Here is a 69,972-nt window from a genome sequence, read left to right as displayed (position 1 = left end):
ATTGCTATTTCAAAACGGAGGAAGAGACAAAAGGACACATTGATTTAAAAGATACTCCGCTATCAGATCCGGATGGTACGCTGTATGTGGACGGGTCATGTTTTAAATTGGAGAATGGTGATGTGACTGCTGCTTACGCAGTAACGACTTTGAAGACGATTTTGGAGACTGCAAGAGTGAGTCAGAATTCTGCCCAAGCTGCAGAATTAATAGCTCTAACGAGAGCGTGTGTTTTAGCTGAGGGAAAGAGAGTGAATGTGTTTACAGATAGTCAGTACGCATTTGGCGTGGCCCATAGTTTTGGCCGGTTGTGGAGAGAAAGAGGTTTCATTACGTCCCATGGGACTAAGATCCAGCATGGTCAGCTAGTTAACGACTTGTTGGAATCTCTAACCTTGCCGACTGAAGTTGCGATTGTGAAGTGCAGTGCTCATAAAGCAATCACGGATGATGTTGGTCGTGGGAATGCTTTTGCTGACGAAATTGCTAAACAGACAGCTAGAGACACGATGAGCAGAATGTATGTTGCTACGTCTGCAAGATGGATTGCTGAGTCTGGAATGTGTGAGGATACTATGGAAAGTGTGAAAGAGATTCAGAAAGAAGCAACTAAGGAAGAGAAACGTGTATGGAGAGAAAGTACGGGCAAGTTGGACTCGAATGGATGTTGGATTGATTTGACAGAACAGCAGCGTTGGATGTTGCCCGATGCGTATGTGCTTGCAGTAGTGACGATGGCGCATGGAGTAGCGCATATAAGTTCTAAAGGGATATGTAAGATGTTAGCTCCGGTCTGGAAGAATGAGGGAATCAGTAAGTGTGCAGAGAGAGTGGTGAAAAATTGTATGGTGTGCTTGATGCATAATCCTGGCAAGGGAACTCCAACTCCAGCTGGTCATTTCGCTCCTCCTTCCTGCCCCTTTGAAGTGATTCAGTTAGACTTCATTCACATGGAGCGCTGCAATAATTTGAAGTATGTCCTGGTGGTAGTCTGTGCTTTTTCCAGGTGGATAGAAGCATACCCACTAAAGGACAACACTGCCCTATCTACTGCCAAAATTCTTCTCAAAGAATTTTTCCCTAGATATGGAATGCCACGGATTGTATGGTCAGATAACGGAAGTGAGTTTATAGGGAAAGTTATGCAGAGTGTGTGTGCCGGCCTAGGATTGAAACAGAAATTTCACAGTGCAAACCATCCCCAGTCTGCTGGTTTAGTCGAGGGTTACAATGGCACCCTCAAGCTGAAAATAGCCAAAATACAAGCATCCACAGGTTTAGCCTGGCCAGACGCACTTCCCTTGGCCTTGTTATCAACGAGAGCAACAGTACATTCTAGAATAGGGCTTAGTCCTTACGAGATAGTCTTTGGTCGCCCGGCAAATATCTGGGGTGTACCAAGGCCTAAAGAATTTTGCTCCATAGAATATCCTATGTTGATAGACTACCTTTACGACTTGACTGCTAAATTGAGTCTTATTCATCAACAGGTTTTCGATGCTTTGCCAAAACCTCCGGAGAGTCCAGGGCATCAGCTGAAACCAGGAGATCTGGTTGTCATCAAGAACTTCGCGAGGACGAAGAACCTTCAGCCGAGATTTGTGGGGCCTTTTCAGATCTTACTGGCAACGAGGACAGCAGTTCGTGTAGCTGGCCGTAAGCACTGGATACACGCCTCTCATGTTAAGCGTGTTCCTTTGCCGCTCCCTTACGACGACTGGGTGAAAAAGGGAATTGGTGCCTCCGAATCTGAAATCACACCGAAGTTCATCTCTTTCAGCGATGCCGAATTGATTACTGACACTTCAAAACCTGACTCTCCTCCTGAAAAGACTCCTTTGAACATTGAACATTTGTCTCCAGCATCGGAAGAAACTTTGCTATCTGCGAACTTAAACTCTGCAACAGCTGCTAGTGATACACTATTTTCCGATCAGACAGTACCAGCGAAGCAGAGATACAACCTAAGAAGCCGTAAAATGGACAAATAAAGCAGGCAACTGCATATTGTGATTTTGATATATTGAACTTTTGCCTTCAGCCAGGAAGTTTGCTATTGTTTATTGTTTTTAAAATTGCCTTGCCGTCTGGGTAGCCGTAGGGTCGTGGCTGTGTGCCTAGTTTGAATTTGCAGGGGTCTGACACAAGGTCGATCTTTCTGTTGGTTCTGGGAACTCCCAGGGCTGATAGAGGCATTTTCATCTACGTACACATCATCAGTGGTCGCGAGCGGATTGTAGAAGATGGAGCTTCCTGCGCTGCAACGAGAAAATGTGATTTATGTTCGTAGAAACAGACTTAATAGAATTCTTCATAGCAAATGCTTTTTGATGCAATGTGCCATTACATTTTTGATTGTTTTAGCAACATTGGTGGGTGGAATCGTCTTTAGTACAAATTTGATTTTTGTGCCAGTTTCTACAGTACCTCCCCTTGATCCTGCTATTTCTACTGTTTCTTCTATACACTCTTTTCACTCATTTCCGGAACATGAGCAAGCCAGACGCTCAGAGTTCACCAACAACACATTTGTACAGCTCTTACACCAACACCAACTGGTAGTTAACACTACAGACTGCTGGGTGTGTGGTTTGATACCCCACACTATGGATAAAGGTATTCCCTATCTGGTTTTGCCTTACAGCTATAATGGATCATTTCAGGCCTTCCAAACCATCTTTGCTTATGCCCTTGAAACCTATCCTCCACGTCCACCGCGTTCCACTAAATATAACTCTGCCAACAAAGCCTTAGTCCAGGGAATTATTGACATGGTCAAGGACGTCAATAATACGCCATCTTACCCTAGAGACGAATTGCGAGTATATTTAAGTTGGAATACTTCAGAGTATCGCCTTAGTTTAGGAGAAAGCAAACGTAAAAGCTCAACTCCAATCTGGGTCGTACCTCACCGAGGTCAGGTCTGTTTGCAAGGTAACGGGAGAAATCCGAGAGCTCAGCTAGGGAGGAGTGAGTGCGTAGAGACTTATGTGTTTCCGGCTAACTCTTCCCCTGCCTTTCTTACTGCTAGGGGTACCTACTTCATTTGTCGAGACAGAGCTTATACATGGTTGCCTGCCGACTTTTCAGGATCATGTTACATTGCTCGATTGTTGCCTCCGACATACACTGCTTCATCTGATTACCACAGAACCAGAATAGCGAGAGGTGTCTTCAGCAAGGAAGATACCGCTGGTCAGGAAGCTGGAGACTTCTTCAAAGGCTTCCTTCCGTTCTGGGGACCTATGGCCAATAGTAGAAACATACGTCAGCTAACACGGGTAGTTGAATCTACTATTACCGAAACTGCTGGTGCCCTTAGCAATCTGACAGCTGAGCTTCAGGCGGATAGGCTCATGACATTGCAGAACCGTATGGTTCTAGACGTTATACTTGCAGATCGAGGTGGGGTATGTAGAATGATCCAATCGAGCTGCTGTGTCTTTATTCCTAATAATGCTCCAACAGTCTATGAGGCGATCTCTAAGTTGCACAAGATTTCAGACTCCATACATGTAGACAAGGGAAACTGGTCCTTCATGGAGTGGTTTTGGACTCTGATCTCAGCATGGGGATGGAAGGTTCTGATGGTCATTGGTGTCATCTTAGTATTCCTATTCTCATGTTGTCTGATTATCCAGTGTGGTCCTGCTCTGTGTAGTCTTTGTGCTGCAACTTGTCTCAGAAAACCACCTGCGTTTGGAGAAAAGACACGAGAAAGGATGATGATACAACAGCATGTCACTGACCTGATGAGCATAGAACTAGATTCTGACATAGACTGAGTAATTGCCTATGTAAGGGCAAAAGGAGGGTCTGAGGTTCCGTGACGATTTGAACCCGTGTTTTCAAGTTTGTCGGAAATACATAATATTGGTATCAGCGAACCGCAAATGATCCATTTAGTATATCCTGGTGTTTACGCTACGCTATGAGCAAGAGCACTCCTTTTATAAACACATTTCTGATCTACCCACGGCATCCATCTTAGATCATGGCCGCCATTTTGTGTTTCTTGCCCTCACATACGCAATAGCCTCTGATCACTTCATTTCGATTAAGGACACGTAACCTTAGCCGGAGATTCACCTCTTTCATGACACGTGCACCTTAAACCAGATCACGCTGTAGCTGCATGACTCGACAAAGGCTACCTCCTCTGCCCGAGGCCAGTCCTGCCAAACTGGTCTTCGTGTCCATTGTCCTGATCATGATTAGGCGGCCGAAGCCGGTAGCCTTGCCCATTTACAACCCACAAACATCCCTTATCCCACTTTTCTATCTTCCACACCTGGCTCTGTTTCTTTCTTTCTGAATCTTTATTAGGGGGAGGTAACGAACTTTACGATGAGGCGGTCCGGGTCCTGAATGCAATATTGACAGGGAATTGTGACAAACTAGTGGGAACCCCTCTCTTCGCAATGTTTGGCCTCAGATATTATCGACGGTTCCTGTGTAACACCAAATATTTATTGTTTTAGACACAAAGGTTTTGGGAATGTATTACATGTAAAGAATTCGCCCCCAGCTTAAAATTTAGTATATAAGGAGCAACCCGCTTTGTACAAATTGAACAGGCTCCTGGTTACTGCCCGTGTGTAGTATCTGTGACTTCTGTGTCCCTGCAGTAATAAACCTTTGGTCTTTGACGCCACCATCGAGAAGCCGGTGTTTCTGTTCATTTGTGCACCAAGGCAGGTGGAACTCCGGGGTCTTTGGGTGTTGTTCCCTGACACCTCTGGACGGAACCAAAAAGTCCAGAACTCCAAGTTTCTGTAATAGTAGATTCAACTACCCGTGTTAGCTGACGTAGATTTCTACTATTGGCCATAGGCCCCCAGAACGGAAGGAAACCTTTGAAGAAGTCTCCGGCTTCCTGACCAGCGGTATCTTCTTTGCTGAAAACACCTCTTGCTACTCTGGTCTTGTGATAATCTGGAGAGGCAGTGTATGTTGGAGGCAACAGTCGAGCAATATAGCATGAACCTGAAAAGTCAGCAGGCAGCCATGTATATGCTCTATCCTGACAGATGAAGTAGGTACCCCTAGCAGTAAGAAAGGCAGGGGAAGAGTTAGACGGATACACGTAAGTCTCAACGCACTCACTCTTCCCTAGCTGAGCTCTCGGATTTCTCCCATTTCCTTGCAAACAGACTTGACCTCGGTGAGGTACGACCCAGACTGGAGTGGAACTCTTACGCTTGCTTTCACCCAAACTAATACTATACTCCGTGGAATTCCAACTCAGATAAACTCGTAGTTCATCTCTAGGGACAGGTGGTGAGTTATTGACGTCTCTAACCATGTCAGTTATTCCCTTTATCAAGGCTTTATTAACAGATGTATACTTAGCGGAGCGTGGAGGGCACGGGGGATAGGTTTCGAGAGCATAGACGAATATAGTTTGGAAGGCCCGACATGATTCATTGTAGCTAAAAGGCAATGAGGTTTCGTGACGATTTGAACCCGTGTTTTCAATATTGTCGGAAATACATAATTTTGGTATCAGTGAACCACAAATGATCCATTTAGCATATCCTGGTGTTTTCGCTATGCTACGAGCAAGAGTACTCCTGTTACAAACACATTTCCGATCTACCCATGGCATCCATCTTAGATCATGGCAGCCATTTTGTATTTCTTGCCCTCACATAGACAATGGACACGCAATGACCTCTGATTACTTCATTTCGATTAAGGACACGTAGGCTTAGCCGGAGATTCACCTCTCTAGTGACACGTGCACCTTAGAACAGAACACGCTGTGGTTGCATGACTCGACAAAGGCTGCCTCCTCTGCCTGAGGCCAGTCCTGCTATACTGGTTCTCGTGTCCGTTGGCCTGATCATGATTAGGAGGACGAAGCCGGTAGCCTTGCCCATTTACGACCCACAAACATCTCTTATCCTGCTTTTCTATCTTCCGCACCTGGCTCCGCTCCTTTCTTTCTGAATCTTTATTAGGGGGAGGTAACGAAATTTACTATGAGGCGGTCCGGGTCTTGAATGTAATGTTGACAAGGGATTGTGATGGACTAGTGGGAACCCCTCTTCATAATGTTTGACATCAGATATTATCGACGATTCTTGTGCAACGCCAAATATTTATTGTTTAGGACACAAAGGTTTTGGGAATGTACCAACATGTGAAGAATTCGCCTGAAGGCCAATATTTTGTATATAAGGAGCAACCCTCTTTGTACAAATCGAACAGGCTCCTAGATTCTGCCCGTGTGTAGTTTCTGTGACTTCTGTGTCCCTGCAGTAATAAACCGTTGGTCTTTGACGCCACCATCGAGAAGCCCGTGTTTCTGTTTATTTGTGCACTGAGACAGGTAGAACTCCGGGGTCTTCGGGTGTTATCCCTGACACCTCTGGACGGAACCAAAAAGTCCAGAACTCCAATTGGCGCCCAACGTGGGGCGACGTCATTCGGTACCGGTCCAAAAGCCTGAAGAGTTCGAGAAGCTTCGTGTGAAGATTCCTGAGGGAGGCGCCCCACTTCATCGATCCCGGCATATCGCAAAAGTGGCCCGAAGTTCTCTTCCACGAGGGTTCCCGTTCAAGACGGCTGCAGTGGTCCGTTGCCTTGACCGTCGCCCTGTCTTGGACCCGAGGTGCAGTCCTTAGTACGGCGAGACAAGACGGGTTTCTCCTTGGTGACGTCTTCAGTGCCTCAGTTAAGTATTTAGTGGTTGCTAGTTGGTTACTTCGTAAGGGTTGTTAAAATCCTTTTGGTTCTTGGTTTGGTTTGGTTTCGTAAGATTATCACTGGTTGTTCTGGTTACGATAATCTATTGGTTTAGTTTGGGTATCGATACATTAGTTCGCTTTTGGTAGGCCTAAGTTCTTGGTTCGAGTGCACATTTCTGTTTGTGTTTTGTTCGTTCTGTGTTCCGGATTGCAAAATGGTAAGTCGGAAAAATTGTATGTTGTCGTGTTTTGGTTGCAACAGTGATTCACGGTTGGAGGACTCATGTCTGGTTCCTCCGATTGGGACTCCTCTATATGATCTTTATTGTAAGTTTGGTGTGGGTCCTATATCTTATAATGAGGTGTGGGTCCGCTATACGGAAAAAGACGGTGTCCTTAGTTGGCCACTGCATGGTAGTTTTGAACCCGAAATCCTTGACAATTTAGAAGCGAAATTGTTTAAGAAGAAAGCCCGGCCGGCAATGTTTGATTCTTTCCGTTACTGGCGAAAAGAATCTAAACAGAGAGAAATTAAAAGGTTAAAGAAAGAACAGAAAGAGCAAGAGTTGACTTTAGAACAGGCTGCTAAGCAGCTGCAAGTCAACGAGTCTGAGAAGGCCATAGAGGTGGCCATTAGAGAGCGTAATTTAGCGATCGACAAGTGCTATCCTGCCTTGCCATCGAGTACAACTAAGATAGTAGAGGACCCCGAAAATGATCCTCTGTTGTACTAGGACAGTCATGGACAGATTGAGGGAGTAGTATCAGTTCCAGTGGATCAGAGTGGGCCTTATGTCGCAGTAGCAACATCAGGTGTAGTCGAACCGTTTCTGTTGGATACTGGTGCCGCAAAAAGTTCTATCATTCATGCGAAACTCCCTGGCGCACCTTTGTCTGGCTTAACAAATGTTTCTGTAGGTTTTTCAGGCGCCCCTGTTTACAATCCCGTATCTGGTCCTTTGTCTATTTCTGTTGGACCGTGTCAATTGGAAGCACCCCTGATTTTGACGACAGGTTGTAATGAAAATCTGCTTGGTTTAGACTTGTTAAAACGCCTATATGCGACATTGTACTGTTCTCCGTCAGGAGTACAGCTTACATTGGGTAAAAGAATCACCTCTCCGATGTACTTGTCAATGGATGCACTCCCACCAGAGCTGCGTTCACTCCCTGATACTCTTTGGGCGACTGGTCCTAACGATGTAGGCCTTTTGGAAATACCACCATATGTAGTCACTTTGAAAGCAAATGTCAAATTTCCACGAATTCCTCAATACAAGATTTCTAGTGAAGGTGAACGTGCACTTTTACTGATTGTACAAGATTTGATTAAGAAAGGTGTGGTTGAAGAAACTAGAGGAAATGTCTGTAACAGTCCTGTATTACCGATTTTGAAACGTACTGATCCTTCAAAGCCTCCAGTTTATAGGTTTGTTATAGATCTTAGAGAGGTTAATAAGATTATGGTTCCGCAGTTTCCTGTGGTTCCAGACATTACTGCCTTGTTAACGTTGATTCCTGCTACAGCCACATGGTTTTCAGTCATCGACTTGAAGAATGCCTTTTTCAGCATTCCGATAGCCGAAGAAAGCAGAGATATTTTCGGCTTCTCTTTAGGAGGTCGAAGTTTCAGGTTTAAACGTGCTCCACAAGGCTATTGTGAGAGTCCGTCCATTTACAGTCAGGCATTAAAAAGTCAGTTAGATTCCTTTGTACTTCCTCCTGGTTCTGCCTTAGTACAGTATGTAGACGATCTTCTGGTGGCTGCCGATGACAAGGAAACTTGCAAAGCAGCTACAATTTCGTTATTGCATCATTTGTCTAATTTGAATCATAAGGTGTCACCTTCAAAAATGCAATACTGTTGCCAAGAAGTGACCTACCTAGGTCATCTCTTGTCAAAGGAGGGAAGGAAGTTGACCCCAGAGAGAATAAAAGCAATTACACAGATGAGTGTTCCCCGCACACAGAGAGAAGTACGTGCCTTTTTAGGTATTACCTCGTACTGTAGGCAGTGGATCCCAAATTTTTCTCTTTTAGCAAAACCATTGGTAGCTTTGACTGGGAAAGGTGTTCCGAGTCCGGTGCCATGGTCTGCTGAATGTCAGGAGAATTTTTCTGAGTTACGAAAAGCACTATGTTCAGCTCCTGTTTTGGGTACACCCGATTACAGTAAGCCATTCACGCTCTATGTTCACGAAAGAGAAGGTTGCGCGTTGAGTGTTCTGACACAGAGATTTGGTGATAAACAACGCCCTTGTGCGTATTTTTCATCAACATTAGATCCGGTAGCTAGAGCATTACCTAGTTGTTTGAGAGCTACAGCGGCAGCTGCGGCTTCCATTCGACAATCTGCTGGTTTGGTGATGAACAACATGCTAGTGGTCATGGTTCCTCATGCTGTGGATACACTCATGAATCGAACTAAGATGCAACATCTTACCAGCGCTAGATTATCAGGTTATGAGCTGACATTGCTAGCTAGTCATATTCAAATCAAAAGATGCAATGTATTGAATCCAGCAACATTGTTGCCGACTAATCAAGAGTCGAGTGATTCCGAGCCCCATGATTGTTGTTTCAGAACCGAGGAAGAGACAAAAGGACGAATTGATTTAAAAGACACTCCGTTGTCAGATCCAGATGGCACGTTGTATGTTGATGGGTCATGTTTTAAATTGGAGAATGGTGATGTGACTGCTGCTTACGCAGTAACGACTTTGAGGATGATTGTGGAGACTGCAAGAGTGAGTCAGAATTCTGCCCAAGCTGCAGAGTTAATCGCTCTAACAAGAGCGTGTGTTTTAGCTAAGGGAAAGAGAGTGAACGTGTTCACAGATAGTCAGTACGCGTTCGGCGTGGCCCATAGTTTTGGCCGTTTGTGGAAAGAAAGAGGTTTCATTACGTCCCATGGGACTAAGATTCAACATGGTCAGCTAGTTAACGACTTGTTGGAATCTCTAACCTTGCCGACTGAAGTTGCGATTGTGAAATGCAGTGCTCATAAAGCAATCACGGATGATGTTGGTCGGGGGAATGCTTTTGCTGATGAGACCGCTAAACAGACAGCTAGAAATATGATGAGTAGAATGTATGTTGCAACGTCTGCAAGATGGATTTCCGAGTCTGGAATGTGTGAAGATACAGTGGAAAGTGTGAAAGAAATTCAGAAAGAAGCGACTGAGGAGGAAAAGCTTGCATGGAAAGAGAGTACGGGTAAATTGGACTCGAGTGGATGTTGGATTGATTTGTCGGAACAACAGCGTTGGATGTTGCCTGATGCGTACGTGCTTGCAGTGGTGACGATGGCACATGGAACAGCACACATTAGTTCTAAAGGGATTTGTAAGATGTTAGCTCCAGTCTGGAAGAATGATGGGATTAGTAAGTGTGCAGAGAGAGTGGTGAAAAATTGTATGGTATGCCTGATGCATAATCCTGGCAAGGGAGTCCCAACACCTGCTGGTCACTTCGCTCCTCCTTCCTGCCCCTTTGAAGTGATTCAGCTAGATTTCATTCACATGGATCGTTGCAATAACCTAAAATACGTCCTGGTGGTAGTCTGTGCTTTTTCCAGATGGATCGAAGCATATCCACTGAAGGACAATACTGCCTTATCAACTGCTAAAATTCTTCTCAAAGAATATTTCCCTAGGTACGGAATGCCACGGATTGTATGGTCAGATAACGGAAGTGAGTTTGTAGGGAAAGTTATGCAGAGTGTGTGTGCCGGTTTAGGAATAAAGCAAAAATTTCACAGTGCAAACCATCCCCAGTCTGCTGGTTTAGTTGAGGGTTACAATGGCACCCTCAAACTAAAACTCGCTAAAACACAGGCATCCACGGAGTATATCCTGGCCAGATGCACTACCCTTGGCTTTATTATCAACGAGAGCGACTGTACATTCTAGAGTAGGGCTTAGTCCCTACAAGATAGTTTTCGGTCGTCCCGCTAACGTTTGGGGAGTGCCTAGGCCAAAAGAATTTTGTTCTCTGGAATATCCAATGTTCATTGACTACCTTTACGACTTGACTGCTAAATTGAGTCTTATTCACCAACAGGTTTTCGATGCATTGCCAAAGCCACCGGAGAGTCCAGGTCATCAGCTGAAACCAGGTGACCACGTTGTGGTGCGGAACTTCGCCAGGACGAAGAACCTTCAGCCCAGATTTATCGGCCCCTATCAAGTGCTGCTAGCGACGAGAACTGCTGTTCGTGTGGCCGGACGCAAACACTGGATACATACGACGCACGTCAAACGTGTGCCCCTGCCACTTCCTTATGACAACTGGGTCAAGAAGGGAATTGGTGCCTCTGAGTTTGAACGGACACCCAGGTTTATCCCTTTCAGCGATGCCGAATTGATAACTGACACATCGGACTCTGACTCTCCTCCTGAAACTACTCCTTTGAATTCTGAACATTTGTCCTCTGCATCAGAAGAAACTTTGCCATCTGCGAACTTGAACATTGCAACCTCTGCTGATAATACACTGTTTCCAGATCAAACAGTTCCTGCAAAACTAAGATACAATTTACGGTCTCGTAATATGGACAAATAAAGCAGGAAACTGCCTATTGTGATATTTGAATTTTGAACTTTTGCCCTCAGCCAGGAAGTTTGCTATTGTTTTATTATTTTTAAATTGCCTTGCCGTCTGGGTAGCCGTAGGGTCGTGGCTGTGTGCTAGTTGAATCTGCGGGGGTCAGACACAAGGTCGATCTTTCTGTTAGTTCTGGGAACTCCCAGGGCTGATAGAGGCATTTTCATCTACGTACACATCATCAGTGGTCGCGAGCGGATTGTAGAAGATGGAGCTTCCTGCGCTGCAACGAGAAAATGTGATCTATGTTCGCAGAAACAGACTTTACAGAATTCTCCACAGCAAGTGTTTTCTGATGCAATGTGCTATTACATTTTTAATTGTTTTGATAACGTTGGTGGGTGGAATCGTCTTTGGTGTGAATTTGATTTTTATGCCAGTAACTACAGTACCTCCCCTTGATCCTGCTACTTCTACTGTTTCTTCTATGCACTCTTTTCACCCGTTTCCTGAACATGAGCAAGCTCGACGCTCAGAATTCATCAATAACACTTTCGTACAACTCTTGCACCAACACCAACTGGTAGTTAACACTACAGACTGCTGGGTGTGTGGCTTGATACCCCACACTATGGATAAAGGCATTCCCTATCTGGTGTTGCCTTTTAGCTATAATGGATCATTTCAGGCCCTTCAGACCATTTTTGCTTATGCCCTTGAAACCTATCCTCCGCGTCCACCACGTTCCACTAAATATAACTCTGCCAACAAAGCGTTAGTCCAGGGAATTATTGACATGATCAAGGATGTCAATAATACTCCATCTTACCCTAGAGATGAATTACGAGTATATTTGAGTTGGAATTCTTCAGAGTATCTCCTTAGTTTGGGAGAAAGCAAGCGTAAAAGCTCAACTCCAATCTGGGTCGTGCCTCACCGAGGTCAGGTCTGTTTGCAAGGAAATGGGAGAAATCCGAGAGCTCAGCTAGGGAGGAGTGAGTGCGTTGAGACTTACGTGTTTCCGTCTAACTCTTCCCCTGCTTTTCTTACTGCTAGGGGTACCTACTTCATCTGTCAAGACAGAGCGTATACATGGTTGCCTGCTGACTTTTCAGGTTCATGTTATATTGCTCGATTGTTGCCTCCGACATACACTGCTTCATCTGATTATCACAAGACCAGAGTAGCAAGAGGTGTCTTCAGCAAGGAAGATACCGCTGGTCAGGAAGCTGGAGACTTTTTCAAAGGTTTCCTTCCGTTCTGGGGGCCTATGGCCAATAGTAGAAACATACGTCAGCTAACACGGGTAGTTGAATCTACTATTACCGAAACTGCTGGTGCCCTTGCCAGACCCGCGTAAGAATCCTGCCGGATACTATAAGGAATTAACGCAGACAGTTGAGGCTTGTGTAATGAATCTGGCGGACATTGACATGTTATTTGGTAATGTAGTTCCGCAACCAATTTGGGCTAAAATTCGTAAAGAGAATCATCCAGTTGCCCTAGGTGGTGATTGGGCAGCTATCATTGCAGCAGATGGTCAGCAAGTAGGTGGTTCAAAACCCGAACCTTTAATTGCTAACCTTCCAGGTAGGATAATCGACTTAATGAAGACTCTGATGCCAGCATTACGTGTTAATTGGGACAAGTTGTCCGCATGCAGGCAGAAGAAAGACGAAAGTGTCTCCGACTTCTTTACGAGGTTCGAAGAGACTTTTGTAGATCACAGTGGTCAGGATATGAGCACAGAAGGAGGACAGAGATTGTTTGTCGATAAATTCGTACACAATTTGTTACCTGAGCTATGCAATAAATTAAAAGATTCCGAGAGCGCGTGGGCTGTCTCTACAACTGCGCAAATACTTGCAACTGCACAGTATTATGAAAATAGGGATAAAGAGGAGAAAGAGAAATCAGATAGAAAAACGAAAGATTTAAAGACTAAAGTTCTTTTGCAGCAGGCGTATCCGCCTCGCATGAATCAGACTAATACGCAGCAAGGTTCGTATCAAAGACCAGATTATAGTTCACCGAGACCACAATATCAGTGGAACCAGTGTGCGTACTGTAAGAAAGAGGGTCATTATAAAAATGAGTGTCCAGTCTTAGCGCAAAATAACGCAGCAGCAGCTCAGAGAGGTCGTGGTGGTTTTGTGCAGAATCCTAGAGGTCGAGGACGAGGTGCTGTGCCTCCACAGACGAATGATCGCCCTTCCAATCACTTTGATCAACGAAATGGACAGTCTGCCCAGCAAAATAGATCTCAACAGTATCATGTTGAAGACTATTGTGAAGTAGATGAGGGATTTCAGCAAAATGGGTACTAGGACAGCCATGGACAGAGAGAGGGAGTAGTATCAGTTCCAGTGGATCAGAGTGGGCCTTATGTCGCTGTAGCAACATCAGGTGTAGTCGAACCGTTTCTGTTGGATACTGGTGCCGCAAAAAGTTCTATCATTCATGCGAAACTCCCTGGCGCACCTTTGTCCGGCTTAACAAATGTTTCTGTAGGTTTTTCAGGCGCCCCTGTTTACAACCCCATATCTGGTCCTTTGTCTATTTCTGTTGGACCGTGTCAATTGAAAGCACCCTTGATTTTGACGACAGGTTGTAATGAAAATCTGCTTGGTTTAGACTTGTTAAAACGCCTATATGCGACATTGTACTGTTCTCCGGAACGAGTACAGCTTATGTTGGGTAAAAGAATCACCTCCCCGATGTACTTGTCAATGGATGCACTGCCACCAGAGCTGCGTTCTCTCCCTGATTCTCTTTGGGCGACTGGTCCTAATGATGTAGGCCTTTTAGAAATACCACCATATGTAGTCACTTTGAAAGCAAATGTCAAATTTCCACGAATTCCCCAATATAAGATCTCTAATGAAGGTGAACGTGCACTTTTACTGATTGTGCAAGATTTGATTAAGAAAGGTGTGGTTGAAGAAACTAGAGGAAATGTCTGTAACAGTCCTGTATTACCGATTTTGAAACAAACTGATCCTACAAAGCCTCCAGTATATAGGTTTGTCATTGATCTCAGAGAGGTTAATAAGATTGTGGTCCCGCAGTTTCCTGTGGTTCCAGATATCACTGCCTTGTTAACATTGATTCCTGCTACAGCCACATGGTTTTCAGTCATTGAGTCGAAAAATGCCTTCTTCAGCATTCCAATAGCCGAGGAAAGCAGAGATATTTTCGGCTTCTGTCTAGGAGGTCGAAGTTTCAGATTTAAACGCGCTCCACAAGGCTATTGTGAGAGCCCATCTATTTACAGTCAAGCATTAAAAAGTCAGTTAGATTCCTTTGTCCTTCCTCCAGGTTCTGCTTTAGTGCAGTATGTAGATGATCTTCTAGTGGCTGCTGATGACAAGGAAACTTGCAAAGCAGCTACGATTTCGTTATTGCATCATTTGTCCAACTTGAATCACAAGGTATCACCTTCGAAAATGCAATATTGCTGCCAAGAAGTGACCTACCTAGGTCATCTCTTGTCAAAGGAGGGAAGGAAGCTGACCCCAGAGAGAATAAAAGCAATTACACAAATGAGTGTTCCTCGCACACAGAGAGAAGTACGTGCCTTTCTAGGTATTACCTCTTACTGTAGGCAATGGATCCCAAATTTTTCTCTTTTAGCGAAACCGTTGGTAGCTTTGACTGGGAAAAATGTCCCGAGTCCGGTGCCATGGTCTACTGAATGTCAGGAGAGTTTTTCTGAGTTACGAAAAGCATTATGTTCAGCTCCTGTATTGGGTACACCCGATTACAGCAAGCCGTTTACGCTCTATGTTCACGAGAGAGAAGGTTGCGCGTTGAGTGTTCTGACACAGAAATTTGGTGATAAACAACGCCCTTGTGCGTATTTTTCATCAACATTGGATCCAGTAGCTAGAGCGCTACCTAGTTGTTTGAGAGCTACAGCGGCAGCTGCGGCTTCCATTCGACAATCTGCTGGTTTGGTGATGAACAACATGCTGGTGGTTATGGTTCCTCATGCTGTGGATACACTCATGAACCGGACCAAGACACAACACCTTACCAGTGCGAGATTATCTGGTTACGAGCTGACATTGCTAGCGAGCCATATTCAGATCAAAAGATGTAATGTATTGAATCCAGCAACGCTGTTGCCGGCTAATCAAGAGTCGAGTGATTCCGAACCTCATGATTGTTGTTTTAGAACGGAGGAAGAGACAAAAGGACGAATTGATTTAAAAGACACCCCATTGTCAGATCCAGATGGCACGTTGTATGTGGATGGGTCATGTTTTAAATTGGAGAATGGTGATGTGACTGCTGCTTACGCAGTAACGACTTTGAGGACGATTGTGGAGACTGCAAGAGTGAGTCAGAATTCTGCCCAAGCTGCAGAATTAATCGCTCTAACAAGAGCGTGTGTTTTAGCTAAGGGAAAGAGAGTGAATGTGTTCACAGATAGTCAGTACGCATTTGGCGTGGCCCATAGTTTTGGCCGTTTGTGGAAAGAAAGAGGTTTCATTACGTCCCATGGGACTAAGATTCAACATGGTCAGCTAGTTAACGACTTGTTGGAATCTCTAACCTTGCCGACTGAAGTTGCAATTGTGAAATGCAGTGCTCATAAAGCAATCACGGATGATGTTGGTCGAGGGAATGCGTTTGCTGATGAGACTGCTAAACAGACAGCTAGAAATATGATGAGTAGAATGTATGTTGCTACGTCTGCAAGATGGATTTCTGAGTCTGGGGTGTGTGAGGATACAATGGAAAGTGTGAAAGAGATTCAGAAAGAGGCAACTGAGGAGGAGAAACGTGTGTGGAAAGAAAGTAAGGGCAAGTTGGATTCAAGTGGGTGTTGGATTGACTTGTCAGAACAACAGCGTTGGATGTTACCTGATGCGTATGTGCTTGCAGTGGTGACAATGGCACATGGAGTAGCGCATATAAGTTCTAAAGGAATCTGTAAGATGTTGGCTCCAGTCTGGAAGAATGATGGGATTAGTAAATGTGCAGAGAGAGTGGTGAAAAATTGTATGGTATGCCTGATGCATAATCCTGGCAAGGGAACTCCTACTCCTGCTGGTCACTTCGCTCCACCTTCTTGCCCCTTTGAAGTGATTCAGCTAGACTTCATTCACATGGATCGGTGCAATAATCTAAAATACGTCCTGGTGGTAGTCTGTGCTTTCTCCAGATGGATCGAAGCATATCCACTAAAGGACAATACTGCCCTATCAACTGCCAAAATTCTTCTCAAAGAATATTTCCCTAGGTTTGGAATGCCAAGGATTGTATGGTCAGATAATGGAAGTGAGTTTATAGGGAAAGTTATGCAGAGTGTGTGTGCCGGTCTGGGCATCAAACAGAAGTTCCACAGTGCAAACCATCCCCAGTCTGCTGGTTTAGTTGAGGGTTACAATGGCACCCTCAAACTAAAACTAGCTAAAGTACAGGCATCCACGGGTTTATCCTGGCCAGACGCATTGCCTTTGGCTTTGTTATCAACGAGAGCGACTGTACATTCTAGAGTAGGGCTTAGTCCATACGAAATTGTATTTGGCCGTCCCGCTAATATTTGGGGAGTACCGAGGCCAAAGGAGTTTTGTTCTCTAGAATATCCAATGTTAATTGACTACCTTTACGACTTGACTGCTAAATTGAGTCTTATTCACCAACAGGTTTTCGATGCATTGCCAAAGCCTCCGGAGAGTCCAGGTCATCAACTGAAACCAGGTGACCACGTTGTGGTACGAAATTTTGCGAGGACGAAGAACCTTCAACCAAGATTTGTTGGCCCCTTCCAGGTGTTGCTTGCAACAAGAACTGCTGTTCGTGTAGCTGGTCGCAAGCACTGGGTACATGCGTCCCATGTCAAACGTGTGCCCCTACCACTTCCTTACGACGACTGGGTGAAGAAGGGAATTGGTGCCTCCGAATTTGAACAAACGCCCAAGTTCATCCCTTTCAGCGATGCCGAATTGATAACTGACACTCCGAACTCTGACTCTCCTCCTGAAACTACTACTTCTTTGACTCCTGAACACTTGCCCTCTGCATCAGAAGAAACTTTGCCATCTGCGAACTTGAACATTGCAAACTCTACTGACAACACACTGTTTCCTGATCAAACAGTTCCTGCAAAACTAAGATATAACTTACGATCTCGTAATATGGACAAATAAAGCAGGAAACTGCCTATTGTGATATTTGAAATCTTGAACTTTTGCCATCAGCCAGGAAGTTTGCTATTGTTTTATTGTTTTTTTAAAAATTGCCTTGCCGTCTGGGTAGCCGTAGGGTCGTGGCTGTGTACCTAGTTGAATCTGCGGGGGTCAGACACAAGGTCGATCTTTCTGTTAGTTCTGGGAACTCCCAGGGCTGATAGAGGCATTTTCATCTACGTACACATCATCAGTGGTCGCGAGCGGATTGTAGAAGATGGAGCTTCCTGCGCTGCAACGAGAAAATGTGATTTATGTTCGCAGAAACAGGCTTTACAGAATTCTTCACAGCAAATGCTTTTTGATACAATGTGCCATTACATTTTTGATTGTTTCGATAACGTTGGTGGGTGGAATCGTTTTTGGTGTGAGTTTGATATTTGTACCAGTAACTACAGTACCTCCCCTTGATCCTGCTACTTCCACTGTTTCTTCTATACATTCTTTCCACTCGTTTTCTGAACATGAGCAAGCTCGACGCTCAGAATTTATCAATAACACTTTTGTACAGCTCTTGCACCAACACCAACTGGTAGTTAACACTACAGACTGCTGGGTGTGTGGCTTGATACCCCACACTATGGATAAAGGCATTCCCTATCTGGTTTTGCCTTTTAGCTACAATGGATCATTTCAGGCCCTTCAAACCATCTTTGCTTATGCCCTTGAAACCTATCCTCCGCGTCCACCACGTTCCACTTAATATAACTCTGCCAACAAAGCTTTAGTCCAGGGTATTATTGACATGATCAAGGACGTCAATAATACTCCATCTTACCCTAGAGACGAATTGCGAGTATATTTGAGTTGGAATTCTTCAGAGTATCGCCTTAGTTTGGGAGAAAGCAAGCGTAAAAGCTCAACTCCAATCTGGGTCGTACCTCACCGAGGTCAGGTCTGTTTGCAAGGTAATGGGAGAAATCCGAGAGCTCAGCTAGGGAGGAGTGAGTGCGTAGAGACTTACGTGTTTCCATCTAACTCTTCCCCTGCTTTTCTTACTGCTAGGGGTACTTACTTCATCTGTCAAGACAGAGCGTATACATGGTTGCCTGCCGACTTTTCAGGATCGTGTTATATTGCTCGATTGTTACCTCCGACATACACTGCTTCTTCTGACTACCACAAGACCAGAGTAGCAAGAGGTGTCTTCAGCAAGGAAGATACCGCTGGTCAGGAAGCTGGAGACTTCTTCAAAGGCTTCCTTCCGTTCTGGGGGCCTATGGCCAATAGTAGAAACATACGTCAGCTAACACGGGTAGTTGAATCTACTATCACCGAAACTGCTGGTGCCCTTAGCAATTTGACAGCTGAGCTTCAGGCGGATAGACTCATGACGTTGCAGAACCGTATGGTTCTAGACGTAATACTTGCAGATCGAGGTGGGGTATGCAGAGTGATCCAATCGAACTGCTGTGTCTTTATTCCCAATAATGCTCCAACAGTCTATGAGGCGATCTCTAAGCTACACAAGATTTCCGACTCTATTCACGTAGACAAGGGAAACTGGTCCTTCATGGAGTGGTTTTGGACTCTGATATCCGCGTGGGGATGGAAGTTTCTGATGGTCATAGGTGTCATCTTAGTATTCCCTCAGTTAACAGAAAATAAGAAGGAGGGATATGCTGATCTCAAGAATAAAATCATCCACTGGTTGAGGTTGCACAGGCCAATAGCGCCTAATATAGATGGGGACATAGTGCATGTTAGACGGATCAACTGGCTGGGGAGTAGAACCAAAAATATAGAGGGGGACCTTGTGGTGGTCAATTTTAGAGACCCTCGGGCTGTTGATTATATCTTAAACTGGCCACCTGGGAATGGGGAAACCTGTATCACCCCTCGGGCTTTAACATACTTCTACCCCAGGTCAGAAGCCACTACCTCTAAACATTCAAACAGACCACAGTCTTATAGGCCGCCCCTTACACTACCCTATAATAACAATTATCCCCAGTATGGGCATCAGTTCACCAGGGTGCCTGACCTACACTCCGCTTGGTCCATGGTTCCTTATAGACATATGATGAACCAGGGCTCTAGGATGAATCACCTGAGACCCTTTACCCCGTTGGATACTTACAATCGGTTTTCTCAGCTGTCAGGGCTGGAAGACTGTGATTGAAGTTTGGGGTCCGGGGGGGGGTTAAATGAACTCCCTGGGGAGGAGGACCCTCGACTACTCTGTGGTAGTATAGATACAGGAGAAGTTAGTCTACTTACAGCCCATATGGCCACCACCAACAACATTATTGAGGATTCTAGGCTAGCTGGGCCTTTGACTAGTATGGCTGGTTGCTACGCAACCACCATTCCATTGGTTCAGGAGGGGGGGAGCCCTATGACCAGGGTGGATAACGAGAGTGCGACTGAGGTGGGTTATACTTCTATGCCCAGAGATCGGCGGGTAATAAACCTCCTTTCTTGGAATATTGCTGGGCTAAAGAGGAAGCTAGAAATCCTGGAGTGGCATACACTCATTGAGCAGTTTGATGTTTGCCTGTTTCAGGAAACATGGAGCCTATTACCGCTACATAAATCGGGGTACACCACCCACTCTGTGCCCGCTGTAAGCAAGGGAAAGGGTAGACCAGCGGGTGGTCTCACGGTCTGGATAAAAATAGAACTGGACTGGGTGGTCACATGCCATAATGTGGAGTGTAATGATATACTCCACCTTTTGGCAAGAGGACGGGAGGATGTGGTTAGGCTTGACCTTTTTAATGTCTATGCTAGAGGGACACCGGGTGACTCTTCCTCTTTGACCTTAACAGCTCTGGACTCGGCCTTAGCCAATTGCCCCTCTTCAGCTAAAATCCTTGTGGGGGGTGATTTTAATTGTACGTTTGAACCCCTCCTCGGAGATGACCCCTTAGGAATTGAAGAGGAGGATTCAAAATGGTCTATCCCAACTCTATCCCTGCCCCCTATTAGGAAATGGTCACCTAGGGCCATTCAAATTAATGCACTGACAAGGGACCACAAACTAAGAGCCCTTAATGGCAGGACTATATCCGACCAGACAGGGGCACTGACCTTTAATAGACTCTCAGGGCCGTCCCAAATCGATTACATCCTAATGGATGTTGGATTCTGGGCAGACCTTATTGATATGGAGGTCTTTCCAAGTCAGGATAGTGACCACAATCCCCTGTGTTGTAAGTTCAACTGGGGTGTTTTTAATGACAGGCGGGCGAATGACACCTTAAAAATAACTAAAGAGGTTATCCCATATAACAATAACCGTAGACTGAAATGGGATAAGGCTAACCTTAAGGAGGATGATATAGGAATCATTAAATCCCTGGTAGAGGGGTTGTCTTCTAACTTAGAGGTCTGGGACGGTGAAAATCGGATTAACAGCCCCCAACACCCCTCCCTTGACTCTGCCTATAAAGCCACAATAGATCAAGTTGGCCAATTTTTTATCTCGAAAGGGAAAAGTAACAGGGGTCCCGTTATACCCTCTACTCTTTGTAAACCATGGTATACAGATCACTGTAAGAGCAAAAGGAAAAATCTGACAAAAGCTCTGCTTTCAGGGGACCCTTTACTGGTTAGAGCGGCCAGGAAGGTTTATCTGAAAACATTATCATTGGCCAAACGGGAGTGGGAGGAACAGCATTGGCAGGATCTTTCCAAGGCTGTGAGCAGTAGGAACCCGAACCTTTTTTGGGATTTGATTAATAGGACAAGGCAGAGAAAATCGCAACCATTGGCTGCTCATATAACTAGCCAGCAATGGTTTATTCATTTCTCATCCCTATATGGAGACTTGGAGGAAACAACTAGCCCTGGGGTGAATAGTCTGGGTGAAGGGGACCACCTAGGGGACAATGCCCTTTTATTTTCGACCTCAGAAGTAGTGTTGGCGATTAGACATCTAACCCCTAAGAAAGCAGCCGGGCAGGATGGGATTCCTGGAGATCTGTTGATGGCGGAGCCAGAGGCCTGGGCCAAACTAATTGCTATTATAATGAATCTGATCACGAGGGGACACCAGGTACCAGACTCCTGGAAAGGGGCCGAGGTAGTTACTGTGTTTAAGAAGGGGGCAAGAGATGACCCTGCGAACTACAGACCTATTAGTTTGATAGACATAATCCAGAAAGTGGTCGGCAGGGTCATCATCTCAAGAGTAGGCGATTGGATAGAGGATGCCAGTATTCTCTCCCACTTACAAGCGGGTTTCAGAAGGAAGATAGGCACGATGGACCAGGTCTTTCGTTTTTTTGCCATCTATTGGAAGGCGGTTACCATCAAGAAAGGCAGTTTGTATATGGCCTTCATAGATCTCAAGACTGCGTTCGACCTGGTCCCTCGTACAAAACTTTGGGAAATACTTGGAGAGATGGGTTTTCCCAGTGGACTTCTGAACCTAATCGTAAAGCTGCACGAGGGGAATTATGCGAGGGTTAGATGGGGATCCCAGGGACAACTAACAGATAGGATCCCAGTGCGGAGAGGAGTACGTCAGGGCTGTGTCATGGCTCCGACCCTCTTCTCCCTATTCGTAAATGGAGTGGTGGACCATCTGAAGGGGGTGGAGACGGATGCCCCATCCCTGGCGGGGGAGAGAATCCCCACACTCCTCTTCGCTGATGACACCCTATTAATTTCCAAATCCCCGGTGGGCTTACAAAAACTCTTGAATCGCTTTAGTTCCTTCTGCACTAGCCGTGGCTTAACCATCAATACATCGAAAACCAAATTGATGGCTTTCACCCCCTCAAAAAGATTTAAAAATAACTTTGTGCTCAATAGTGCTCCCCTTGAGCTGGTCGAATCTTTTGACTATCTTGGTGTCTGGATAAACAGCCGCATGACCTGGAAGGACCATCTTTCCAAAATGCTACTTAGTCACCGTAGAGTATCCGGGGTGACGCTGAAGGAGCTACGTGAATCAAGTAGTAAACCGGTCTCCCCAGCTATGGCCATCTATGAGGGACAGATTCTTCCTGCGGCACTTTATGGCTCCGAACTTTGGGGGTTCGAAGGGGTTTCAGATCTGATGGCAGCGGAAAATAATTTCTTTAGGAAGGTGGTAGCTCTTCCCGCTTCCACCCCAATGATCCCACTAAGATTAGATCTGGGCAGAAGAACACTAAAGGACTTGGTGAGGCTACGCCCGTTGCTCTTCTGGTCCCGTTTAAGAAGAACCGAGGAGCTCGCAAAGTACGCAGAAGGGTTGGACGATCTACTTTTACTGGACACGGGTAAAAAAATAGGATGGCTAAACAAACTGAAAGAACTGGCTTTCAATTTGGGTCTAAGAGAGGCATGGGAGTCGCAATCACCGCCACCCAAAGATGTGATTAAAAAACTATACTGGGACTGGGTACAGAGTAACGCTACGAGGGTTACGAATGTAGGCTCACTTACTGATCAATTTTTGACAATTAAATGTGTGAGAAAATTGGAACCCTTTCTCGACTTGATAACCAAACCGTTGGATCGAGCGTTGTACCTAAAACTGCGATATGGGACGCTCCCGGTGCATGACTTTATGGTGAGGTGGTCGAATTCAGATGCCCTCTTGCGCGCATGCCCTGGCTGTGCGGCACCAAAGGAATCGGTGGCTCACTTGTTTTTCGCTTGCCCAGCTTACAAAGGGGCGCGGAAATTCTGGTTGAAACCCGTCTGCAGGGAATTAGGGTTGAGGTGCCATAGCCAGGCACTACGCGTCCTTTCTACAGATTCTTCATCTGCCATTATGATTTGTGGGGTGGCTAAATTTTTGGGAAGTGCGTGGTTGACACGCTCCCGCTTACTGAAACTGCACCCGGGGGGACCTACAGGCTGATGATGAATACACTGTTACCAAACTAATGAATGAGGTGCCCATGCTTTTCATTGTATTTTATAATCTCTTTTTACTGGTAAATTGGAAATGTATATGTATATGTATTCTTTTATGGTGATCAAGTTGCCGAATAAAGATATTCAAGCGTATTCCTATTCTCATGCTGCCTGATTATCCAGTGTGGTCCTGCTCTGTGTAGTCTTTGTGCTGCAACTTGTTTTAGGAAACCACCTGCGTTTGGAGAAAAGGCACGAGAAAGGATGATGATACAACAGCATGTCACTGACCTGATGAGCATAGAATTAGACTCTGACATAGACTGAGTAATTGCCTATGTAAGGGCAAAAGGAGGGTCTGAGGTTCCGTGACAATTTGAACCCGTGTTTTCAATATTGTCGGAAATACATAATATTGGTATCAGCGAACCGCAAATGATCCATTTAGCATATCCTGGTGTTTTCGCTATACTACGAGCAAGAGTACTCCTGTTACCGTCACATTTCTGATCTACCCATGGCATCCATCTTAGATCATGGCAGCCATTTTGTGTTTCTTGCCCTCACATACGCAATAACCTCTGATTTCTCCATTTCAATTAAGGACACGTAGGCTTAGCCGGAGATTCACCTCTTTAGTGACACGTGCACCTTGGGACAGAACACGCTGTAGCTGCATGACTCGACAAAGGCTACCTCCTCTGCCCGAGGCCAGTCCTGCTATACTGGTTCTTGTGTCCGTTGGCCTGATCACGATTAGGCAGCCGAAGCCGGTAGCCTTGCCCATTTACAACCTACAAACATCCCTTATCCTGCTTCTCTATCTTCTGCACCTGGCTCTGCTCCTTTCCTTCTGGGCCTTTATTAGGGGGAGGTAACGAAATTTACGATGAGGCGGTCCGGGTCTTGAATGAAAAGCTGACATGCAATTATGATGGAAAAGTGGGAACCCCTCGTTCGTAATGTTTTGACATCAGATATTGTCGACGATTCCTGTGCAACGCCAAATATTTATTGTTTAGGACACAAAGGTTTGGGAATGTACTAACATGTGAAGAATTTGCCTGAAGCCCAATTTTTAGTATATAAGGAGCAACCCTCTTTGTACAAATCGAACAGGCTCCTAGACACTGCCCATGCGTGGTTTCTGTGACTTCTGTGTCCCTGCAGTAATAAACCTTTGGTCTTTGACGCCACCATCGAGAAGCCCGTGTTTCTGTTTATTTGTGCACCAAGACAGGTGGAACTCCGGGGTCTTCGGGTGTTGTTCCCTGACACCTCTGGACGGAACCAAAAAGTCCAGAACTCCAGAGACAGCCAACGCACTTTCAGAATCTTTTAATTTATTACTGAGCTCTGGTAGCAGATTGTGCACAAATTTATCAACAAATAGTCTCTGTCCTCCTTCCGTGCTCATATCCTGACCACTGTGATCTACGAAAGTTTCTTCAAACCTTGTGAAAAAGTCGGAGACGCTTTCGTCCTTCTTCTGCCTGCATGCGGACAACTTGTCCCAGTTAACACGCAATGCTGGCATCAGAGTTTTCATTAAATCGATTATTCTACCAGGCAAATTAGCAATTAGAGGTTCAAGTTTAGAACCACCTATTTGTTGACCATCTGCTGCTATTATAGCTGCCCAATCACCACCTAGGGCAACTGGATGATTTTCTTTACGAATTTTAGCCCAAATTGGTTGCGGTACTACATTGCCAAATAACATGTCAATGTCCGCTAAATTCATTACACAAGCTTCAACTGTTTGTGCTAACTCCTTGTAATATCCGTCTGGATTTTTACGCGGATCTGGCAAGGCCTGTTTTACTGCTAACACTTCAGCTCGCTTCCACGGAATGTGTATCCACACTCTCTGGAATTGGGCCGGGGCGGCAGCAATACCACGGTGCGCATCAGCTTGCACAGCTTCACGCCAAATTGGAGGAACCTCCCTCATAGGATATTGTCGACCTTGCTTTGTACTGCGTTTCTCTAACTCTCTTGGTGAACGAAGGGAAGGATCAAATCTAAAATCTAAAATTAATTCCATTGCTTCTTTTATCTCCTGACCAACTATCATACCTGCAGCAAATTTCTGTTGTACTTGGATTAATTCATCCGGTACCTGTTCAGATTCGCTCTCCTCCCATTCTTCACGTAAAAGAGAACACATGACATCAAACACATAGCGTTGTGTCGGTTCCTTCCATTGCATGAATGTGTCTAATACATCTCGCACATTATATCTTCCAACTTTCGAAATCCATCTAAGGGCAGTGGAGTCTAATATTCCACGTTCTTCACTACTAGGAAGCTGACTACGTCTCTGAACGGAGTCAGAGACAGGACTCCTAATCAAGGTTTTGTAAAAGGGAGATAGAATATTAGTGACAGAATCAGTGATATTCCGACGAACAGAAAGCGGAGTCATATAGCTTGCAGAAGTTTGAAGAAGAGTAGTAGTCGGGACAGAAGAGACAGCAACAGTAGGGGTAGCAGGCAAAGTAGCTTGTGAAACAACAGGTATGAGCGGTACAGGCATAGGCAGAGGAGCTGGCAACCCTGGAAGAGGGGGTGCCGGAGGAACATTAACATTGACCACAGGAAGTACAGGAGCTTGATTCGGTGGAGCAGGAGCAGGAATACCAGGCTGTCCAGCAACCGGTAATTGAACATTCGATAAAGGTGGAGCCGTCGCACCCTGTGCATATGGTGGGGGAGACCTCAACAAGTAAGACAACAGAGGATCCTTTTCGGGGTGATCTACTATCTTAGCTGTACTCGATGGCAAGGCAGGATAGCACTTGTCTATCGCTAAATTACGCTCTCTATTGGCCACCTCCATCGCTTTCTCAGATTCATTGAGTTGCAGCTGCTTTGCAGACTGCTCTAAAGTCAACTCTTGCTCTTTCTGTTCTTTCTTTAACTTTTTAATTTCTCTCTGTTTAGATTCTTTTCGCCAATAACGGAAAGAATCAAACATTGCCGGCCGGGCTTTCTTTTTAAACAGTTTCATTTCTAAATTATCAAGAATTTCAGGTTCAAAACTACCATGCAGTGGCCAACTAAGGACACCATCTTTCTGTGTATATCGGACCCATACCTCATTATAAGATATAGGACCCACACCGAACTTACAGTACAGATCATAAAGAGGAGTTCCGATCGGAGGAACCAGACATGAGTCCTCTAACCGGGAATCCCTGTTGCAACCAAAACACGACAACATACAATTTTTCCGACTTACCATTTTAAACCGGAACACAGAACAAACAAACACAAACAAAGGTGCGCACTCGAACCAAGAACTTAGGCCTACCAAAGCGAACAAATGTATCGATACCCGAACTAAACCAAATGATTATCGTAACTAGAACAACCAGTGATAATCTTACGAAACCAAACCAAACCAAGAACTAAAAGGATTATCCAAATAGGAGCAAACCCTTACGAAGTAACCAAACAACTAGCAACCACTTAATACTTAACTGAGGCACTGAAGACGTCACCAAGGAGAAACCAGTCTCGTCTCGCCGTACTAAGGTCTGCACCTCAGGTCCAAGACAGGGCGACAGTCAAGGCAGCGGACCACTGCAGCCGTCAGAACGGGAACCCTCGTGGAAGAGAACGTCAGGCCACTTTTGCGATATACCGGGATCGATGAAGTGGGGCGCCTCCCTCTGGAATCTTCACACGAAGCTTCTCGAACTCTTCAGGCTTTTGGACCGGTACCGAATGACGTCGCCCTACGTTGGGCGCCAATTGGAGTTCTGGACTTTTTGGTACCGTCCAGAGGTGTCAGGGACAACACCCGAAGACCCCTGAGTTCTACCTGTCTTGGTGCACAAATGAACAGAAACACGGGCTTCTCGATGGTGGCGTCAAAGACCAAAGGTTTATTACTGCAGGGACACAGAAGTCACAGAAACTACACACGGTCAGATTCTAGGAGCCTGTTCGATTTGTACAAAGTGGGTTGCTCCTTAAATACTAAATTTTCAGCTTGGGGCAAATTCTTTACATGCTAGTGCATTTCTAAACCTTTATGTCCTAAACAATAAATATTTGGCGTTACACAAGAATCGTTCACAATATCTGATGTCAAAACATTACGAACGAGGGGTTCCCACTGTTCCATCATAATCCCATGTCAACTTTTCATTCAAGAGCCGGACCGCCTCATGGTAAATTTCGTTACCTCCCCCTAATAAAGGCCCAGAAGGAAAGGAGCAGAGCCAGGTGCAGAAGATAGAAAAGCGGGATAAGGGATGTTTGTGGGTCGTAAATGGGCAAGGCTACCAGCTTCGGCCGCTTAATCATGATCAGGCCAACGAACACGAGAACCAGTATAGCAGGACTGGCCTCAGGCTGGGGAGGCAGCTTCTGCCGAGTCATGTAGCCATGGCGTTTTCTGTCCTAAGGTGCACGTGTCACTAGCAAGGTGAATCGCCGGCTAAAGCTTACGTGTCCTTAAGTGAAAGAGGTCACTGTGTGTCCATTGACTATGTGAGGGCAAGAATACAAAATGGCTGCCGTGATCTAAGATGGATGCCATGGGTGAACCAGAAATGTGCTTATAACAGGAGTGCTCTTGCTCGTAGCATAGCGAAAACACCAGGATATGCTAAATGGATCATTTGCGGTTCACTGATACCAAAATTATGAGTTTACGACAATGTTGAAAACACGGGTTCAAATCATCACGGAACCTCACTGGGCTTGGCTTAGCCCCTGCTAGGCTGGGCTGAGCCCAGGCTGGGGTTAGCTTCGCCCAGGCTGGACTGGGCTTAGCTTAGCCCGGGCTGGGCTGGGCTGGGCTTAGCCCGGGCTGGGCTTGGCTTAGCCCCAGCTGGGTTGGGCTGGGCTTGGCTTAGCCCTGGCTGGGCTGGGCTGGGCTGGGCTTGGCTTAGCCTGGGCTGGGCTGGGCTTAACCCACGCTGGTCTGGGCTAGGCTTGGCTTAGACCCGGCTGGGCTGGGCTTGGCTTAGCCTGGGCTGGGCTTGGCTTGGCTTAACCCAGGCTGGGCTGGGCTTAGCTTGGGCTGGGCTTGGCTTAGCCCGGGCTGGACTTGGCTAAGCCCGGGCTGGGCTTGGCTTAGCCCCAGCTGGGCTGGGCTGGGTTGGGCTGGGCTGGGCTTAGCCCGGGCTGGGCTTGGCTTAGTCCCGACTGGGCTGGGTTTGGCTTAGCCCGGGCTGGGCTTGGCTTAGCCCCAGCTGGGCTGGGCTGGGCTTGGCTTAGCCCCGGCTGGGCTGGGCGGGGCTTCGCCCTGGGCTGGGCTTGGCTTAGCCCTGGCTGGGCTGGGCTGGGCTGGGCTGAGCTGGGCTAGGCTTAGCCCAGCCGGGGCTAAGCCAAGCCCAGCCCAGCCCAGCTGGGGCTAAGCCAACCCCAGCCCGGGCTAAGCCAAACCCAGCTGGGCTGGGCTTAGCCCAGGCTGGGCTTGGCTTAGTCCCGACTGGGCTGGGCTGGGTTTGGCTTAGCCTGGGCTTGGCTTAGGCACAGCTGGGCTGGGCTGGGCTTGGCTGGGCTTGGCTTAGCTCCGGCTGGGCTAGGCTGGGCTGGGCTTAGCCCGGGCTGTGCTTGGCTTAGCCCCGAATGGGCTGGGCTGGGCTTGGCTTAGCCCGGGCTGGGCTTGGCTTAGCCCCAGCTGGGCTGGGCTGGGCTTGGCTTAGCCCCGGCTGGGCTGGGCGGGGCTTCGCCCTGGGCTGGGCTTGGCTTAGCCCTGGCTGGGCTGGGCTGGGCTGGGCTGAGCTGGGCTAGGCTTAGCCCCATCTGGGTTGGGCTGGGCTTGGCTTAGCCCTGGCTGGGCTGGGCTGGGCTTAGCCTGGGCTGGGCTTGGCTTGGTTTAGCCCCAACTAGGCTGGGCTGGGCTTGGCTTAGCCCGGGCTGGGCTTGGCTTAGCCCCAGCTGTGCTGGGCTGGGCATAGCCCAGGCTGGGCTTAGCTTCGCCCGGGCTGGGCTGGGCTTAGCCCCGGCTGGGCTGGGCTAAGCCCAGGCTGGGCTTAGCTTTGCCCGGGCAGGACTGGCCTTAGCCCCGGCTGGGTTGGCCTGGGCTAGGCTTGGCTTAGCCTCGGCTGGGCTGGGCTAGGCTTGGCCCCGGCTGGGCTAGGCTTGGCCCCGGCTGGGCTTGGCTAAGCCCGGGCTGGGCTTGACTTAGCCCTGGCTGGGCTGGGCTGAGCCCTGGCTGGGCTCAGCTTTGCCTGGGCTGAACTGGGCTTAGCTTAGCCCGGGCTGGGCTGGGCTGGGCTTAGCCCGGGCTGGGCTTGGGTTAGCCCCGGCTGGGTTGGGCTGGGTTTCGCTTAGCCCTGGCTGGGTTGTGGCTTAGCCCGGGCTGGGCTTGGCTTAGCCCCAACTGGGCTGGGCTGGGCTGGGCTGGGCTTAGCCCCGACTGGGCAGGGCTGGGCTGGGCTTGGTTTAGCCTGGGCTGGGCTTAGCTTAGCCCCGGCTGGGCTGGGCTTAGAGTAGACTGGGCTTGGCTTAGCCCGAGCTGGGCTTGGCTTAACCCCGGCTGGGCTGGGCTTAGCCCAGGCTGGGCTTAGCTTCACCCGGGCTGGACTGGGCTTAGCTTAGCCCGGGCTGGGCTTGGCTTAGCACTGGCTGGGTTGGGCTGGGCTTGGCTTAGCCCTGGCTGGGCTGGGCTTAGCCCAGGTTGGGCTTGTCTTAGCCCCGACTGGGCTGGGCTGGGCTTGGCTTAGCCGAGGCTGGGCTTGTCTTAGCCCCAGCTGGGCTGGGCTAGGCTTGGATTAGCCTTGGCTGGGCTGGGATGGGCTAGGCTTGGCTTAGCCCGGCTGGGCTGGGCTGGGCTGGGCTTGGCTAAGCCCGGGCTGGGCTTGGCTTAGCCCCGGCTGGGCTGGGCTGGGCTTAGCCCCGGCAGGGCTGGGCGTAGCCCGGGCTTTGCTTGGCGTAGCCCCGGCTGGGCTGGGCTTGGCTTAACCTGGGCTGGGCTTAGCCCGGGCTGGGTTTGGCTTACCCCGGCTGGGTTGGGCTGGGCTTGGCTTAGCCCTGGCTGGGCTGGGCTGGGCTTAGCCCGGGCTGGGCTTGGCTTAGCCATGACTGGGCTGGGCTGGGCTTAGCCTGTGCTGGGCCTGGCTTAGCCCCACCTGGGCTGGGCTAGGCTTGGCTTAGCCCCGGCTGGGCTGGGCTTGGCTTGGCTTAGCTTCGCCCGGGCTGGACTGGGCTTTGCTTAGCCCGGGCTGGGCTGGGCTGGGCTGGGCTTAGCCCAGGCTGGGTTTGGCTCAGCCCCGCCTGGGCTGGGCTTGGCTTAGCCCGGCTGGGTTGGGCTGGGCTTGGCTTAGCCCTGGCTGGGCTGGGCTGGGCTTAGCCCGGGCTGGGCTTGGCTTAGCCATGACTGGGCTGGGCTGGGCTTAGCCTGTGCTGGGCCTGGCTTAGCCCCACCTGGGCTGGGCTAGGCTTGGCTTAGCCCCGGCTGGGCTGGGCTTGGCTTGGCTTAGCTTCGCCCGGGCTGGACTGGGCTTTGCTTAGCCCGGGCTGGGCTGGGCTGGGCTGGGCTTAGCCCAGGCTGGGTTTGGCTCAGCCCCGCCTGGGCTGGGCTTGGCTTAGCCCCAGCTGGGATGGGCTGGGCTGGGCTTAGCCCAGGCTGGGCTGGGCCTAGCCAGGGCTGGACTTAGCCTGGGCTGGGCTTGGCTTAGCCCCGGCTGGGCAAGGCTGGTCTTGGCTTAGCCCGGGCTGGGCTTGGCTTAGTCCCAGCTGGCCTGAGCTTGGTTAGCCCGGGCTGGGCTTGGCTAAGCCCCGGCTGGGCTGGGCTTGGCTTAGCCCAGGCTGGGCTTTGCTTAACCCCGGCTGGGCTGAGCCCAGGCTGGGCTTAGCTTCGCCCAGGCTGGACTGGACTTAGCTTAGCCCGGGCTGGGCTGGGCTGGGCTGGGCTGGACTTAGCCCAGGTTGGGCTTGGCTTAGCCCCAGCTGGGCTGGGCTAGGCTTGGCTTAGCCCCGGCTGGGCTGGGCTTAGCCCAGGCTGGGCTTGGCTTAGCCCAGGATGGGCTTGGCTTAACCCCGGCTTGGCTGGGCTGGGCTTAGCCCCAGCTGGGCCTGGCTGAGCCCAGGCTGGGCTTAGCTTTGCCCAGGCTGGGCTTAGCTTCCCCCAGGCTGGACTGGGCTTAGCTTAGCCCAGGCTGGGCTGGGCTGGGCTTAGCCTGGGCTGGGCTTGGCTTAGCCCCGGCTGGGTTGGGCTGGGCTTGGCTTAGCCTTGGCTGGACTGGGCTTAGCCTGGGCTGGGCTTGGCTTAGTCCCGAGTGGGCTGGGCTGGGCTTGGCTTAGCCTGGGCTGGGCTAGGCTTGGCTTAGCCCCGGCTGGGCTGGTCTGGGCTAGGCTTGGCTTAGCCCTGGCTGGGCTGGGCTTGGCTTAGCCCCGGTTGGGCTGGTCTTAGCCCGGGCTGGGCTTGGCTCAGCCCCGGCTGGGCTGGGCTGGGCTTAGCCCGGGCTGGGCTTGGCGTAGCCCTGGCTGGGCTTGGCTTGGCTTAGCCCCGGCTGGGCTGGGCTGGGCTGGGCTTAGCCTGGGCTGGGCTGGGATAGGCTTAGCCCGGGCAGGGCTTGCCTTAGCCCCACCTGGGCTGGGCTGAGCCCTGGCAGGGCTTAGCTTAGCCCCAGCTGGGCTGGGCTTGGCTTCGCCAGGGCTGGGCTTGGCTTAGCCTGGGCTGGGCTTGGCTTAGCCCCGGCTGGGCTGGGCTGGGCTTGGCTTAGCCCTGGCTGGACTGGGCTGGGCTTAGCCTGGGCTGGGCTTAACCCAGGCTGGGCTGAGCTTAGCTTAGCCCAGGAGGGCTGGGTTTAGCCCCGGCTGGGCTTAGCCCGGGCTGGGCTTGGCTTAGCCCCAGCTGGGCTGGGCTGGGCTTAGCCCGGGTTGGGCTTGACTTAGCTCTGGCTGGGCTAGGCTGGGCTTAGTCCGGACTGGGCTGGGCTGGGCTTAGCCCGGGCTGGGCTTGGCTTAGTCCCGAATGGGCTGGGCTGGGCTTGGCTTAGCCCGGGCTTGGCTTGGCTTAGCCCGAGCTGGGCTGGGCTGGGCTGGGCTTAGCCCTGGCTGGGCTGGGCTTAGCCCAGGCTGGGATTTGCTTAGCCCCAACTGGGCTGGGGTATGTTGGACGTAGCCCGGGCTGGGTTTGGCTCAGCCCCGGCTGGGCTGGGCTTGGCTTAGCCCCGGCTGGGCTGGACTGGGCTACGCTGAGCCCCGGCTGGGCTGAGCTGGGCTGGGCTGGGCTTAGGCCCAGCTGGGCTGGGCTGGGCTTTGCCCTGGGCTGGGCTTGGCTTAGCCCTGGCTGGGCTGGGCTGGGCTGGGCTTAGCTAAGCCAACCCCAGCCCGGGCTAAGCCAAACCCAGCTGGGCTGGGCTTAGCCCAGGCTGGGCTTGGCTTAGTCCCGACTGGGCTTGGCTTAGCCCTGGCTGGGCTGGGCTGGGCTGGGCTTGGCTTAGTCCTGACTGGGCTGGGCTGGGTTTGGCTTAGCCTGGGCTGGGCTGGGCTTCGCCCTGGGCTGGGCTTGGCTGGGCTGGGCTGGGCTTAGCCCGGGCTGGGCTTGGCTTAGCCCCGGCTGGGCTGGGTGTAGCCCAGGCTGGGCTGGGCTTGGCTTAGCCCCAGCTGGGCTGGGCTAGGCTTGGCTTAGCCTCGGCTGGGCTGGGCTGGGCTATGCTTGGCTTAGCCCGGCTGGGCTGGGCTGGGCTGGGCTTGGCCCAGGCTGGGTTTGGCTCAGCCCCGCCTGGGCTGGGCTTGGCTTAGCCCCAGCTGGGATGGGCTATGCTTAGCCCCGGCTGGGCTGGGCTGGGCTTGGCTTAGCCAGGGCTGGGCTGGGCTTAGCCGGGGCTGGGCTTGGCTTAACCCCGGCTGGGCTGGGCTTGGCTTAGCCCCAGCTGGGCTGGGCTGGGCTGGGCTTAGCCCAGGCTGGGCTGGGCCTAGCCAGGGCTGGACTTAGCCTGGGCTGGGCTTGGCTTAGCCCCGGCTGGGCTAGGCTGGTCTTGGCTTAGCCCGGGCTGGGCTTGGCTTAGTCCCAGCTGGCCTGGGCTTGGTTAGCCCGGGCTGGGCTTGGCTAAGCCCCGGCTGGGCTGGGCTTGGCTTAGCCCAGGCTGGGCTTTGCTTAACCCCGGCTGGGCTGAGCCCAGGCTGGGCTTAGCTTCGCCCAGGCTGGACTGGACTTAGCTTAGCCCGGGCTGGGCTGGGCTGGGCTGGGCTTAGCCCAGGTTGGGCTTGGCTTAGCCCCAGCTGGGCTGGGCTAGGCTTGGCTTAGCCCCGGCTGGGCTGGGCTTAGCCCAGGCTGGGCTTGGCTTAGCCCAGGATGGGCATGGCTTAACCCCGGCTTGGCTGGGCTGGGCTTAGCCCCAGCTGGGCCTGGCTGAGCCCAGGCTGGGCTTAGCTTTGCCCAGGCTGGGCTTAGCTTCCCCCAGGCTGGACTGGGCTTAGCTTAGCCCAGGCTGGGCTGGGCTGGGCTTAGCCTGGGCTGGGCTTGGCTTAGCCCCGGCTGGGTTGGGCTGGGCTTGGCTTAGCCTTGGCTGGACTGGGCTTAGCCTGGGCTGGGCTTGGCTTAGTCCTGAGTGGGCTGGGCTGGGCTTGGCTTAGCCTGGGCTGGGCTAGGCTTGGCTTAGCCCCGGCTGGGCTGGTCTGGGCTAGGCTTGGCTTAGCCCTGGCTGGGCTGTGCTTGGCTTAGCCCCGGCTGGGCTTGTCTTAGCCCGGGCTGGGCTTGGCTCAGCCCCGGCTGGGCTGGGCTGGGCTTAGCCCGGGCTGGGCTTGGCTTGGCTTAGCCCCGGCTGGGCTGGGCTGGGCTGGGCTTAGCCTGGGCTGGGCTGGGATAGGCTTAGCCCGGGCAGGGCTTGCCTTAGCCCCGCCTGGGCTGGGCTGAGCCCTGGCAGGGCTTAGCTTAGCCCCAGCTGGGCTGGGCTTGGCTTCGCCAGGGCTGGGCTTGGCTTAGCCTGGGCTGGGCTTGGCTTAGCCCCGGCTGGGCTTGGCCTAGCCCCGGCTGGGCTGGGCTGGGCTTGGCTTAGCCCTGGCTGGGCTGGGCTGGGCTTAGCCTGGGCTGGGCTTAACCCAGGCTGGGCTGAGCTTAGCTTAGCCCAGGAGGGCTGGGTTTAGCCCCGGCTGGGCTTAGCCCGGGCTGGGCTTGGCTTAGCCCCAGCTGGGCTGGGCTGGGCTTAGCCCGGGTTGGGCTTGGCTTAGCTCTGGCTGGGCTAGGCTGGGCTTAGTCCGGACTGGGCTGGGCTGGGCTTAGCCCGGGCTGGGCTTGGCTTAGCCCCGAATGGGCTGGGCTGGGCTTGGCTTAGCCCGGGCTTGGCTTGGCTTAGCCCGAGCTGGGCTGGGCTGGGCTGGGCTTAGCCCTGGCTGGGCTGGGCTTAGCCCAGGCTGGGATTTGCTTAGCCCCAACTGGGCTGGGGTATGTTGGACGTAGCCCGGGCTGGGCTGGACTGGGCTACGCTGAGCCCGGCTGGGCTGAGCTGGGCTGGGCTGGGCTTAGGCCCAGCTGGGCTGGGCTGGGCTTTGCCCTGGGCTGGGCTTGGCTTAGCCCTGGCTGGGCTGGGCTGGGCTGGGCTTAGCTAAGCCAACCCCAGCCCGGGCTAAGCCAAACCCAGCTGGGCTGGGCTTAGCCCAGGCTGGGCTTAGCCCAGGCTGGGCTTGGCTTAGTCCCGACTGGGCTTGGCTTAGCCCTGGCTGGGCTGGGCTGGGCTGGGCTTGGCTTAGTCCTGACTGGGCTGGGCTGGGTTTGGCTTAGCCTGGGCTGGGCTGGGCTTGGCTGGGCTGGGCTGGGCTTAGCCCGGGCTGGGCTTGGCTTAGCCCCGGCTGGGCTGGGTGTAGCCCAGGCTGGGCTGGGCTTGGCTTAGCCCCAGCTGGGCTGGGCTAGGCTTGGCTTAGCCTCGGCTGGGCTGGGCTGGGCTAGGCTTGGCCCCGGCTGGGCTGGGCTTGGCTAAGCCCATGCTGGGCTTAGCTTCGCCCGGGCTGAACTGGGCTTAGCTTAGCCTGGGCTGGGCTTAGCCCGGGCTGGGCTTGGCTTAGCCCCGGCTGGGTTGGGCTGGGCTTCGCTTAGCCCTGGCTGGGCTGGGCTTAGCCCGGGCTGGGCTTGGCTTAGCCCTGACTGGGCTGTGCTGGGCTGGGCTTGGCCTGGGCTGGGCTTGGCTTAGCCCCGGCTGGGCTTGGCTTAGCCCGGGCTGGGCTTGGCTTAACCCCGGCTGGGCTGGGCTGGGCTTGGCTTAGCCCTGGCTGGGCTGGGCTTGGCTTAGCCCCAGCTGGGCTGGGCTAGGCTTGGCTTAGCCTGGGCTGGGCTGGGCTGGGCTAGGCTTGGCCCCGGCTGGGCTGGGCTTGGCTAAGCCCGGGCTGGGCTTGGCTTAGCCCCGGCTGGGCTTGGCTTAGCCCCAGCTGGGTTGGGCTTGGCTTAGCTTAGGCTGGGCTTGGCTTAGCCCCAGCTGAGCTGGGCTAGGCTCGGCTTAGACCCGACTGGGCTTGGCTTAGCCTGGGCTGGGCTTGGCTTAACCCAGGCAGGGGTGGGCTTAGCTTGGGCTGGGCTTGGCTTAGCCCGGGCTGGACTTGGCTAAGCCCGGGCTGGGCTTGGCTTAGCCCCAGCTGGGCTAGGCTGGGTTGGGCTGGGCTTAGCCCGGGCTGGGCTTGGCTTAGTCCCGACTGGGCTGGCCTGGGTTTGGCTTAGCCCGGGCTGAGCTGGGCTTGGCTTAGCCCCGGCTGGGCTGGGCGGGGCTTTGCCCTGGGCTGGGCTTGGCTTAGCCCTGGCTGGGCTGGGCTGGGCTGAGCTGGGCTAGGCTTAGCCCAGGTTGGGCTTGGCTTAGCCCAGCTGGGGCTAAGCCAAGCCCAGCCCAGATGGGGCTAAGCCAACCCCAGCCCGGGCTAAGCCAAACCCAGCTGGGCTGGGCTTAGCCCAGGCTGGGCTTGGCTTAGTCCCGACTGGGCTGGGCTGGGCTTGGCTTAGCCTGGGCTTTGCTTAGGAACAGCTGGGCTGGGCTGGGCTTGGCTTAGCCCCGGCTGGGCTGGGCTTCGCCCTGGGCTGGGCTTGGCTTAGCCCTAGCTGGGCTGGGCTGGGCTGGGCTTGGCTTAGTCCTGACTGGGCTGGGCTGGGTTTGGCTTAGCCTGGGCTGGGCTTGGCTGGGCTTGGCTTAGCCCCGGCTGGGCTGGGCTTTGCCCTGGGCTGGGCTTGGCTTAGCCCTGGCTGGGCTGGGCTTAGCCCGGGCTGGGCTTGGCTTAGCCCCGGCTGTGCTGGTCTGGGCATAGCCCAGGCGGGGCTTACCTTCACCCGGGCTGGGCTGGGCTTAGCCCCGGCTTGGCTGGGCTGAGCCCAGGCTGGGCTTAGCTTTGCCCGGGCTGGACTGGGCTTAGCCCCGGCTGGGTTGGGCTGGGCTTGGCTTAGCCCTGGCTGGGCTGGGTTGGGCTTAGCCTGGGCTGGGCTTGGTTTAGCCCCGACTGGGCTGGGCTGGACTTGGCTTAGCCCGGGCTGGGCTTGGCTTAGCCCCAGCTGGGTTGGCCTGGGCTTGGCTTAGCCCTGGCTGGGATCGGCTTGGCTGGGCTTAGCCCGGGCTGGGCTTGGTTTAGCCCCGACTGGGCTGGGCTGGGCTTGGCTTAGCCCCAGCTGGGCTTGGCTTAGCCCCAGCTAGGCTGGGCTGGGCTAGGCTTGGCTTAGCCTCGGCTAGGCTGGGCTGGGCTAGGCTTGGCCCCGGCTGGGCTGGGCTTGGCTAAGCCCGGGCTGGGATTGACTTAGCCCTGGCTGGGCTGGGCTGAGTCCAGGCTGGGCTTAGCTTTGCCCGGGCTGAACTGGGCTTAGCTTAGCCCGAGCTGGGCTGGGCTTAGCCCGGGCTGGGCTTGGCTTAGCCCCGGCTGGGTTGGGCTGGGCTTTGCTTAGCCCTGGCTGGGTTGCGGCTTAGCCCGGGCTGGGCTTGGCTTAGCCCCGACTGGGCTGGGCTGGGCTGGGCTTGGCTTAGCCCCGACTGGGCAGGGCTGGGCTGAGCTTAGCCCCAGCTGGGCTGGGCTCAGCCCAGGCTGGGCTTGGCTTAGCCCAAGCAGGGCTTGGCTTAACCCCGGCTGAGCTGGGCTTAGCCCAGGCTGGGCTTAGCTTTTCCCGGGCTGGACTGGGCTTAGCTTAGCCCGGGCTGGGCTGGGCTTAGCCCGGGCTGGGCTTGGCTTAGCACCGGCTGGGTTGGGCTGGGCTTGGCTTAGCCCTGGCTGGGCTGGGCTTATCCCAGGTTGGGCTTGGCTTAGCCCCGACTGGGCTGGGCTGGGCTGGGCTAGGCTTGGCTTAGCCTAGGCTGGGCTTGTCGTAGCCCCAGCTGGGCTGGGCTTGTCGTAGCCCCAGCTGGGCTGGGCTAGGCTTGGATTAGCCGTGGCTGGGCTGGGCTAGGCTTGGCTTAGCCCCGGCTGGGCTGGGCTGGGCTTGGCTAAGCCCGGGCGGGGCTTGGCTTAGCCCCGGCTGGGCTGGGCTGGGCTTGGCTAAGCCCGGGCTGGGCTTGGCTTAGCCCCGGCAGGGCTGGGCTGGGCTTAGCCCCGGCAGGGCTGGGCGTAGCCCGGGCTTTGCTTGGCGTAGCCCAGGCTGGGCTGGGCTTGGCTTAGCCCGGGCTCGGCTGGGCTTGGCTTAGCCCGGGCTGGGCAGGGCTGGCCTTAGCCTGGGCTGGGTTTGGCTTACCCCGGCTGGGTTGGGCTGGGCTTGGCTTAGCCCTGGCTGGGCTGGGCTGGGCTTAGCACGGGCTGGGCTTGGCTTAGCCCTGACTGGGCTGGGCTGGGCTTAGCCTGGGCTGTGCTTGGCTTAGCCCCACCTGGGCTGGGCTAGGCTTGGCTTAGCCCCGGCTGGGCTGGGCTAGACTTGGCTTAGCTTCGCCCGGGCTGGACTGGGCTTTGCTTAGCCTGGGCTGGGCTGGGCTTAGCCCGGGCTGGGCTTGGCTTAGCCCTAGCTTGGTTGGGCTGGGCTTGGCTTAGCCCTGGCTGGGCTGGGCCGGGCTTTGCCCGGGCTGGGCTTAGCCCCGACTGGGCTGGGCTGGGCTTAGCCTGGGCTGGGCTTGGCTTAGCTCCAGCTGGGCTGGGCTAGGCTTGGCTTAGCCCCGGCTGGGCTGGGCTTAGCCCAGGCTGGGCTTGGCTTAGCCCGGGCTGGGCTTGGCTTAACCCCGGCTGGGCTGGGCTGGGCTAAGCCCGGGCTGGGCTTGGCTTAGCCCCGGCTGGGCTGGGCTGAGCCCAGGCTGGGCTTAGCTTCACCCGGGCTGAACTGGGCTTAGCTTAGCCCAGGCTGGGCTGGGCTTAGCCCGGGCTGGGCTTGGCTTAGCCCCGGCTGGGTTTGGCTGGGCTTCGCTTAGCCCTGGCTGGGCTGGGCTTATCCCGGGCTGGGCGTGGCTTAGCCCCGACTGGGCTGGGCTGGGCTGGGCTTGGCTTAACCCCGGCTGGGCTGGGCTTGACTTAGCCCCGGCTGGGCTGGGCCCAGGCTGGGCTTAGCTTCGCCCGGGCTGGGCTTGGCTGTGCTGGGCTTAGCCCTGGCTGGGCTGGGCTTAGCCCAGGTTGGGCTTGGCTTAACCCCGACTGGGCTGGGCTGAGCTGGGCTTGGCTTGGCCTAGGCTGGGCTTGGCTTAACCCCAGCTGGGCTGGGCTAGGCTTGGCTTAGCCCCAGCTGGGCTGGGCTAGGCTTGGCTTAGCCCCAGCTGGGCTGGGCTGGGCTTGGCTAAGCCCCGGCTGGGCTGGGCTTAGCCCGGGCTGGGTTGGGCTGGGCTTGGCTTAGCACTGGCTGGGCTGGGATGGGCTTAGCCCGGGCTGGGCTTGGCTTAGCCCTGACTGGGCTGGGCTGGGCTAGGCTGGGCTTAGCCTGGGCTGGGCTTGGCTTAGCCCCACCTGGGCTGGGCTAGGCTTGGCTTATCCCTGGCTGGGCTAGGCTGGGCTTGGTTTAGCCCCGGCTGGGCTGGGCTTGGCTTAGCCCGGGCTTGGCTTGGCTAAGCCCCGGCTGGGCTGGGCTCAGCTTAGCCCGGGCTGGGCTTGGCTTAGCCCGGGCTGGGCTTGTCTTAACCCCGGCTGGGCTGGGCTTGGCTTAGCCCCGGCTGGGCTGGGCTGAGCCCAGGCTGGGCTTAGCTTCGCCGGGCTGGACTGGGCTTAGCTTAGCCTGGGCTGGGCTGGGCTGGGCTGGGCTGGGCTGGGCTTAGCCCGTGCTGGGCTTAGCCCTGGCTGGGCTGGGCTTAGCCCAGGTTGGGCTTGGCTTAACCCCGACTGGGCTGGGCTGAGCTGGGCTTGGCTTAGCCTAGGCTGGGCTTGGCTTAGCCCCAGCTGGGCTGGGCTTGGCTTGGCTTAGCCCCAGCTGGGCTGGGCTAGGCTTGGGTTAGCCCTGGCTGGGCTGGGCTGGGCTAGGCTTGGCTAAGCCCGGGCTGGGCTAGGCTTGGCTTAGCCCCGGCTGGGCTGGGCTGGGCTTAGCCCCGGCTGGGCTGGGCTTAGCCCGGGCTGGGTTGGGCTGGGCTTGGCTTAGCCCTGGCTGGGCTGGGATGGGCTTAGCCCGGGCTGGGCTTGGCTTAGCCCCGACTGGGCTGGGCTAGGCTGGGCTTAGTCTGGGCTGGGCTTGGCTTAGCCCCACCTGGGCTGGGCTAGGCTTGGCTTAGCCCCGGCTGGGCTGGGCTGGGCTAGGCTTGGCTTAGCTTAGCTTCGCCCGCGCTGGGCCTGGCTTAACACCGGCTGGGCTGGGCTGGGCTTGGCTTAGCCCCGGCTGGGCTGGGCTGAGCCCAGGCTGGGCTTAGTTTCGCCTGGGCTGGACTGGGCTTAGCTTAGCCCGGGCTGGGCTGGGCTTAGCCCGGGCTGGGCTTGGCTTAGCCCCGGCTGGGTTGGGCTGGGCTTGGCTTATCCCCAGCTGGGCTGGGCTGGGCTGGGCTTAGCCCGGGCTGGGCTTGGCTTAGCCCCGGCTGGGCTGGGGTGGGCTGGGCTTAGCCCGGGCTGGGTTTGGCTCAGCCCCGGCTGGGCTGGGCTTGGCTACGCTTAGCCCCAGCAGGGCTAGGCTTAGCCAGGGCTAGGCTGGGCTGGGCTTAGCTGGGGCTGGGCTTGGATTAACCCTGGTTGGGCTGGGCTGGGCTTGGCTTAGCCCAGGCTGGGCTTGGCTTAGCCCCAGCTGGGCTGGGCTGGGCTGGGCTGGGCTGGGCTTAGCCCGAGCTGGACTTAGCCTGGGCTGGGCTTGGCTTATCCCCGGCTGGGCTAGGCTTGGCTTAGCCCGGGCTTGGCTTGGCTAAGCCCGGGCTGGGCTGGGCTTAGCTCGGGCTGGACTTGGCTTAGCCCGGGCTGGGCTTGGCTTAGCCCTAGCTGGGCTGGGCTGGGCTTGGCTTAGCCCCGGCTGGGATGGGCTTTGCCCTGGGCTGGGCTTGACTTAGCCCTGGCTGGGCTGGGCTGGGCTTAGCCCGGGCTGGGCTTGGCTTAGCCCCGGCTGGGCTGGGCTGAGCCCAGGCTGGGCTGGGCTTTGCCCTGGACTGGGCTTGACTTAGCCCTGGCTGGGCTGGGATTCGCCCGGGCTGGGCTGGGCTTAGCCCCGGCTGGGCTGGGCTGAGCCCAGGCTGGGCTTAGCATTGCCCGGGCTGGACTGGGCTTAGCTTAGCCCGGGCTGGGCTAGGCTGGGCTGGGCTTAGTCCGTGCTGGGCTTGGCTTTGCCCCGGCTGGGTTTGGCTGGGCTTGGCTTAGCTCTGGCTGGGCTGGGCTTAGCCCGGGCTGGGATTGGCTTAGCACTGACTGGGCTGGGCTGGGCTTAGCCTGGGCTGGGCTTGGCTTAGCCTGGGCTGGGCTTGGCTAGCCCCAGCTGGGCTGGGCTAGGCTTGGCTTAGCCCCTGCCGGGCTGGGCTGGGCTAGACTTGGCCCCGTCTGGGCTGGGCTTAGCTAAGCCCGGGCTGGGCTTAGCCCCGGCTGGGCTGAGCCAGGCTGGGCTTCGCTCCGCCCGGGCTGAACTGGGCTTAGCTGAGCCCGGGCTGGGCTTGGCTGAGCTGGGCTTAGCCCAGGCTGGGCTTGGCTTAGCTCCGGCTGGGTTGGGGTGGGCTTGGCTTAGCCCTGGCTGGGCTGAACTGGGCTTAGCCCGGGCTGGGCTTGGCTTAGCCCAGACTGGGCTTAGCTGGGCTGGGCTTGGTTTAGCCTGGGCTGGGCTTGGATTAGCCCCATCTGGGCTGGGCTAGGCTTGGCTTAGCCCCAGCTGGGCTGGGCTGGGCTTTTCTAAGCCCGGGCTGGGCTTGGCTTAGCCCCGGCTGGGTTGGGCTGGGCTTGGCTTAGCCCTGGCTGGGCTGGGCTGGGCTTAGCCCGGGCTGGGTTTGGTTTAGCCCCGACTTGGCTAGGCTGGGCTTTGGTTAGCCTGGGCTGGGCTTGGCTTCGCCCCAGCTGGGATGGGCTAGGCTTGGCTTAGCCCCGGCTGGGCTGGGCCGGGCTTAGCCCGGGCTTGGCTTGACTTAGCCCCAGCTGGGCTGGGCTGGGCTGGGCTTAACCCGGGCTGGGCTTGGCTTAGCCCCGGCTGGGCTGGGGCGGGCTGGGCTTAGCCCGGGCTGGGTTTGGCTCAGCCCCGGCTGGGCTGGGCTTGGCTTAGCCCCTGCTGGGCTGGGCTTTGCTTAGCCCTGGCTGGGCTGGGCTGGGCTAGGCTTAGCCCGGGCTGGGCTTGGCTTAGCCCCAGTTGGGCTGGGCTGGGCTTTGCCTTAGGCTGGGCTTGCATTAGCCCTGGCTGGGCTGGGCTGGGCTTAGCCCGGGCTGGGCTTGGCTTAGCCCCGACTGGGCTGGGCTTAGCCCAGCTGGGCTTAGCTTCGCCCGGGCTGGGCTGGGCTTAGCCCCGGCTGGGCTGGGCTGAGCCCAGGCTGGGCTTAGCTTTGCCCGGGCTGGACTGGGCTTAGCTTAGCCCGGGCTGGGCTAGACTGGGCTGGAAGTAGTCCCGGCTGGGCTTGGCTTAGCCCCGGCTGGGTTGGGCTGGGCTTGGCTTAGCCCCGACTGGGCTGGGCTGGGCTTAGCCTGGGCTGGGCATGGCTTAGCCCCAGCTGGGCTTGGCTTGGCCCCGGCTGGGCTGGGCTGGGCTTAGCTAAGCCCGGGCTGGGCTTGGCTTAGCCCCAGCTGGGCCGGGCTGAGCCCAGGCTGGGCTTAGCTCCGCCCGGGCTGAACTGGGCTTAGCTTCGCCTGGGCTGGGCTGGGCTTGGCTTAGCCCCGGCTGGGTTGGGCTGGGCTTGGCTTAGCCCTGGCTGGGCTGGGCTGGGCTTAGCCCGGGCTTGGCTTAGCCCCGGCTGGGCTGGGGTGGGCTGGGCTTAGCCCGGGCTGGGTTTGGCTCAGCCCGGGCTGGGCTTGGCTTAGCCCCGGCTGGGCTGGGGTGGGCTGGGCTTAGCCCGGGCTGGGTTTGGCTCAGCCCCGGCTGGGCTGGGCTTGGCTTAGCCCCGGCTGGGCTTTGCTTAGCCCTGGCTGGGCTGGGCTAGGCTTAGCCCTGGCTGGGCTGGGCTGGGCTAGGCTTAGCCAGGGCTGGGCTGGGCTGGGCTTACCCGGGGCTGGGCTTGGATTAACCCCGGCTGGGATGGGCTGGGCTTGGCTTAGCCCGGGCTGGGCTTGGCTTAGCCCCAGCTGGGCTGGGCTGGGCTTGGCTTAGCCCCAGCTGGGCTGGGCTGGGCTGGGCTGGGCTTAGCCCGGTCTGGACTTAGCCTGGGCTGGGCTTGGCGTAGCCCCGGCTGGGTTGGGCTGGGCTTGCCTTAGCCCTGGCTGGGCTTAGCCCAGGTTGGGCTTGGCTTAGCCCCGACTGGCCTGGGCTGGGCTGGGCTTGGCTTAGCCTAGGCTGGGCTTGTCTTAGCCCCAGCTGGGCTGGGCTAGGCTTGGCTTAGCCCCGGCTGGGCTGGGCTTAGCCCGGGCTGGGCTTGGCTCAGCCCCAGCTGGGCTGGGCTGGGCTGGGCTTAGCCCGGGCTCGGCTTGGCGTAGCCCTGGCTGGGCTGGGCTTGGCTTAGCCCGGGCTGGGCTGGGCTTAGCCCGGGCTGGGCTTGGCTTAGCCCCGCCTGGGTTGGGCTGGGCTTGGCTTAGCCCTGGCTGGGCTTGGCTTAGCCCTGACTGGGCTGGGCTGGGCTGGGCTTGGCTTAGCCCCACCTGGGCTAGGCTAGGCTTGGCTTAGCTTCGCTTTGCCCGGGCTGGACTGGGCTTTGCTTAGCCCGGGCTGGGCTGGGCTTGGCTTAGCCCGGGCTGGGCTAGACTGGGCTGGAAGTAGTCCCGGCTGGGCTTGGCTTAGCCCCGGCTGGGTTGGGCTGGGCTTGGCTTAGCCCCGACTGGGCTGGGCTGGGCTTAGCCTGGGCTGGGCTTGGCTTAGCCCCAGCTGGGCTTGGCTTGGCCCCGGCTGGGCTGGGCTGGGCTTAGCTAAGCCCGGGCTGGGCTTGGCTTAGCCCCAGCTGGGCCGGGCTGAGCCCAGGCTGGGCTTAGCTCCGCCCGGGCTGAACTGGGCTTAGCTTCGCCTGGGCTGGGCTGGGCTTGGCTTAGCCCCGGCTGGGTTGGGCTGGGCTTGGCTTAGCCCTGGCTGGGCTGGGCTGGGCTTAGCCCGGGCTTGGCTTAGCCCCGGCTGGGCTGGGGTGGGCTGGGCTTAGCCCGGGCTGGGTTTGGCTCAGCCCGGGCTGGGCTTGGCTTAGCCCCGGCTGGGCTGGGGTGGGCTGGGCTTAGCCCGGGCTGGGTTTGGCTCAGCCCCGGCTGGGCTGGGCTTGGCTTAGCCCCGGCTGGGCTTTGCTTAGCCCTGGCTGGGCTGGGCTAGGCTTAGCCCTGGCTGGGCTGGGCTGGGCTAGGCTTAGCCAGGGCTGGGCTGGGCTGGGCTAGGCTTAGCCAGGGCTGGGCTGGGCTGGGCTTACCCGGGGCTGGGCTTGGATTAACCCCGGCTGGGATGGGCTGGGCTTGGCTTAGCCCGGGCTGGGCTTGGCTTAGCCCCAGCTGGGCTGGGCTGGGCTTGGCTTAGCCCCAGCTGGGCTGGGCTGGGCTGGGCTGGGCTTAGCCCGGTCTGGACTTAGCCTGGGCTGGGCTTGGCGTAGCCCCGGCTGGGTTGGGCTGGGCTTGCCTTAGCCCTGGCTGGGCTTAGCCCAGGTTGGGCTTGGCTTAGCCCCGACTGGCCTGGGCTGGGCTGGGCTTGGCTTAGCCTAGGCTGGGCTTGTCTTAGCCCCAGCTGGGCTGGGCTAGGCTTGGCTTAGCCCCGGCTGGGCTGGGCTTAGCCCGGGCTGGGCTTGGCTCAGCCCCAGCTGGGCTGGGCTGGGCTGGGCTTAGCCCGGGCTCGGCTTGGCGTAGCCCTGGCTGGGCTGGGCTTGGCTTAGCCCGGGCTGGGCTGGGCTTAGCCCGGGCTGGGCTTGGCTTAGCCCCGGCTGGGTTGGGCTGGGCTTGGCTTAGCCCTGGCTGGGCTTGGCTTAGCCCTGACTGGGCTGGGCTGGGCTGGGCTTGGCTTAGCCCCACCTGGGCTAGGCTAGGCTTGGCTTAGCTTCGCTTTGCCCGGGCTGGACTGGGCTTTGCTTAGCCCGGGCTGGGCTGGGCTTGGCTTAGCCCTGGCTGGGCTTTGCCCGGGCTGGGCTTGGCTTAGCCCCGACTGGGCTGGGCTGGGCTTAGCCTGGGCTGAGCTTGGCTTAGCCCCAGCTGGGCTGGGCTAGGCTTGGCTTAGCCCCGGCTGGGCTGGGCTGAGCCCAGGCTGGGCTTGGCTTAGCCCGTGCAAGGCTTGGCTTAACCCCGGCTGGGCTGGGCTTGGCTAAGCCCGGGCTGGGCTTGGCTTAGCCCCGGCTGGGCTGGGCTGGGCTTGACTTAGCCCCGGCTAAGCTGGGCTGGACTGGGCTTGGCTAAGCCCAGGCTGGGCTTGGCTTAGCCCCGGCTGGGCAGGGCTTATCCCGGGCTGGGGTTGGCTTAGCCCCGGCTGGGCTAGGCTGGGCTTGGCCTAGCCCAGGCTGGGCTTGGCTTAGCCCCGGCTGGGCTGGGCTTGGCTTAGCCCGAGCTGGGCTTGGCTAAGCCCCAGCTGGGCTGGGCTCGGCTTATCCCAGGCTGGGCTTGGCTTAGCCCGGGCTGGGCTTGGCTTGACCCCGGCTGGGCTGGGCTTAGCTCGGGGGGCTGGACTTGGCTTAGTCCGGGCTGGGCTTGGCTTAGCCCCGGCTGGGCTGGGCTGGGCTGGGCTGGGGTTAGCCCGGGCAGGGCATGGCTTAGTCCCGACTGGGCTGGGCTGGGTTTGGCTTAGCTCGAGCTGGGCTTGGCTTAGCCCTGTCTGGGCTGGGGTGGGCTTGGCTTAGCCCTGGCTTGGCTGGGCTGGGCTTCGCCCTTGGCTGGGCTTGGCTTAGCCCTGGCTGGGCTGGGCTGGGCTTAGCCTGGGCTGGGCTTGGCTTAGCCCCGGCTGGGCTGGGCTTAGCCCAGGCTGGGCTTGGCTTAGCCCTGGCTGGGCTGGGATGGGCTTAGCCCGGGCTGGGCTGGGATAGGCTGGGCTTAGCCTGGGCTGGGCTTGGCTTAGCCCCACCTGGGCTGGGCTAGGCTTGGCTTAGCCCCGGCTGGGCTGGGCTGGGCTAGGCTTGGCTTAGCTTAGCTTCGCCCGGGCTGGACTGGGCTTTGCTTAGCCCGGGCTGAGCTGGGCTGGGCTTAGTCTGGGCTGGGCTTGGCTTAGCCCCGGCTGGGTTGGGCTGGGCTTGGCTTAGCCCTGGCTGGGCTGGGCTGAGCTTTGCCCGGGCTGGGCTTGGCTTAGCCCCGACTGGGCTGGGCTTAGCCTGGGCTGGGCTTGGCTTAGCCCCAGCTGGGCTGGGCTAGGCTTCGCTTAGCCCCGGCTCGGCTGGGCTGAGCTTAGCCCAGGCTGGGCTTGGCTTAGCCCGGGCTGGGCTTGTCTGAACCCTGGCTGGGCTGGGCTGGGCTTGGCTTAGCCCCGGCTGGGCTGAGCCCAGGCTGGGCTTAGTTTCGCCTGGGCTGGACTGGGCTTAGCTTAGCCCGGGCTGGGCTGGGCTTAGCCCGGTGGAGTTCTGGACTTTTTGGTTCCGTCCAGAGGTGTCAGGGAACAACACCCAAAGACCCCGGAGTTCCACCTGCCTTGGTGCACAAATGAACAGAAACACGGGCTTCTCGATGGTGGCGTCAAAGACCAAAGGTTTATTACTGCAGGGACACAGAAGTCACAGATACTACACACGGGCAGAATCTAGGAGCCTGTTCGATTTGTACTAAGAAGGTTGATCCTTATATACTAAAAATTGTGCTCCAGGCAAATATTTTCACATGTTAGTACCTTCCCAAAACCTTTGTGACATAAACAATAAATATTTGGCGTACACAGGAACCGTTGATAAAATCTGATACGAAACATCTACGAAGAGGGGTTCCCACTAGTTCATCACAATTCCCTGTCAATATTGCATTCAGGACCCGGACCGCCTCATCGTAAAGTTCGTTACCTCCCCCTAATAAAAGCCCGGAAGGAAAGGAGCAGAGCCAGGTGCAGAAGATAGAAAAGCAGGATAAGAGATGTTTGTGGGTTGTAAATGGGCAAGGCTACCGGCTTCGGCCGCCTAATCATGATCAGGACAATGGATACGAAGACCAGTTTGGCAGGACTGGCCTCGGGCAGAGGAGGCAGCCTTTGTCGAGTCATGTAGCTACAGCGTGATCTGGTTTAAGGTGTACGTGTCATGAAAGAGGTGAATCTCCGGCTAAGGCTACGTGTCCTTAATCGAAATGAAGTGATCAGAGGTTATTGCGTATGTGAGGGCAAGAGAGACAAAATGGCCGCCATGATCTAAGATGGATGCCGTGGGTAGATCAGAAATGTGTTCATAACAGAAGTGCTCTTGCTCGTAGCATGGCGAAAACACCAGGATATGCTAAATGGATCATTTGCGGTTCGCTGATACCAATATTATGTATTTCCGACAATATTGAAAACACGGGTTCAAATCGTCACGGAACCTCAGACCCTCCTTTTGCCCTTACATAGGCAATTACTCAGTCTATGTCAGAGTCTAACTCTATGCTCATCAGGTCAGTGACATGCTGTTGTATCATCATCCTTTCTCGTGCCTTTTCTCCAAACGCAGGTGGTTTTCTGAGACAAGTTGCAGCACAAAGACTACACAGAGCAGGACCACACTGGATAATCAGGCAGCATGAGAATAGGAATACTAAGATGACACCAATGACCATTAGAACCTTCCATCCCCACGCTGAGATCAGAGTCCAAAACCACTCCATAAAGGACCAGTTTCCCTTATCTACGTGAATAGAGTCGGAAATCTTGTGTAGGTTAGAGATCGCCTCATAGACTGTTGGAGCATTATTAGGAATAAAGACACAGCAGCTCGATTGGATCATTCTGCATACCCCACCTCGATCTGCAAGTATAACGTCTAGAACCATTCGATTCTGCAACGTCATGAGTCTATCCGCCTGAAGCTCAGCTGTCAGATTGCTAAGGGCACCAGCAGTTTCAGTAATAGTAGATTCAACTACCCGTGTTAGCTGACGTATGTTTCTACTATTGGCCATAGGCCCCCAGAACGGAAGGAAGCCTTTGAAGAAGTCTCCAGCTTCCTGACCAGCGGTATCTTCCTTGCTGAAGACACCTCTCGCTACTCTGGTTTTGTGGTAATCAGATGAAGCAGTGTATGTCGGAGGCAACAATCGAGCAATATAACATGATCCTGAAAAGTCGGCTGGGAACCATGTATAAGCTCTGTCTCGACAAATGAAGTAGGTACCCCTAGCAGTGAGAAAGGCAGGGGAAGAGTTAGCCGGAAACACATAAGTCTCTACGCACTCACTCCTCCCTAGCTGAGCTCTCGGATTTCTCCCATTACCTTGCAAACAGACCTGACCTCGGTGAGGTACGACCCAGATTGGAGTTGAGCTTTTACGCTTGCTTTCTCCTAAACTAAGGCGATACTCTGAAGTATTCCAACTTAAATATACTCTTAATTCGTCTCTAGGGTATGATGGAGTATTATTGACGTCCTTGACCATGTCAATAATTCCCTGGATTAAGGCTTTGTTGGCAGAGTTATATTTAGTGGAACGCGGTGGACGTGGAGGATAGGTTTCAAGGGCATAAGCAAAGATGGTTTGAAGGGCCTGAAATGATCCATTGTAGCTGAAAGGCAAAACCAGATAGGGAATACCTTTATCCATAGTGTGGGGTATCAAGCCACACACCCAGCAGTCTGTAGTGTTAACTACCAGTTGGTGTTGGTGCAAGAGCTGTACAAAAGTGTTGTTAATGAATTCTGAGCGTCGGGCTTGCTCATGTTCAGGAAACGAGTGAAAGGAGTGTATAGAGGAAACAGTAGAAGTAGCAGGATCAAGGGGAGGTACTGTAGTTACTGGCACAAAAATCAAATTTATACTAAAGACGATTCCACCCACCAATGTTATCAAAACAATCAAGAATGTAATGGCACATTGCATCAAAAAGCATTTGCTATGAAGGATTCTATGAAGTCTGTTTCTGCGAACATAAATCACATTTTCTCGTTGCAGCGCAGGAAGCTCCATCTTCTACAATCCGCTCGCGACCACTGATGATGTGTACGTAGATGAAAATGCCTCTATCAGCCCTGGGAGTTCCCAGAACCAACAGAAAGATCGACCTTGTGTCAGACCCCTGCAAATTCAACTAGGTACACAGCCACGACCCTACGGCTACCCAGACGGCAAGGCAATTTTTAAAACAATAAAACAATAGCAAACTTCCTGGCTGAGGGCAAAAGTTCAATATTTCAAAACATCACAGTATGCAGTTGCCTGCTTTATTTGTCCATTTTACGGCTTCTTAAGTTATATCTCTGTTTCGCAGGTACTGTCTGATCGACAAAAAGCGTTTCACTGGTAGCTGTTGCAGTGTTCAGGTTCGCAGATGACAGAGTCTTTTCTGATGCAGGTGACAAACGTTCAGTGTTCAAAGGAGTCTTTTCAGAAGGAGAGTCAGGACTTGGAGTGTCGGTGACTAATTCGGCATCGCTGAAAGGGATGAACTTCGGTGTACTTTCGAATTCGGAAGAACCAATTCCCTTCTTCACCCAGTCGTCATACGGAAGTGGCAAGGGTACACGCTTTACATGTGATGCGTGTACCCAGTGTTTGCGTCCGGCCACACAAACTGCTGTCCTCGTTGCGAGTAGGATTTGGAAGGGCCCCACAAATCTCGGCTGAAGGTTCTTCGTCCTCGAAAAGTTTTTGATGACGACCAGGTCTCCCGGTTTCAGCTGATGCTCTGGACTCTCCGGAGGTTTTGGCAAAGCATCGAAAACCTGTTGATGAATAAGACTCAATTTAGCAGTCAAGTCGTAAAGGTAGTCTATCAACATAGGATATTCTATGGAACAAAACTGTTTAGGCCTCGGCACACCCCAAATATTTGCCGGACGGCCAAAGACTATCTCATACGGACTAAGCCCTACTCTAGAATGTACAGTTGTTCTCGTTGATAACAAGGCCAAAGGAAGTGCGTCTGGCCAGGCTAAACCTGTGGATGCTTGTATTTTAGCTAGTTTCAGCTTGAGGGTGCCATTGTAACCCTCCACTAAACCAGCAGACTGGGGATAGTTCGCACTGTGGAATTTCTGTTTCAGCCCTAGGCCGGCACACACACTCTGCATAACTTTCCCTATAAACTCACTTCCGTTATCTGACCATACAATCCGTGGCATTCCGTATCTAGGGAAATATTCCTTGAGAAGAATTTTGGCAGTTGATAGGGCAGTGTTGTCCTTTAGTGGGTATGCTTCTATCCACCTGGAAAAAGCACAAACCACCACGCACTAGGACATATTTTAAATTATTACAGCGGTCCATGTGAATAAAATCTAATTGAATCACTTCAAAGGGGCAGGAAGGAGGAGCGAAATGACCAGCTGGAGTTGGAGTTCCCTTGCCAGGATTATGCATCAAGCACACCATGCAATTTTTCACCACTCTCTCTGCACACTTACTGATTCCATCGTTCTTCCAGACCGGAGCCAACATCTTACAGATTCCTTTAGAACTTATATGAGCTACTCCATGCGCCATCGTCACTACTGCAAGCACATACGCATCAGGCAACATCCAACGCTGCTGTTCTGTCAAATCAATCCAACATCCATTCGAATCCAACTTGCCCGTACTTTCTCTCCATACACGTTTCTCTTCCTCAGTTGCTTCTTTCTGAATCTCTTTCACACTTTCCATAGTATCCTCACACATTCCAGACTCAGCAATCCATCTTGCAGACGTAGCAACATACATTCTGCTCATCGTGTCTCTAGCTGTCTGTTTAGCAATTTCATCAGCAAAAGCATTCCCACGACCAACATCATCCGTGATTGCTTTATGAGCACTGCACTTTACAATCGCAACTTCAGTCGGCAAGGTTAGAGATTCCAACAAGTCATTAACTAGCTGACCATGTTGGATCTTAGTCCCATGGGACGTAATGAAACCTCTTTCTCTCCACAAACGGCCAAAACTATGGGCCACGCCAAATGCGTACTGACTGTCTGTAAACACATTCACCCTCTTTCCCTCAGCTAAAACACACGCTCTCGTTAGAGCTATTAATTCTGCAGCTTGGGCAGAATTCTGACTCACTCTTGCAGTCTCCACAATCGTCTTCAAAGTAGTTACTGCGTAAGCAGCAGTCACATCACCATTCTCCAATTTAAAACATGACCCGTCCACATACAGCGTACCATCTGGATCTGATAATGGAGTGTCCTTCAAGTCAATTCGTCCTTTTGTCTCTTCCTCCGTTTTAAAACAACAATCATGTGGTTCGGAATCACTCGACTCCTGATCAGTCGGCAACAGTGTTGCTGGATTCAATACATTACATCTTTTGATCTGAATATGACTCGCTAGTAATGTCAGCTCATAACCAGATAGTCTCGCACTGGTAAGGTGTTGACTCTTCGTTCGGTTCATGAGTGTATCCACTGCATGAGGAACCATGACCACTAGCATGTTGTTCATCACCAAACCAGCAGATTGTCGAATGGAGGCCGCAGCTGCCGCTGTAGCTCTCAAACAACTAGGCAACGCTCTGGCTACCGGATCTAATGTTGATGAGAAATACGCACAAGGGCGTTGTTTATCACCAAACTTCTGTGTCAGAACACTCAACGCGCAACCTTCTCTCTCGTGAACGTAGAGCGTGAATGGCTTACTGTAATCAGGTGTACCCAATACAGGAGCTGAACATAATGCTTTTCGTAATTCAGTAAAACTTTCTTGACATTCATCAGACCATGACACCGGACTCGGAACACTTTTCCCAGTCAAGGCTACCAATGGTTTCGCTAAAAGAGAAAAATTTGGGATCCACTGCCTACAGTAAGAGGTAATACCTAGAAAGGCACGTACTTCTCTCTGTGTGCGTGGAACACTCATCTGTGTAATTGCTTTTATTCTTTCTGGGGTCAACTTCCTTCCCTCCTTTGACAAGAGATGACCTAGGTAGGTCACTTCTTGGCAGCAATATTGCATTTTTGGAAGGCGACACCTTGTGATTCAGATTAGACAAATGATGCAATAAGGAGATTGTAGCTGCTTTGCAAGTTTCCTTGTCATCGGCAGCCACTAGAAGATCATCTACGTACTGTACTAGGGCAGAACCTGGAGGAAGGACAAAGGAATCTAACTGGCTTTTTAATGCTTGACTATAAATAGATGGACTTTCACAATAACCTTGTGGAGCTCGTTTAAATCTGAAACTTCGACCTCCTAAACAGAAGCCGAAAATATCTCTACTTTCTTCGGCTATCGGAATGCTGAAAAAGGCATTCTTTAAGTCGATAACTGAGAACCATGTGGCTGTAGCAGGAATCAATGTCAGTGAGGCAGTAATGTCCGGAACCACAGGAAACTGCGGAACCACAATCTTATTAACTTCTCTGAGGTCTATAACAAACCTGTACACTGGAGGTTTAGTAGGATCAGTTCTCTTCAGAATCGGTAATACAGGACTGTTACAGACATTTCCTCTAGTTTCTTCAACCACACCTTTCTTAATCAAATCTTGCACAATCAATAAAAGTGCACGCTCTCCTTCACTAGATATTTTATATTGGGGAATTCTTGGAAATTTTACATTTGCTTTCAAAGTTACCACATACGGTGGAATTTCTAAAAGGCCTACATCATTAGGACCAGTCGCCCAAAGAGAATCAGGGAGTGAGCGTAGCTCTGGCGGGAGTGCATCCATTGACAAGTACATCGGAGAGGTGATATTTTTACCCAACGTGAGTTGTACTCCTTCCGGAGAACAGTACAATGTCGCATATAGTCGTTTTAACAAATCTAAACCAAGCAGATTTTCATTACAACCTGTCGTCAAAATCAGGGGTGCTTTCAATTGGCACGGTCCAACAGAAATAGACAAAGGACCAGATATCGGGTTGTAAACAGGGGCGCCTGAAAAACCTACAGAAACATTTGTTGAGCCGGACAAAGGTGCGCCAGGGAGTTTCGCATGAATGATAGAACTTTTTGCGGCACCAGTATCCAACAGAAACGGTTCGACTACACCTGATGTTGCTACTGCGACATAAGGCCCACTCTGATCCACTGGAACTGATACTACTCCCTCTCTCTGTCCATGGCTGTCCTAGTACCCATTTTGCTGAAAACCCTCATCTACTTCACAATAGTCCTCAACAAGATATTGTTGAGATCTATTTTGCTGAGTTGATTGTCCATTTCGTTGATCAAAGTGATTGGAGGGACGATCATTCGTTTGTGGAGGCATAGCACCTCGTCCTCGACCTCTAGAATTTTGCACAAAACCACCACGACCTCTCTGAGCTGCTGCTGCATTATTTTGCGCTAAGATCGGACATTCATTTTTATAGTGACCCTCTTTTTTACAGTACGCACACTGATTCCACTGATATTGAGGTCTCGATGAACTATAATCTGTCCTTTGGTACGAACCTTGCTGCGTATTAGATTGATTCGTGCGAGGCGGATACGCCTGCTGCAAAAGAACTTTAGTTTTTAAATCTTTCGTTTTCTTCTCTGATTTTTCCTTTTCCTCTTTGTCCCTATTTTCGTAGTACTGTGCAGTCGCAAGTATTTGCGCAGTTGTGGATACAGCCCACGCACTTTCTGAGTCTTTTAATTTATTGCATAATTCAGGTAACAAATTATGCACAAATTTATCGACAAACAGTCTTTGTCCTCCTTCTGTGCTCATGTCCTGACCACTATGATCTACAAAAGTCTCTTCAAACCTCGTGAAGAAGTCGGAGACACTTTCGTCTTTCTTCTGCCTGCATGCGGACAACTTGTCCCAATTAACACGCAATGCTGGCATCAGAGTCTTCATTAGATCAATTATTCTACCTGGAAGATTAGCAATTAGAGGTTCGGGTTTTGCACCACCTATTTGCTGACCATCTGCTGCAGTGATAGCTGCCCAATCACCACCTAAAGCAGCTTGATGATCCTCTCTATGAATTTTAGCCCACACTGGTTGCGGTACCACATTGCCAAATAACATATCGATGTCCGCTAAGTTCATTATACAAGCCTCAACTGTCTGTGTTAATTCCTTGTAATATCCAGCAGGATTCTTACGTGGATCTGGCAAGGCCTGCTTCACCGCTAGCACTTCAGCTCGCTTCCATGGAATGTGTATCCACACTCGTTGGAACTGTGCTGGAACAGCTACAACACCATTTGGTGCGTCAGCTTGCACAGCTTCGCGCCAAATTGGAGGAACCTCCCTCATAGGATATTGGCGACTTAGCTTCGTTTTACCTTTTTCTAAATCTCTCGGTGAACGAAGAGATGGATCATTTCTAAAACTTAAAATAAGTTCCATCGCTTCCTTTATATTCTCACCCACTATCATTCCTGCAGCAAACTCTTTTTGAACTTTGATTAAATCTTCCAAATCTGATTCAACATCATCTTCTTCTATTTCTTCACGTAACAACGAGCACATCTCATCAAAGACGTACCGTTGCGTTGGTTCCCTCCACTGCATAAAGGTATCTAGCACATCTCTCGTACTATATCTTCTACTCTTCGAAATCCATCTGAGAGCCGTGGAATCTAAAATTCCCCGTTCCTCAGTACTTGGAAGCTGACTACGTCTCTGAACAGAGTCAGGAGTAGGAGTCTTAATTAAAGTTTTATATAAAGGAGACAGCATATTAGTAACAGAATCAGTGATTCTTCGACGAACAGAAAGTGGTGTTAACACACTCGCAGACGTAGAGAACGCAGTAGAGGTAGGAATAGATAACGGAACAGTAGGAGTATCGAGAAAAATAGTTTGTGGAACAGTAGGTACAGATGTAGGTATAGAAGCTGGCAGTGCAGGAAGAGGAGGAGCTGTAGGAACATTCACATTCATCACAGGAGGTACGGGAACTTGATTCTGAGGGACAGGAGCAGGAACACCAGGTTGTCCAGCAACCGGCAATTGAACATTCGGGACAAGTGGAGCCGCAGCACCTTGTGCATACGGTGGAGGTGACCGTAACAGATAAGACAGCAGAGGATCGTTTTCGGAATCCTCCAGTATCTTAGCCATTTTCGATGGCAAGGCAGGATAGCACTTGTCAATCGCTAAATTATGCTCTCTAATGGCCACATCTATGGCTTTCTCACACTCGTTAGCCTGCAACTGCTTAGCCGCTTGTTCTAGAGTCAACTCTTCTTGTTCTTTCTGTTCTTTCTTCAATCTTTTCATTTCTCTCTGTTTGGATTCTTTTCGCCAGTAACGGAAAGAATCAAACATTGCCGGCCGGGCTTTCTTCCTAAACAATTTCGCCTCTAAATTGTCGAGAATCTCGGGTTCAAAACTACCATGTAATGGCCAACTAAGGACACCATCCTTCGCAGTGTAACGGACCCACACCTCATTATAAGATATAGGACCCACACCATGTTTACAATATAAATCATATAGGGGAGTCCCAATCGGAGGAACCAGACAGGAGTCCTCCAATCGTGAGTCACGGTTGCAACCAAAACAAGACAACATTTTCCGACTTACCATTTTTCAGTCCGGAACGTAAAACAAACAAAACACAAAACAGATATGTGCACTTAAACCAAGAATTTTAGGCCTACCAAAACGAACTGTTGTATCGATACCCAAACTAAACCAAATAGATTATCCTAACCAGAACAACCGGTGATAACCCTACCAAGAACCAAACCAAACCAAGAACCAATCAAGGATTTTAACAACCCTCACAAAGTAACCAGCTAGCTATCACTAAATACTTAACTGAGTCACTGAAGACGTCACCAAGGAGAAACCCGTCACGTTTCGCCGTACTAAGGACTGCACCTCGGGTCCAAGACAGGGCGACGGTCAAGGCAACGGCCCACTGCAGCCGTCCTGAACGGGAACCCTCGTGGAAGAGAACTTCGGGCCACTTTTGCGATATGCCGGGATCGATGAAGTGGGGCGCCTCCCTCGGGAATCTTCACACGAAGTTTCTCGAACTCTTCAGGCTTTTGGACCGGTACCGAATGACGTCGCCCCACGTTGGGCGCCAATTGGAGTTCTGGACTTTTTGGTTCCGTCCAGAGGTGTCAGGGAACAACACCCAAAGACCCCGGAGTTCCACCTGCCTTGGTGCACAAATGAACAGAAACACGGGCTTCTCGATGGTGGCGTCAAAGACCAAAGGTTTATTACTGCAGGGACACAGAAGTCACAGAAACTACACACGGGCAGAATCTAGGAGCCTGTTCGATTTGTACTAAGAGGGTTGATCCTTATATACTAAAAATTGTGCTCCAGGCAAATATTTTCACATGTTAGTACCTTCCCAAAACCTTTGTGACATAAACAATAAATATTTGGCGTACACAGGAACCGTTGATAAAATCTGATACGAAACATCTACGAAGAGGGGTTCCCACTAGTTCATCACAATTCCCTGTCAATATTGCATTCAGGACCCGGACCGCCTCATCGTAAAGTTCGTTACCTCCCCCTAATAAAAGCCCGGAAGGAAAGGAGCAGAGCCAGGTGCAGAAGATAGAAAAGCAGGATAAGAGATGTTTGTGGGTTGTAAATGGGCAAGGCTACCGGCTTCGGCCGCCTAATCATGATCAGGACAATGGATACGAAGACCAGTTTGGCAGGACTGGCCTCGGGCAGAGGAGGCAGCCTTTGTCGAGTCATGTAGCTACAGCGTGATCTGGTTTAAGGTGTACGTGTCATGAAAGAGGTGAATCTCCGGCTAAGGCTACGTGTCCTTAATCGAAATGAAGTGATCAGAGGTTATTGCGTATGTGAGGGCAAGAGAGACAAAATGGCCGCCATGATCTAAGATGGATGCCGTGGGTAGATCAGAAATGTGTTCATAACAGAAGTGCTCTTGCTCGTAGCATGGCGAAAACACCAGGATATGCTAAATGGATCATTTGCGGTTCGCTGATACCAATATTATGTATTTCCGACAATATTGAAAACACGGGTTCAAATCGTCACGGAACCTCACCGGGCTGGGCTTGGCTTAGCCCCGGCTGGGTTGGGCTGGGCTTGGCTTATCCCCAGCTGGGCTGGGCTGGGCCTAGCCCGGGCTGGGCTTGGCTTAGCCCCGGCTGGGCTGGGGTGGGCTGGGCTTAGCCCGGGCTGGGTTTGGCTCAGCCCTGGCTGGGCTGGGCTTGGCTTAGCCCCTGCTGGGCTGGGCTGGGCTATGCTTAGCCCCAGCAGGGCTGGGCTGGGCTAGGCTTAGCCAGGGCTTGGAGTTCTGGACTTTTTGGTTCCGTCCAGAGGTGTCAGGGAACAACACCCGAAGACCCCGGAGTTCCACCTGTCTTGGTGCACAAATAAACAGAAACACGGGCTTCTCGATGGTGGCGTCAAAGACCAAAGGTTTATTACTGCAGGGACACAGAAGTCACAGAAACTACGCACGGGCAGTGTCTAGGAGCCTGTTCAATTTGTACAAAGAGGGTTGCTCCTTATATACTAAAAATTGGGCTTCAGGCAAATTCTTCACATGTTAGTACATTCCCAAACCTTTGTGTCCTAAACAATAAATATTTGGCGTTGCACAGGAATCGTCGACAATATCTGATGTCAAAACATTACGAACGAGGGGTTCCCACTTTTCCATCATAATCACATGTCAGCTTTTCATTCAAGACCCGGACCGCCTCATCGTAAATTTCGTTACCTCCCCCTAATAAAGGCCCAGAAGGAAAGGAGCAGAGCCAGGTGTAGAAGATAGAAAAGCAGGATAAGAGATGTTTGTGGGTTGTAAATGGGCAAGGCTACCGGCTTCGGCCGCCTAATCGTGATCAGGTCTACGACCACAAGAACCAGTATAGCAGGACTGGCCTCGGGCAGAGGAGACAGCCTTTGTCGAGTCATGCAGCTACAGCGTGTTCTGTTCCAAGGTGCACGTGTCACTAAAGGGGTGAATCGCCGGCTAAGGTTACGTGTCCTTAATTGAAATGAAGTGATCAGAGGTTATTGCGTATGTGAGGGCAAGAAACACAAAATGGCTGCCATGATCTAAGATGGATGCCATGGGTAGATCAGAAATGTGTTTGTAACAGGAGTACTCTTGCTCGTAGCATAGCGAAAACACCAGGATATGCTAAATGGATCATTTGCGGTTCGCTGATACCAATATTATGTATTTCCGACAATATTGAAAACACGGGTTCAAATCGTCACGGAACCTCAGGCTAGGCTGGGCTGGGCTTAGCCGGGGCTGGGCTTGGCTTAACACTGGTTGGGCTGGGCTGGGCTTGGCTTAGCCCAGGCTGGGCTTGGCTTAGCCCCAGCTGGGCTGGGCTGGGCTGGGCTTAGCCCGGGCTGGACTTAGCCTGGGCTGGGCTTGGCTTATCCCCGGCTGGGCTAGGCTGGGCTTGGCTTAGCCCCAGCTGGGCTGGGCTTGGCTTAGCCCGGGCTTGGCTTGGCTAAGCCCCGGCTGGGCTGGGCTCAGCTTAGCCCGGGCTGGGCTTGGGTTAACCCTGACTGGGCTGGGCTTAGCTTGGGCTGGGTTGGCTTAGCCCGGGCTGGACTTGGCTTAGCCCGGGCTGGACTTGGCTTAGCCCGGGCTGGGCTTGGCTTAGCCCCGGCTGGGCTTGGCTAAGTCCCGATTGGGCTGGGCTGGGTTTGGGTTAGCCTGGGCTGGGCTTGGCTTAGCCCTAGCTGGGCTGGGCTGGGCTTGCCCAGCCCAGCCCAGCTCAGCCCAGCCCAGGGCAAAGCCCCGGCTGGGCTGGGCTTTGACCTGGGCTGGGCTTGACTTAGCCCTGGCTGGGCTTGGCTGGGCTTAGCCCGGGCTGGGCTTGGCTTAGCCCCGGCTGGGCTGGGCTGAGCCCAGGCTGGGCTGGGCTTTGCCCTGGGCTGGGCTTGACTTAGCCCTGGCTGGGCTGGGCCTCGCCCGGGCTGGGCTGGGCTTAGCCCCGGCTGGGCTGGGCTGAGCCCAGGCTGGGCTTAGCATTGCCCGGGCTGGACTGGGCTTAGCTTAGCCCGGGCTGGGCTAGGCTGGGCTGGGCTTAGTCCGTGCTGGGCTTGGCTTTGCCCCGGCTGGGTTTGGCTGGGCTTGGCTTAGCTCCGGCTGGGCTGGGCTGGGCTTAGCCCGGGCTGGGATTGGCTTAGCACTGACTGGGCTGGGCTGGGCTTAGCCTGGGCTGGGCTTGGCTTAGCCTGGGCTGGGCTTGGCTAGCCCCAGCTGGGCTGGGCTAGGCTTGGCTTAGCCCCGGCCGGGCTGGGCTGGGCTAGACTTGGCCCCGTCTGGGCTGGGCTGGGCTTAGCTAAGCCCGGGCTGGGCTTGGCTTAGCCCCGGCTGGGCTGGGCTGAGCCCAGCTGGGCTTCGCTCCACCTGGGCTGAACTGGGCTTAGCTTCGCCCGGGCTGGGCTTGGCTGAGCTGGGCTTAGCCCAGGCTGGACTTGGCTTAGCTCCGGCTGGGTTGGGGTGGGCTTGGCTTAGCCCTGGCTGGGCTGAACTGGGCTTAGCCCGGGCTGGGCGTGGCTTAGCCCTGACTGGGCTTAGCTGGGCTGGGCTTGGTTTAGCCTGGGCTGGGCTTGGCTTAGCCCCAGCTGGGCTGGGCTAGGCTTGGCTTAGCCCCAGCTGGGCTGGGCTGGGCTTTTCTAAGCCCGGGCTGGGCTTGGCTTAGCCCCGGCTGGGTTGGGCTGGGCTTGGCTTAGCCCTGGCTGGGCTGGGCTGGGCTTAGCCCGGGCTGGTTTTGGTTTAGCCCCGACTTGGCTGGGCTTTGGTTAGCCTGGGCTGGGCTTGGCTTAGCCCCAGCTGGGATGGGCTAGGCTTGGCTTAGCCCCGGCTGGGCCGGGCCGGGCTTAGCCCGGGCTGGGCTTGACTTAGCCCCAGCTGGGCTGGGCTGGGCTGGGCTTAGCCCGGGCTGGGCTTGGCTTAGCCCCGGCTGGGCTGGGGCGGGCTGGGCTTAGCCCGGGCTGGGTTTGGCTCAGCCCCGGCTGGGCTGGGCTTGGCTTAGCCCCGGCTGGGCTGGGCTTTGCTTAGCCCTGGCTGGGCTGGGCTGGGCTAGGCTTAGCCCGGGCTGGGCTTGGCTTAGCCCCAGTTGGGCTGGGCTGGGCTTTGCCTTAGGCTGGGCTTGACTTAGCCCTGGCTGGGCTGGGCTGGGCTGGGCTTAGCCCGGGCTGGGCTTGGCTTAGCCCCAACTGGGCTTAGCTTCGCCCGGGCTGGGCTGGGCTTAGCCCCGGCTGGGCTGGGCTGAGCCCAGGCTGGGCTTAGCTTTGCCCGGGCTGGACTGGGCTTAGCTTAGCCCGGGCTGGGCTAGGCTGGGCTGGGCGTAGTCCGGGCTGGGCTTGGCTTAGCCCCGGCTGGGTTGGGCTGGGCTTGGCTTAGCCCTTGCTGGGCTGGGCTGGGCTGGGCTTAGCCCAGGCTGGGCCTAGCCCGGGCTGGGCTTGGCTTAGCCCCGACTGGGCTGGGCTGGGCTTAGCCTGGGCTGGGCTTAGCTAAGCCCGGGCTGGGCTTGGCTCCGCCCGGGCTGAACTGGGCTTAGCTTAGCCTGGGCTGGGCTGGGCTGGGCTTGGCTTAGCCCCGGCTGGGTTGGGCTGGGCTTGGCTTAGCCCTGGCTGGGCTGGGCTGGGCTTAGCCCAGGCTGGGCTTGGCTTAGCCCCGGCTGGGCTGGGGTGGGCTGGGCTTAGCCCGGGCTGGGTTTGGCTCAGCCCGGGCTGGGCTTGGCTTAGCCCCGGCTGGGCTGGGGTGGGCTGGGCTTAGCCCGGGCTGGGTTTGGCTCAGCCCCTGCTGGGCTGGGCTTGGCTTAGCCCCGGCTGGGCTGGGCTTTGCCCCAGCTGGGCTGGGCTGGGCTTTGCCTGGGCTGGGCTGGACTTAGCCCGGTCTGGACTTAGCCTGGGCTGGGCTTGGCTTAGCCCCGGCTGGGTTGGGCTGGGCTTGCCTTAGCCCTGGCTGGGCTGGGCTTAGCCCAGGTTGGGCTTGGCTTAGCCCTGACTGGCCTGGGCTGGGCTGGGATTGGCTTAGCCTAGGCTGGGCTTGTCTTAGCCCCAGCTGGGCTGGGCTAGGCTTGGCTTAGCCCCGGCTGGGCTGGGCTAGGCTTGGCTTAGCCCCAGCTGGGCTGGGCTGGGCTTAGCCCGGGCTCAGCTTGGCGTAGCCCCGGCTGGTCTGGGCTTGGCTTAGCCCCGGCTGGGTTGGGCTGGGCTTGGCTTAGCCCTGGATGGGCTGGGCTGGGCTTATCCCGGGCTGGGCTTGGCTTAGCCCTGACTGGGCTGGGCTGGGCTGGGCTTGGCTTAGCCCGGGCTGGGCTTGGCTTAGCCCTGGCTGGGTTGGGCTGGGCTTGGCTTAGCCCTGGCTGGGCTGGGCTTTGCCCGGGCTGGGCTTGGCTTAGCCCCGACTGGGCTGGGCTGGGCTTAGCCTGGGCTGGGCTTGGCTTAGCCCCAGCTGGGCTGGGCTAGGCTTGGCTTAGCCCCGGCTGGGCTGGGCTGAGCTTGGCTTAGCCCTGGCTGGGCTGGGCTTTGCCCGGGCTGGGCTTGGCTTAGCCCCGACTGGGCTGGGCTTGGCTAAGCCCGGGCTGGGCTTGGCTTAGCCCCGGCTGGGCTGGGCTTGACTTAGCCCCGGCTAAGCTGGGCTGGGCTGGGCTTGGCTAAGCCCAGGCTGGGCTTGGCTTAGCCCCGGCTGGGCTGGGCTGGGCTTAGCCCCGGCTGGGCTGGGCTTATCCCGGGCTGGGCTTGGCTTAGCCCCGGCTGGGCTAGGCTGGGCTTGGCCTAGCCCAGGCTGGGCTTGGCTTAGCCCCGGCTGGGCTGGGCTTGGCTTAGCCCGAGCTGGGCTTGGCTAAGCCCCAGCTGGGCTTGGCTCGGCTTAGCCCAGGCTGGGCTTGGCTTAGCCCGGGCTGGGCTTGGCTTAACCCCGGCTGGGCTGGGCTTAGCTCGGGGGGCTGGACTTGGCTTAGTCCGGGCTGGGCTTGGCTTAGCCCCGGCTGGGCTGGGCTGGGCTGGGCTGGGGTTAGCCCGGGCAGGGCATGGCTTAGTCCCGACTGGGCTGGGATGGGTTTGGCTTAGCTCGGGCTGGGCTTGGCTTAGCCCTGTCTGGGCTGGGGTGGGCTTGGCTTAGCCCCGGCTTGGCTGGGCTGGGCTTCACCCTGGGCTGGGCTTGGCTTAGCCCTGGCTGGACTGGGCCCACCCGGGCTGGAATTAGCCCAGACTGGGCTTGGCTTAGCCCCGGCTGGGTTGGGCTGGGCTTGGCTTAGCCCTGGCTGGGCTGGGTTGGGCTTAGCCCGGGCTGGGCTTAGCTTAGCCTGGGCTGGGCTGGGCTTAGCCCTGGCTGGACTGGGCTGAGCCCAGGCTGGGCTTAGCTTCACCCGGGCTGGAATTAGCCCGGACTGGGCTTGGCTTAGCCCCGGCTGGGTTGGGCTGGGCTTGGCTTAGCCCTGGCTGGGCTGGGTTGGGCTTAGCCCGGGCTGGTTTTGGTTCAGCCCCGACTTGGCTGGGCTGGGCTTTGGTTCGCCTGGGCTGGGCTTGGCTTAGCCCCAGCTGGGATGGGCTAGGCTTGGCTTAGCCCCGGCTGGGCTGGGCCGAGCTTAGACCGGGCTGGGCTTGACTTAGCCCCAGCTGGGCTGGGCTGGGCTGGCCTTAGCCCGGGCTGGGCTTGGATTAGCCCCGGCTGGGCTGGGGCGGGCTGGGCTTAGCCCGGGCTGGGTTTGGCTCAGCCCCGGCTGGGCTTGGCTTAGCCCCGGCTGGGCTGGGCTGGACTTTGCTTAGCCCTGGCTGGGCTGGGCTGGGCTAGGCTTAGCCTGGGCTGGGCTGGGCTTGGCTTAACCCCGGCTGGGCTGGGCTGGGCTTGGCTTAGCCCGGGCTGGGCTTGGCTTAGCCCCAGCTGGGCTGGGCTGGGCTGGGCTGTGCCTGGGCTGGGCTGGGCTTAGCCCGGGCTGGACTTAGCCTGGGCTGGGCTTGGCTTAGCCCCAGGTGGGCTAGGCTGGGCTTGGCTTAGCCCCGGCTGGGCTGGGCTTGGCTTAGCCCGGGCTGGGCTTTGCTAAGCCCCGGCTGGGCTGAGCTCAGCTTAGCCCGGGCTTGGCTTAGCCAAGGCTGGGCTTGGCTTAACCCTGGCTGGTCTGGGCTTAGCTCGGGCTGGGTTTGGCTTAGCCCGGTCTGGACTTGGCTTAGCCCCAGATGAGCTGGGTTGGGCTTAGCCCATGCTGGGCTTGGCTTAGTCCCGACTGGGCTGGGCTGGGTTTGGCTTAGCCTGGGCTGGGCTTGGCTTAGCCCCAGCTGGGCTGGGCTGGGCTTGGCTTAGCCCCGGCTGGGCTGGGCTTTGCCCTGGGCTGGGCTTGACTTAGCCCTGGCTGGGCTGGGCTGGGCTTAGCCCGGACTGGGCTTGGCTTAGCCCCGACTGGGCTGGGCTTAGCCCAGCTGGGCTTAGCTTCGCCCGGGCTGGGCTAGGCTGGGCTTAGCCCGGGCTGGGCTTGGCTTAGCCCCAGATGGGTTGGGCTGGGCTTGGCTTAGCTTAGGCTGGGCTTGGCTTAGCCCCAGCTGGGCTGGGCTAGGCTTGGCTTAGACCCGGCTGGGCTTGGCTTAGCCTGGGCTGGGCTTGGCTTAACCCAGGCAGGGGTGGGCTTAGCTTGGGCTGGGCTTGGCTTAGCCCGGGCTGGACTTGGCTAAGCCCGGGCTGGGCTTGGCTTAGCCCCAGCTGGGCTGGGCTGGGTTGGGCTGGGCTTAGCCCGGGCTGGGCTTGGCTTAGTCCCGACTGGGCTGGCCTGGGTTTGGCTTAGCCCGGGCTGGGCTGGGCTTGGCTTAGCCCCGGCTGGGCTGGGCGGGTCTTTGCCCTGGGCTGGGCTTGGCTTAGCCCTGGCTGGGCTGGGCTGGGCTGGGCTGAGCTGGGCTAGGCTTAGCCCAGGCTGGGCTTGGCTTAGCCCAGCCGGGGCTAAGCCAAGCCCAGCCCAGCCCAGCCCAGCCAGGGCTAAGCCAAACCCAGCTGGGCTGGGCTTAGCCCAGGCTGGGCTTGGCTTAGTCCCGACTGGGCTGGGCTGGGCTTGGCTTAGCCTGGGCTTTGCTTAGGCACAGCTGGGCTGGGCTGGGCTTGGCTTAGCCCCGGCTGGGATGGGCTTCGCCCTGGGCTGGGCTTGGCTTAGCCCTAGCTGGGCTGGGCTGGGCTTGGCTTAGTCCTGACTGGGCTGGGCTGGGTTTGGCTTAGCCTGGGCTGGGCTTGGCTGGGTTTGGCTTAGCCCCGGCTGGGCTTGGCTTAGCCCTGGCTGGGCTTAGCCCGGGCTGGGCTTGGCTTAGCCCCGGCTGTGCTGGGCTGGGCATAGCCCAGGCGGGGCTTAGCTTCACCCGGGCTGGGCTGGGCTTAGCCCCGGCTTGGCTGGGCTGAGCCCAGGCTGGGCTTAGATTTGCCCGGGCTGGACTGGGCTTAGCCCCGGCTGGGTTGGGCTGGGCTTGGCTTAGCCCTGGCTGGGCTGGGCTGGGCTTAGCCTGGGCTGGGCTTGGTTTAGCCCCGACTGGGCTGGGCTGGGCTGGGCTTGGCTTAGCCCCAGCTGGGTTGGCCTGGGCGTGGCTTAGCCCTGGCTGGGCTCGGCTTGGCTGGGCTTAGCCCAGGCTGGGCTTGGTTTAGCCCCGACTGGGCTGGGCTGGGCTGGGCTTGGCTTAGCCCCAGCTGGGCTGGGCTGGGCTAGGCTTGGCTTAGCCTCGGCTAGGCTGGGCTGGGCTAGGCTTGGCCCCGGCTGGGCTGGGCTTGGCTAAGCCCGGGCTGGGCTTGACTTAGCCCTGGCTGGGCTGGGCTGAGCCCAGGCTGGGCTTAGCTTCGCCTGGGCTGAACTGGGCTTAGCTTAGCCCGAGCTGGGCTGGGCTGGGCTTAGCCCGGGCTGGGCTTGGCTTAGCCCCGGCTGGGTTGGGCTGGGCTTTGCTTAGCCCTGGCTGGGTTGCGGCTTAGCCCGGGCTGGGCTTGGCTTAGCCCCGACTGGGCTGGGCTGGGCTGGGCTGGGCTTGGCTGGGCTGGGCTGAGCTTAGCCCAGGCTGGGCTTGGCTTAGCCCGGGCTGGGCTTGGCTGAACCCTGGCTGGGCTGGGCTGGGCTTGGCTTAGCCCCGGCTGGGCTGGGCTGGGCTGGGCTGAGCCCAGGCTGGGCTTAGTTTCGCCTGGGCTGGACTGGGCTTAGCTTAGCCCGGGCTGGGCTGGGCTTAGCCCGGGCTGGGCTTGGCTTAGCCCCGGCTGGGTTGGGCTGGGCTTGGCTTATCCCCAGCTGGGCTGGGCTGGGCCTAGCCCGGGCTGGGCTTGGCTTAGCCCCGGCTGGGCTGGGGTGGGCTGGGTTTGGCTCAGCCCCGGCTGGGCTGGGCTTGGCTTAGCCCCTGCTGGGCTGGGCTGGGCTATGCTTAGCCCCAGCAGGGCTGGGCTGGGCTAGGCTTAGCCAGGGCTTGGAGTTCTGGACTTTTTTGTTCCGTCCAGAGGTGTCAGGGAACAACACCCGAAGACCCCGGAGTTCCACCTGTCTTGGTGCACAAATAAACAGAAACACGGGCTTCTCGATGGTGGCGTCAAAGACCAAAGGTTTATTACTGCAGGGACACAGAAGTCACAGAAACTACGCATGGGCAGTGTCTAGGAGCCTGTTCAATTTGTACAAAGAGGGTTGCTCCTTATATACTAAAAATTGGGCTTCAGGCAAATTCTTCACATGTTAGTACATTCCCAAACCTTTGTGTCCTAAACAATAAATATTTGGCGTTGCACAGGAATCGTCGACAATATCTGATGTCAAAACATTACGAACGAGGGGTTCCCACTTTTCCATCATAATCACATGTCAGCTTTTCATTCAAGACCCGGACCGCCTCATCGTAAATTTCGTTACCTCCCCCTAATAAAGGCCCAGAAGGAAAGGAGCAGAGCCAGGTGTAGAAGATAGAAAAGCAGGATAAGAGATGTTTGTGGGTTGTAAATGGGCAAGGCTACCGGCTTCGGCCGCCTAATCGTGATCAGGTCTACGACCACAAGAACCAGTATAGCAGGACTGGCCTCGGGCAGAGGAGACAGCCTTTGTCGAGTCATGCAGCTACAGCGTGTTCTGTTCCAAGGTGCACGTGTCACTAAAGGGGTGAATCGCCGGCTAAGGTTACGTGTCCTTAATTGAAATGAAGTGATCAGAGGTTATTGCATATGTGAGGGCAAGAAACACAAAATGGCTGCCATGATCTAAGATGGATGCCATGGGTAGATCAGAAATGTGTTTGTAACAGGAGTACTCTTGCTCGTAGCATAGCGAAAACACCAGGATATGCTAAATGGATCATTTGCGGTTCGCTGATACCAATATTATGTATTTCCGACAATATTGAAAACACGGGTTCAAATCGTCACGGAACCTCAGGCTAGGCTGGGCTGGGCTTAGCCGGGGCTGGGCTTGGCTTAACACTGGTTGGGCTGGGCTGGGCTTGGCTTAGCCCAGGCTGGGCTTGGCTTAGCCCCAGCTGGGCTGGGCTGGGCTGGGCTGGGCTTAGCCCGGGCTGGACTTAGCCTGGGCTGGGCTTGGCTTATCCCCGGCTGGGCTAGGCTGGGCTTGGCTTAGCCCCAGCTGGGCTGGGCTTGGCTTAGCCCGGGCTTGGCTTGGCTAAGCCCCGGCTGGGCTGGGCTCAGCTTAGCCCGGGCTGGGCTTGGGTTAACCCTGACTGGGCTGGGCTTAGCTTGGGCTGGGTTGGCTTAGCCCGGGCTGGACTTGGCTTATCCCGGGCTGGACTTGGCTTAGCCCGGGCTGGGCTTGGCTTAGCCCCGGCTGGGCTTGGCTAAGTCCCGATTGGGCTGGGCTGGGTTTGGGTTAGCCTGGGCTGGGCTTGGCTTAGCCCTAGCTGGGCTGGGCTGGGCTTGCCCAGCCCAGCCCAGCTCAGCCCAGCCCAGGGCAAAGCCCCGGCTGGGCTGGGCTTTGCCCTGGGCTGGGCTTGACTTAGCCCTGGCTGGGCTTGGCTGGGCTTAGCCCGGGCTGGGCTTGGCTTAGCCCCGGCTGGGCTGGGCTGAGCCCAGGCTGGGCTGGGCTTTGCCCTGGGCTGGGCTTGACTTAGCCCTGGCTGGGCTGGGCTTCGCCCGGGCTGGGCTGGGCTTAGCCCCGGCTGGGCTGGGCTGAGCCCAGGCTGGGCTTAGCATTGCCCGGGCTGGACTGGGCTTAGCTTAGCCCGGGCTGGGCTAGGCTGGGCTGGGCTTAGTCCGTGCTGGGCTTGGCTTTGCCCCGGCTGGGTTTGGCTGGGCTTGGCTTAGCTCCGGCTGGGCTGGGCTTAGCCCGGGCTGGGATTGGCTTAGCACTGACTGGGCTGGGCTGGGCTTAGCCTGGGCTGGGCTTGGCTTAGCCTGGGCTGGGCTTGGCTAGCCCCAGCTGGGCTGGGCTAGGCTTGGCTTAGCCCCGGCCGGGCTGGGCTGGGCTAGACTTGGCCCCGTCTGGGCTGGGCTGGGCTTAGCTAAGCCCGGGCTGGGCTTGGCTTAGCCCCGGCTGGGCTGGGCTGAGCCCAGCTGGGCTTCGCTCCACCCGGGCTGAACTGGGCTTAGCTTCGCCCGGGCTGGGCTTGGCTGAGCTGGGCTTAGCCCAGGCTGGACTTGGCTTAGCTCCGGCTGGGTTGGGGTGGGCTTGGCTTAGCCCTGGCTGGGCTGAACTGGGCTTAGCCCGGGCTGGGCGTGGCTTAGCCCTGACTGGGCTTAGCTGGGCTGGGCTTGGTTTAGCCTGGGCTGGGCTTGGCTTAGCCCCAGCTGGGCTGGGCTAGGCTTGGCTTAGCCCCAGCTGGGCTGGGCTGGGCTTTTCTAAGCCCGGGCTGGGCTTGGCTTAGCCCCGGCTGGGTTGGGCTGGGCTTGGCTTAGCCCTGGCTGGGCTGGGCTGGGCTTAGCCCGGGCTGGTTTTGGTTTAGCCCCGACTTGGCTGGGCTTTGGTTAGCCTGGACTGGGCTTGGCTTAGCCCCAGCTGGGATGGGCTAGGCTTGGCTTAGCCCCGGCTGGGCCGGGCCGGGCTTAGCCCGGGCTGGGCTTGACTTAGCCCCAGCTGGGCTGGGCTGGGCTGGGCTTAGCCCGGGCTGGGCTTGGCTTAGCCCTGGCTGGGCTGGGGCGGGCTGGGCTTAGCCCGGGCTGGGTTTGGCTCAGCCCCGGCTGGGCTGGGCTTGGCTTAGCCCCGGCTGGGCTGGGCTTTGCTTAGCCCTGGCTGGGCTGGGCTGGGCTAGGCTTAGCCCGGGCTGGGCTTGGCTTAGCCCCAGTTGGGCTGGGCTGGGCTTTGCCTTAGGCTGGGCTTGACTTAGCCCTGGCTGGGCTGGGCTGGGCTGGGCTTAGCCCGGGCTGGGCTTGGCTTAGCCCCAACTGGGCTTAGCTTCGCCCGGGCTGGGCTGGGCTTAGCCCCGGCTGGGCTGGGCTGAGCCCAGGCTGGGCTTAGCTTTGCCCGGGCTGGACTGGGCTTAGCTTAGCCCGGGCTGGGCTAGGCTGGGCTGGGCGTAGTCCGGGCTGGGCTTGGCTTAGCCCCGGCTGGGTTGGGCTGGGCTTGGCTTAGCCCTTGCTGGGCTGGGCTGGGCTGGGCTGGGCTTAGCCCAGGCTGGGCCTAGCCCGGGCTGGGCTTGGCTTAGCCCCGACTGGGCTGGGCTGGGCTTAGCCTGGGCTGGGCTTAGCTAAGCCCGGGCTGGGCTTGGCTCCGCCCGGGCTGAACTGGGCTTAGCTTGGCCTGGGCTGGGCTGGGCTGGGCTTGGCTTAGCCCCGGCTGGGTTGGGCTGGGCTTGGCTTAGCCCTGGCTGGGCTGGGCTGGGCTTAGCCCAGGCTGGGCTTGGCTTAGCCCCGGCTGGGCTGGGGTGGGCTGGGCTTAGCCCGGGCTGGGTTTGGCTCAGCCCGGGCTGGGCTTGGCTTAGCCCCGGCTGGGCTGGGGTGGGCTGGGCTTAGCCCGGGCTGGGTTTGGCTCAGCCCCTGCTGGGCTGGGCTTGGCTTAGCCCCGGCTGGGCTGGGCTTTGCCCCAGCTGGGCTGGGCTGGGCTTTGCCTGGGCTGGGCTGGACTTAGCCCGGTCTGGACTTAGCCTGGGCTGGGCTTGGCTTAGCCCCGGCTGGGTTGGGCTGGGCTTGCCTTAGCCCTGGCTGGGCTGGGCTTAGCCCAGGTTGGGCTTGGCTTAGCCCTGACTGGCCTGGGCTGGGCTGGGATTGGCTTAGCCTAGGCTGGGCTTGTCTTAGCCCCAGCTGGGCTGGGCTAGGCTTGGCTTAGCCCCGGCTGGGCTGGGCTAGGCTTGGCTTAGCCCCAGCTGGGCTGGGCTGGGCTGGGCTTGGCTAAGCCCGGGCTGGGCTTCGCTTGGGCTGGGCTTGGCTCAGCCCCAGCTGGGCTGGGCTGGGCTTAGCCTGGGCTCAGCTTGGCGTAGCCCCGGCTGGGCTGGGCTTGGCTTAGCCCCGGCTGGGTTGGGCTGGGCTTGGCTTAGCCCTGGCTGGGCTGGGCTGGGCTTATCCCGGGCTGGGCTTGGCTTAGCCCTGACTGGGCTGGGCTGGGCTGGGCTTGGCTTAGCCCGGGCTGGGCTTGGCTTAGCCCTGGCTGGGTTGGGCTGGGCTTGGCTTAGCCCTGGCTGGGCTGGGCTTTGCCCGGGCTGGGCTTGGCTTAGCCCCGACTGGGCTGGGCTGGGCTTAGCCTGGGCTGGGCTTGGCTTAGCCCCAGCTGGGCTGGGCTAGGCTTGGCTTAGCCCCGGCTGGGCTGGGCTGAGCCCAGGCTGGGCTTGGCTTAGCCCGGGCAGGGCTTGACTTAACCCCGGCTGGACTGGGCTGGGCTTGGCTAAGCCCAGGCTGGGCTTGGCTTAGACCCGGCTGGGCTGGGCTTGACTTAGCCCCGGCTAAGCTGGGCTGGGCTGGGCTTGGCTAAGCCCAGGCTGGGCTTGGCTTAGCCCCGGCTGGGCTGGGCTGGGCTTAGCCCCGGCTGGGCTGGGCTTATCCCGGGCTGGGCTTGGCTTAGCCCCGGCTGGGCTAGGCTGGGCTTGGCCTAGCCCAGGCTGGGCTTGGCTTAGCCCCGGCTGGGCTGGGCTTGGCTTAGCCCGAGCTGGGCTTGGCTAAGCCCCAGCTGGGCTTGGCTCGGCTTAGCCCAGGCTGGGCTTGGCTTAGCCGGGGCTGGGCTTGGCTTAACCCCGGCTGGGCTGGGCTTAGCTCGGGGGGCTGGACTTGGCTTAGTCCGGGCTGGGCTTGGCTTAGCCCCGGCTGGGCTGGGCTGGGCTGGGCTGGGCTGGGGTTAGCCCGGGCAGGGCATGGCTTAGTCCCGACTGGGCTGGGATGGGTTTGGCTTAGCTCGGGCTGGGCTTGGCTTAGCCCTGTCTGGGCTGGGGTGGGCTTGGCTTAGCCCCGGCTTGGCTGGGCTGGGCTTCACCCTGGGCTGGGCTTGGCTTAGCCCTGGCTGGGCTGGGCCCACCCGGGCTGGAATTAGCCCAGACTGGGCTTGGCTTAGCCCTGGCTGGGTTGGGCTGGGCTTGGCTTAGCCCTGGCTGGGCTGGGTTGGGCTTAGCCCGGGCTGGG

Source organism: Lissotriton vulgaris, chromosome 3_1 (assembly GCF_964263255.1).
Source record: "Lissotriton vulgaris chromosome 3_1, aLisVul1.2, whole genome shotgun sequence".
In the NCBI taxonomy this organism is placed as follows: Eukaryota; Metazoa; Chordata; class Amphibia; order Caudata; family Salamandridae; genus Lissotriton; species Lissotriton vulgaris.
This window is presented reverse-complemented; position numbering follows the sequence as displayed.